This window comes from Rattus rattus, chromosome X (assembly GCF_011064425.1).
Source record: "Rattus rattus isolate New Zealand chromosome X, Rrattus_CSIRO_v1, whole genome shotgun sequence".
Classification (NCBI taxonomy): Eukaryota; Metazoa; Chordata; class Mammalia; order Rodentia; family Muridae; genus Rattus; species Rattus rattus.
Window position 1 is genome coordinate 58,430,371 of NC_046172.1, and position 72,089 is coordinate 58,502,459.

At 44.9% G+C, this 72,089-nt stretch overlaps 1 protein-coding gene and 1 pseudogene across 1 annotated transcript; both read left to right on the top strand.

Moving 5' to 3' along the window:
• Positions 1-293, top strand: part of LOC116889299 — a 1,168-nt pseudogene extending 875 nt beyond the window's left edge.
• Positions 294-20,468: 20,175 nt separating this feature from the next.
• Fam155b (family with sequence similarity 155 member B) lies at positions 20,469-44,177 on the top strand. The gene is given in 5 exon segments (XM_032890388.1): positions 20,469-20,869; positions 20,871-21,461; positions 42,434-42,520; positions 42,523-42,598; positions 42,984-44,177. Coding segments are annotated over 5 exon segments (1,419 nt in total). The 5' UTR covers positions 20,469-20,593; the 3' UTR covers positions 43,373-44,177.
• Positions 44,178-72,089: the final 27,912 nt, after the last annotated feature.

The following is a 72,089-nucleotide window of genomic DNA, read 5'->3' on the forward strand; positions in this document are numbered from 1 at the left end:
CAGGAGTCCTCAAACAGTTGCAGGGGCTTATGGTGCCTCACTCTATCCCCTTCCTCCTCCATCAGGATTAGCCCACAACCCCCACAAGTAATGTTGATAAAAGAGGAATCTGTAACCATAGATATGAATGAGCCAGTTCAGCTAACTTTTTGCACTAAGATACCTGAAGTTGTTCACAAAAGCCCCTCTATTGTAGTATATCTGCAGGCATACCCCTCTTGTAGATTAGAAAACTGCTGATATGGGACACAAAGTATTATTTGGCTCCCAAGATTCAAGATGAAGGCTCTTAGGCATTGCTAGAATCTGAGAAAACTGAGTCTTTGAGAACTGTTTCTGAGATGTCAGCATGTTCTGAAGCCTTTCTGTCAACAAGTTTGTACCTGAGTACATATGTAGACATCATTTGTAAATGACCTCTTTTTTCTCACCACTCTCCACAATTTTTTTAAAGAATAAACTCCAAAGTAAAAACTGGTTTTGTTAACATAAATATTTCTGTCTTAAAAATACTGGTAGTTTTATGACAAAAGGATCTTGATATTGAATGCAATTTTAAGAATTGTTTTCCCCTCAATTTAGATAAAGTTAACTGAATTTCAAAGATAAAATGCCAAGTTATCTTTAAAAACACAGTATCTCTCTAAATGTCCAAAGTCTTTCCACTGTGGACTCTTACAAAATAAAATAAAAAGTAAGTTATATGCTTTTTTACTTCAAAAGTAAAGAACCAAGAAATATTATAATTATATCAAAGCAAAAATGTAGACTAAATCCTGTAGTTCAATATTCAGCATCTGGGATTCATTCATGGTCTTCTGGGTGCCTACGTTTTGGGAAGATCCACCTCTCCTGGTTTGCCATTCATAGCACATAGAACTTGTCTCTGAGACCCAGGCTACCTCCACTCCATAGCTGCTGCTCTCCTTGGCAGTCATCCCATAGTCCTGGCACTTCCAACATGCTGGAGTCTCTACTGCAACTGAGACTGCACCTTCACCAATAGCCCCTCCTAGATTTTCTTCGGGCATTAGGCCCTGCCTCAGTGCAAAGTCTCAGCTTCTCTTCATGATTGCTTCAATCCTGAGGTTTTCACTGCAACAGAGGCTGCACCTTCACCAATGACCTCTCTTTACCTCCCATGATGTCAAGCCTCATTACCCCTTTATGCCTTCAAAACCCATACCACCTAGGAGATTCTTAAACATTATCAATTTCAGTTGACAGCATACAATGCAGCTTTTGCCCTACTCCACCCAGACGTCTGAACTACAACTTCTGTGTGCTGGCCCAGAGGAGATACTCGAGTAGAGGTTCCCTTAATTATGCTGGTCTCTTAATCATTGCTGATTTCTCAGCCTCAGCTAGCCAGTGTTCTCATAATACAGAAGTTTCACTTTAGTGATTCTGGTCTCTTGTTAGTCACTGCTGATTCTCTATCTGAAGCTGATCAAAAATCACGTATTCATGATACCACATAAATGGCCTCTCCTTTCCGAAACTTCATAAGCCAGGTCTCTAGCATCTATATCTCAGAATTCCTATCTTCCAAGCTCCCACAATGGCCTACTAAATTCTATGTGCACAATGGCTTTTCTTTCAGCCAAAAGATCCAGTCTTCTTCCATAATCCTCCCCAAAATAAGATGGTTATGTCAGTCACAGAAATAGCCCAAATCCTGGTGCCAATTTCTATGTTAGTTTGTTTTCTAACCCTGTGATAAACACCATTACTAAAATCGATTTGGGGAGGAAAGAGTTAATTTCCTCTTACAGCTTTACAGTTCATCATGAAGGGAAGCTAGGACATGAACTCAAGGCAGGAACTCAAGGCAAGAACTTGAGGCAGGAAGTGAAGCAGAGACCATGGAAGAGTGCTGCTCATTGACTTGCTCCTCATGATTGTTCACCCTACTTTTTATACTACCTAGCAATATATGCCACTGGGTGGTACCACTTTCATTGGTCTGGGCTCTCCCACATATATCATTAATCAAGATAATATCCTTCATGGGCTGGAGAGTTGACTCAGCTGTTTCAAGCACTTGCTCTTACAGAAGACTTGGGTTTGGTTTCCAGCACTCACTGGTGACTCACCCTTTAAACATACTAAAACCATTCAATTGTACTTTTATATGGCTAAAACATACAATATATGAATTATATATCAATGCAACTACTACAAAAGGGGGAATGAAGCATATGACACACAAATATGTCGAATATTTTTTCTCTCATCTCTTTCGTGTGGCTGTGAGAAAACATTCTGACCAAAGCAACATACAGGAGGTAAGTGCTTATTTTTCTTAAACTTGTAGGTCACAGTGAATCAATGGAGGAAGTCAGGGCCTGTGAAATCAAGGCCAGAACCTGAAGGCAGAAACCATAGAAGAAGGCTGCTTGCTGGTTGCTCAGGTTCAGTCAGATATTTTCCTCACACTCTCCAAGATCACCTGTCTGGGGAATTATATTGTCCACATTGGACTGGGCCCTCCCATATCAATTAACGATCAAGATAATCTCCCACAGACATAGCCACAGGCAATTTATAGAACTCTGACTCCAGCCTTGCCCTTTGCTTCTTGGCTTGCCATGATATGAACAGCTTCTACCATCCACTCCTGTCACTGTGAACTGTTCTACCATACATCATGTCCATGATGGACACAAATGCCTTTGAAGTCATGGCTTACTTTTATATGCCATGACCAAGGGCACATATAGAAGAAAGAGACTGTTGTGGTATTACAGTTTCACAAAGTAACTCCATGACCATCATTGAGGGGATCATGGTAGAAGGCGAGCAGACATGGTGTTGGAACAGTAGCTGAGAGCTTACATCCTACCCACAAAAGGGAAGCAAAACAAGCTAACTGGAAATGATATGGACTTTTGAAAGCTCAAAGTCCACCTCCAGTGGCACACCTCCACTAACAAGGCCACACATTCTAATCTTTACCAAATGTTTCACCAATTGGGGACCAAATGTTCAAATATATAAGCATATAGTGTGTGTGTGGGGGGGGGTCATTCTCATTCAAACCATCCTAGCGCCCAAAGATATACTAGGAGAAGAGAGTGGAATGTGAGCTAACTTGAGCTCTGGTATACCTCCGACCTGTTGGAGCTATAAGGCAAAGAGTAGATTCTTTTCTCTTTTTTTCTTTTAAAATTTTATTTACTCACTTTATTTGCTGCTTACTGCTCCTCCTCCCTTTCACCTCACCCACAAATCTTCCCCTAAACCCCCTCCAATTCTCCTCTGAAAGGGTGGAGGCCCCCTCTGGGTATCCCCTCACCCTGGCATATCAAGTCTCTGTGGGGCTCTGTGCTTCCTCTCCCACTGAGGCCACACTTCTTCCGATCTGTGGGGTATAGCATGGGTATGCTGTATTTTATGGCTAATGTCCACTTATAAATGAGTACATACCATGCATGCTCTTTTGGGACTGGGTCACGTCACTCAGGATGATAATTTCAAGGTCTATTCATTTGCCTGCAAAATTCATGATGTCATGATTCATATTTGTTTTTAATAGCTAAACAGTATTCCATGTTGTAGATTGTACCACATTTTCTTTATCCATCCTTCAGTTGAGGGACATCTAGGTTGTTTCCAGTTTCTGACTATAAGGAATAAAGCTGCTATGAACATAGTGGAGCATGTGTCTTTGTGGAATGGTGGAGCATCTTTTGGGTATATGTTCAGGAGTGGTATATCTGGGTCTTGAGGTAGAACTATACCAAATTTAAACAATATCTATCCATAGATCCAGCCCTAAAGAAAATACTAGAAGGAAAACTTCAACCTGAGGAAGACAACTACCTCCAGGAACACACAAGTAATAAGTAACTCCCATATCCCAAAAACAGGGAAGCATGTCCACACACACACACACACACACACACACACACACACACACACACACACACACACACACACACACACACACACACACACACACACACACACACTATTACAACCAACATCAAAATAACAGAAATTAACAATTACTGATGATTAATATTGCTCAACATCAATGGACTCAATACCCCCAATAAAAACTCCCAGGCTCACCATAGTCCCATTTGTAGCATTTCAAAATTTCCTCCATTCTCTGCACATTTCCCATACCCCCAGAACAATGCAGAGATGGGAGTCTAGGTGCAAACCAGCAGGGACAGCAGTACCTCTGCTACAGCCAAAATCTCACCAGTCGCAGCGCTTACTAGTTTTGTTCTGCCCTTGTCCCAGGAAAGAGTCATGTTCCTAAATGTATTGTGTGGAATAAGGAGTTAAAGACCTGGGAAAAGTGAATAGAAATGTGGGAACCTGGCTCTCTTTCTTCAAAAGTCACCCCAGGTGTGGAAAAGTAATTTCAGTTACCATGGGGGGGCAGCAGAGGCCAATTTACAGAACCTTAAACCTAGACTAAGAACTGGCTGATGCTGTTTGGGTGCTCTAATTCATGTCTAAATTAGTCTCATCCCACACTGGCATCACCTTCCTGCAGGCTAGCACAGACCTTGCTCAATGGGCCAGGGAGTAGTTCAAAGATTAGTCAGAGAAGTCCAAGAAAATGAAGGTTCCAAGACAGTAGGACATGCTTGGGGATCAAAAATGTTACAATAGGAAAATGCCTGGAAAGAAAGGAAACCATTATTTGCATACAATTCAGTTCCATCCTCACTGTATCTGTGCACAGGAATTCTTCCTTCCCAACAGACTAATTTGTGCACGTTATTTCCTCCTTTTGCTATTCTAAGCTAAACTCCACTAGCTCCAGACCACATCAGCAACATTTTTTCATGTCCACCATGCTGACCTATTCTGCCATGGAAGTACTCCCTTCTTAATTGTATGGCTCTCGAATTAAGGTATTCATGTATTATAAGGATGCAATTGGCTACTATTGGGAAGAATTCCATCCTCCTCTGATACTCCTGAAGGGTGAGTAATTTCTTGGGGAAGAAGATGAGGGCAATTGCCTGTGCTAACATGTTTAGCTATAAAACATGGCTGTTTAAACTCTACAAATGAGCTAAAATTCAAAAGCACTTTTGAACCGACAAAGTTCAAAGGAGAGCTAAGACTTCAGAACAGGAAGAAAAGGGCTGCTAACTGAGATACCTGAACCCCAAACATCATCTCCAGAGGCCACATAGCCAAGGCAATAAACTCGTCCACATAGGAGTTTAGATCAACAAAGGAGGGTTTCAAGTCTCAGAGACATGGTCTATGGAAGCCTCACATGTGTTTCCTTCTTAACTTTCCTGACCATGTGCCAGGTCCAAACCAGTTCCAAGAGACCTCCTGGTTTCCATACAGCAGGCCAGGTATTAAGTCCTTTCCTTTTCTCCTTAAAGCTGTGGTAACAACCCATGCCTTTGGGTGAAATCCAACCCTTTTGTGATTTAGAGTGAGATAAAGTCAGCCTAACATACTCCCCCACTGATAAATCTAAAGACAGTCTTCAGATAAAGGAATCTACTGACCACCTGGAAAGCAAACAAGAACAGAAGTCACAAAATAAAATATTGCATTTACTGCAAATCAAAACAACCTGAGATTCCACCTCACACCAGTCACAATGTCTAAGATCAAAAACTCCAGCGACAGCAGATGCTGGCAAGGATGTGGAGAAAGAGGAACACTCCTCCATTGTTGGTGGGATTGCAAACTGGTACAACCATTCTGGAAATCAGTCTAGAGGTTCCTCAGAAAATTGGACATTGCACTACCTGAGGACCAAGCAATACCTCTCTTGGGCATATACCCAAAAGATGCTCCAACATATAACAAAGATACATGCTGCACTATGTCCATAGAAGCCTTATTTATAATAGCCAGAAGCTGGAAAGAACCCAGATGCCCTTCGACAGAGGAATGGATACAGAAAATGTGGTACATCTACACAATGGAGTACTACTCAGCTATCAAAAACAATGACTTTATGAAATTCATAGGCAAATGGATGGAACTGGAAAATATCCTGAGTGAGATAACCCAATCACAGAAAGACATACATGGTATGCACTCATTGATAAGTGGCTATTAGCCCAAATGCTTGAATTACCCTAGATGTACAGAACACATGAAACTCAAGAAGGATGACCAAAATATGGAGGCGTCACTCCTTCTTTCAAAGGGGAACAGCAATACCCTTGGGAGGGAATAGGGAAGCAAAGTTTAGAACAGAGACTGAAGGAACGCCCATTCAGAGCCTGCCCCCCATGTGGCCCATACATATATGGTCACCAAAACTAGATAAGATGGATGAAGCAAAAAAGTGCAGGCTGACAGGAACCAGATGTAGATCTCTCCTGAGAGACACAGCCAGAATATGGCAAATACATAGGCGAATGCCAGAAGCAAACCACTGAACTGAGAACAGGACCCCCGTTGAAGGAATCAGAGAAAGAACTGGAAGAGCTTGAAGGGGCTCGAGACCCCATATGAACAACAATGCCAAGTAACCAGAGCTTCCAGGGACTAAGCCACTACCCAAAGACTACACATGGACTGACCCTGGGCTCCAACTGCACAGGTAGCAATGAATAGCCTAGTAAGAACACCAGTGGAAGGGGAAGCCCTTGGTCCTGCCAAGGCTGGACCCCCAGTGAATGGGATTCTTGGGGGAGGGTGGTAATGGGGGGAGGATGGGGAGGGGAACACCCATAGAGAAGGGGAGGGGGATAGGCTAGGGGGATGTTGACATGGAAACTGGGAAAGGGAATAACATTTGAAATGTAAATAAGAAATACCCAATTAAATAAAGATGGGGAAAAAAGCCAAAATTCAGATGGAAATTCAAAAAAATGCATTTACTAGGTTTCATTGATTGTTAGACTGGAATGAATATAAAATGGCAAAGGCCCATCTTCCACAGTCTTCAAAGAGACCCTGTCTCCTAGATGGCCACTGGAAGCTCATTTAGACTTTTTTTCCCCTCCACCATCCTTATCCAAAAGATGAAGGTTATTTTTTGCTAATATACAATGTACTCCTCTCACCCCAATATACATATATAATCCTCCCAAACCAGACCTAAAGCAAAGGTGTGCTGGCCTCCATTCTTAGCATAGGAAATCTAGATCTCTGAGGATGTTTGCACTGGGTGCCGAAAAGAAGCACTCAACCCACAAGCTCCAGCTATACATAGAAATTGTCCCCTCTAGGGAGTTTCCTCCCAGCAGAGAATCAGACTTAATAACCTGCCTGTGAATGTGTCTCAAGCAACAGAACAGCACGGAAAGACAGCAGGAGAGAGGAAAAGTGGAGTGTTTATCCTGTTCTAAAAAGACTAGTTTAAGGTGGACTAATATGGACCAAGGGTATAATGCACTACAGAGCCATCAGGATGTTTAAGATGTACACCAAACTTACAAAGCAGATACTCCCTTATTTTACTAAAGAGGAAATGGGTTGTGATCATTGATACATACATGGAAGTACTGGGCTGGAGTGTTAAAGCAGGTCTGCCTGACTTCAAAATGAATACTGTTTCCACGACCCATAATGGGTGGCTTTCTAAAGATGGTGGGATGTCTGAAACTCCAAGAACCATGAACTAAGGTCCATAAAGCTAGATCAAAAAGGCAAGCTCAAGACAATAGAATTCCTGACTTAAACAACTATGTATAGTTAATTCTTGGTGTTTATACCTCTTGTCTCAAACCCCAGGGAGCATGCATAGGTTTAACTGTGGAATTTCCTCCACAGCCACTATTATAAAACCAGAATTTCAGACTCATAGTCTCCCCCTTGCCCCATCCAAGCCTGGATTCCCTCAGTAAGTACTACATATCTTCTGAAAAACATCCTCAGAACTCAGTTATTTACCCACATTCAGGTGAGAACCATCCCCCACATTGTGCTGACAATACCATTAAAATCCAAACACCAAGAATTACCTTTACATAGTTGTTTTAGTCAGGGTTTCTATTGCTGTGAAGAGACACCATGACCACTGAACCTCTCATAAAGGAAAACATTTCATTGGAGCTGGTTTACTGTTTCAGAGGTTCAGTCCAGATTATCATGGTGGGAAGCTTGGCAGTGTGCAGGCAGACATGGTGATAAAGAGGTAGCTGAGAGTTCTACATCTGGACCTGCAGGTATCAGGAAGAGAGAGTGAGAGAATGGACCTGACTTGGGCTCTTGAAACCTCAAAGCCCACCTCCAATGACATACTACCTACAACAAAGCCATACCCTCTCCAAGAAGGCCATACCTTCTAATAGTGCCACTCTCTGGCAACCAAACATTCAAATCTTTGAGTCTATGGGGACCTTATTCAAACCACCACAACAGTAAGGAACTGATTCTGCCATAGAAAGCACCTCATTTTTTTCTGCTGTGAAATGTGGGAACTTACACTCAGCCTTAACTGCAGGTTAGTTTAGAGGTAAACCTCTGTCTAGTTATATTCAAGGGTATCTCAATCCTCTTTACACAAGCTGCTGTCTCCAACCCTAGGCTACGGTTATATTTCTACAAATTGTGGCTCATGTTTACTATTAAAACAGTCGTGTTAGCAGGTGCATTAGAGTAAACCCTACTACATGATGGAGTGTGGGTAGTTTAACTTGACTCATCTACTCACTAACTCATTTATTCTTTCAATTAACTGGAACAATATATGCCAGAAAATGTTCTTTGCAATAAGAAAACAAGGAAGAACAAAATAAGACATGATTCCAACTCTTACTGAGTTTGGAATATAGTGAGAGAGATAGTACTTATCCAAGGAATTATACAAATAAAGATGAAAATATGAATAAATTCAATGAAGAAACATTTGATAAGAGAGAAAATGTGGTATGTGGGCAAGTGTTTGATCAAGATCTTACATGGCCTTGTAGGGCATATTAACAATCCATCCTTTTGAGAGTAATTAGATATTATTGGGGTTTTGGTCTGATATGATAATATTATCAGCTTTCACTTTTAAAAAGCATTATTCTGGTAGTTATGTTTTTTAAAAGGTGTTGAAGGCAATTGGACAATATGCAGAGAGTGAAAGACATCCTTCATCAAGTTCCTCCCCTCAGAGATAAGAGATTTATGTGGAAGAGGTGGCTAAAGATTATACGAAGCAGAGGTGGTAGATGATTCCAAGGAAAGAGCATCTTGCAGATAGAGCAGGACCAATATTCATATGAACTCAGAGAAACTTCGATAACACATATACACAGTAACTGCACAGGGTTAAGGTCGACTGGATCCCAGCACTGAGAGGAGAACGTGGACACAAGGTCCCACACTACTCAAGAAGCTAGCTGCAAATGACAGCTGCTGGGAAAGGGGAAATTAGTTTTCTCTTTAGTATCATTGAATATATCAACCACACTGAAGGGCAGGTGCCGTGCCTAAGAGTAGTTGGCCAACATAAAACAAACTTTGTAGGTTTTGTGCCTATTTTTTTGTTTGGCTATATTATATCTTATTGACTTCCACCTCCTCCTCCTTTTTTATTGCCTGTTGTTTTTTATTGTTCTGTTGTTTTTCTTATTTTGGGGAGAGAGAAACATAAGGGAGAGAGAACAAAGAGAAAAACTTGAGAGCGAAAGAGAGAACATGTAATTGGGTGGGTAGCGAGTGCTGAAGATGTAAGAGGAGTTGTGGGAGGGGAAGAATTTATTCAAAATACATTGTATTTTAAAACTTTCAATAAATTTTAAGTGGTTCAGGGGCACAGTGTGGATGTGTAGATAGCAGTCTATGGCAATAAATAAAATGCAATATGACAAACATAGTGGTGAGCAGTGCAACTATATATGGATGGCTGGACTAAAGGACTTCCAAATACAGAAAACTTACTGACAGACTGGATATGAAAAATAAGGAACTAAGACAACCCTTTGTCTTCTGAATGGCTGACTGGATATTTGAGAGTGCCATTAGCTAAAAGAAAAGTAAATGATAGAGAAGCCAGCTCTACGGGAGAAGATTATGGCCTTGAACTGATTGTTATTTGAGCCATACTTGAAACATTTCAGTAAAGATGTGGAGTGCAAAGCATCAGCATGTGTCTTGAGTTAGGGTTTTACTGCTGTGAAGAGACACCTCTTATAAGGCAACTCTTCTAAGGAGAACATTTAATTGGAGCTGGCTTACAGGTTCCAAGGTTCAGTCCAGTACCATCAAAGTGGGAGCATGGTAGCATTCAGGCAGACTTGGGGCTAGAGGAGCTGAGAGTTCTACATCTTCATCCAAAGGTAAACAGGAGAACACTAGCTTCCAGACAGCTAGGAGGAAGGTTTCTCAAAGCCCATGTCCACAATGACACACTTCAACAAGGCCATACCTCCAAATAGTGCCATTCACTTGGCCCAACATAATTCAAACTACCACAGCATGGATGTGTGATAGTTCCCAAGGAAATAGTAGAGAATAAGAACGACTCTAGGAACTCTAAGATTTGGTCCCAGTGACTCTGGAGGCAGAAAAACTGAAATTCAAGGTCAGCCTGGGTTACCAGCTAAGTTCAAGGTCAACTTTTGCAACTTAGTGAGACCTCTGTTTCACAATAAACGTAGAAAAGAGGCTGTGGAGATAGATCAGTGGTAGAGAGAAATAGGTCCCAAAGGACACATAAGACCTTAATAAGAGGTAGGGGAAAAAAGAGTAAAAGAAGTTAATAGCAGAAAATCTCACCAAAGAAGTGGTCAATCATGTCAAAGACCACCGAAGATTCAGGAAAAATAGAAATTGAAAACATCCTTCGGGCTTACTAACATACAGGTCCTGGGTGACTTTGGAGAATGAAGATTCAGGCTGTTTACAGGAGGTTGGAGTGGGCTGAGACAACTTCTGGGAAATGTCTTTAGAAACAGAGAGTGATAACTAGAGGAGGGCAGACTGGGTATTACTTTAAGGTAGGAGGGACTATTTTACCTACTACTGAGAAGCACCCACTTGAAGGAAAGAGCCTTACCATATTGGTGAGAAAGAGGGTAGTTGACAGTGGAGAAGGCAGAAAGCGATGTACTGTGGCAGCCATGGAAAGCATAGTCCCCCAAAAGAAAGGATGCCTCTTCCACCATTTCAGACAAGAGGATCTGCAGAGGAGAGAGATGAGCCCATGTGTAGATATGGTGGCAGGAAATAGAGGCCACGAATGATACTTGCATTTTCTTGGTGAAATAGATGACAAAGTTATCTGCTATGAGGTAGGAAGGTGGCCATGGGGGCTGAAGGTTGGGGAAAAGATTGAAGATGGTTTTAAATCATCATCCTGGAGAATGAGAGGTACTTAAGACATTTAGTACAGAGAAGAACTGCAAAGCAGTGACGAGGGCTTTATTGAGGTACAGTTGGTGACGGTGAGTGGAAATAACTGAGCTCTAGAGAATAGATGATGAAAATCTAGAACCCCCAAGACTCCGGGTGAAGGCTGGATAATGAACTTATACATTGATATCTGTTGTAGAAATTATTTAATCCCAACTCAGGATTTCTACTCCACCTTGATCATTCATTTCCCAGATAAAAGACACACACACACACCCTCTATATTTACAATAAGCCTTAATCAGCACTAGAGCTGGGCAGACATCCACCTCTAAGTTATTAGAATCTACTTTCATGTAGATAATCCCCCGTTATTACTCTGTTTCATCTGGGCTGCTCTTAACTCTAATTGGCCAGCCCCGATTTCATGACTCTCCCAACCCATGATGGCTTCTCCCTCCTCCTTTGCCTTCTTCTCCCGTCATGGTTCTCCTCAAACCCCCATGTCCGGGAATCCTAAAAGCCAGCCTATGTCCCTTCTGCCCGGCTACTGGCTGTCGGCATCTTCATTTGCCAATCAAGAGAGAAATAACTTGGGGGCAAAGGTCACAGTGCCATGGGTCTACATGCAGATTCTCTCACCTCTGGGACAACCAGTTCTTGAGGACTCAATATTAGCGTTAGAATACAAGCAACATCAGGCCAATCCACCACAGATAACACTTCAAATGCTGGCAGTCCTTGTGATGGTAGGTGAGGAAGCCAGGGAAATCAAAACCAGAGTCTTCACTGAGAAAGTATGTGTATTGTTTTCTAGGGCTAACCTAACAGATTGCTATAAGCTGTGTGGCTTGAAACAACAGTTTGTTCCTTTATCATTAGAAAGGCCAGAAGTTCAAAGTCTGAGCAGCAAATGCTTGGTTGTTTCTAGAGAACTCCAAAGGAAAAAACCCTTTCCATGACTTTCTTCTGGCTTCTAATGTCCACTGGCAATCCTCTGTGTGTAGCTACATCACTCCGCTGTCTGCCTCTCTTATCACATGTCTGCAGGTTATCGCTGTGTGCAATTGTGATCAAATGTCTCTATTCCTTAAGAACATTAGTGCATCTCTTTAGAAGGTACATTTCAACTCGATATAGAAGATATGATCAGGAGACTCGTGCATGACAGCAATGGGGAGTGTCTAACACACTAAAAGTGATGTAAGACTGAAAAACTGGTGGCTTATACAAGCGAGAGCAAATGCTCTGAAAGTGGCAGTCAGAAGCAAGACTCTTTTTATATTATTATTATTAACTTGAGTATTTTTTATTTACATTTCGAGTGTTATTCCCTTTCCCGGTTTCCGGGCCAACATCCCCCTAACCCCTCCCTCTCCCTTTTTTATGGGTGTTCCCCTCCCCACCTTCCCCCCATTGCCGCCCTCCCCCCAACCATCACGTTCACTGGGGGTTCAGTCTTAGCAGGACCCAGGGCTTCCCCTTACACTGGTGCTCTTACTAGGCTATTCATTGCTACCTATGAGGTCAGAGTCCAGGGTCAGTTCATGTATAGTCTTTGGGTAGTGGCTTAGTCCCTGGAAGCTCTGGTTGCTTGGCATTGTTGTTCATATGGGGTCTCGAGCCCCTTCAAGCTCTTCCAGTTCTTTCTCTGATTCCAGAAGCAAGACTCTTAACCAAACTCCTGAGCACACAGTACTGCAAAAGGCTCTCACAGAGTACTGGAAAGTAGCTCTCACAGAGGAAAGCAGCAGGGGAAGCAGAGTCTTCCATCTAGAGTTAGGTTTTAGTCAGGTCAAAGGGCTTGAGAACACCAATTGAGAAGAGCTGGAGAGCTGACAGAGTGGTAGCTTTGGAAGGCAGAGGGAAAAAATGAGCCCAGATTGACTGAGGATAAAAGCAGAGTAGCCTGCGAGTCGGGGTGAGGGTGGACATAGGGCTTACATGTTGGGAGCTGACTGAAGTGTTTAGGACATGTAGAACAGAATAAAGTTATTCACAAGAGTGTTGAGGAGATGGGCTCTTGACCTGAGCCTAGTGGTTAAGAAATGTATTGCCCTCTGTCAGAGCTGATGTCAACTGTAGTACCTCAGACTGTACACTTTTTAGGTTCCAGAGTACTAGTGATCCTTGGGGCAAGCATCTTTGCTTCTAAAGTGGGTATTAATTAGGGTGACGCCATTCCATCACTTACCTAGGGATGCTGCTACCTTCCTTATATTAAAAATGGGAAACGAGGCCAGGAGGAAGCGAGGCACAGTACTCAGGAGGCAGACACAGGCAGATATTGTGAATTTGAGGCCAGCCTGATCTACAGAGTGAGTTCCAGGACAGCCAGTGCTATACAGAGATACTCTGACTTGAAAGAGTAAAAAAGAGGGGGCGGGAGGGCAAACACACTGAGAACTAAAGTATAGAGATTTACTGCTCTGGCTTTTGACTATGAGGACATCAAAATATGTATATGGACTCTAAGTTGTAGAACTTAAAATGGCACCCTCCACTCCTATACGCTGCATGCACCAGGATACTCATAACTACTAAATAATCCAGAAGTAAAAATGTTAGTTCACATTTTCAGTCAGTCTAGAAAATACCTCTGTCACTATCCACTTCTAAAATGAGGTAAGGCAAGCATGAACTTTGGAGTGGAGCTACATGTGTTCAAATTCTACCTCAGGCAATTGTTTGTTGTATGACCTTTGAGAAATAACCTATCTGTGCTTCAATTTCTTCCTCTGGAAAATGGAGAGAATAATTATTCCTACTTCACAGAATCATTGCCATAGAAAACAAAGTGGTGTCACCCATACTTGGCACTATTCACAACTATTCATAACAAGTTATGGAATGTGCTTAGGTACCCTTTGAAGACTGACTACCAAAAAAGAGAATACAACACACACACAGACACACCACTGGACTTTCAGTTGGTCAGAAAGAATGAAATTGTCATTTTCAGGAAGGTGGATTGAGCTGAAGATAATCACGTTAAACAAAATAAGCCAGATTCATAAAGAAACTACATATCATATTATATACAAAAATCTACATTTTAGCAAGATGTGAAAGAAGTTAAATTATTTGCAGGAAAGGAAAGGGACCAGAGGGAGAGTAGGGGGTATGTTAAAGGGTAATGCTGGGTGAACATGATCAGAGTATGTTTATTTACATGAAAATATTATAATGAATTCTATTATTTTATATAATCATTATACACTAATGAAATGTTTCTATTTGGAAAGGAAAGCTAAGTGACAATATACACAAGTACATAAACCAGCATCAGGTGCATGCTATGTTCCCAATAATAAGTGTTTATTTTGATTGTTGTTTATTCTCTCTCCTGCCTTACAATTTAATCACTCGATACCATTCTGCTTGCTATCATCTCCGTGGTTTTGCACCCTAGCCTAAATGAGCCCTTCTCAACCTTCTGTTCTCTGTGCTCTTCTCTGAGTCTATTTACCTCTAGACTGAAGAAGCCCAGAGCTTTCAACTGTTTTCCATATGGTGTTGCTGCTGTTACTCCAGCCTGGTAACTGACTTTTAGACATCCTGCACTTTGTCATTGTATCGCAGTTTAAATATGCTGTCTAGAATGGATCCCAGTGCTCCAGGTAGGATGTGACAAGTGTAGGAAAGGGCAGAACCATAGCGCCTTTGTTATGGTTCTATACTTTATTAATAGCCTAAAATCTAATTAGCTTTTTTGGCAGCATCATCACTCTGTTGGCTCACATTGACTTTACAATCAAATCAAGGTCCTTTTCACATATGCTATTGTTAAACCAGGCAGGTGTCTTCTATCCTGTGCTAGAGGAACAAACCAGCTATAATCATCAGGAGAAAGTCCCAAGCAGCAATCAAAGCTAAGTAATGGAAGAATTTACTTATAAGGAAAAAAACTGTCCCGGCAAGCTATGGATACTTGGGGGTCATAGACGATGCTACTGGTTTTCAGCCCAATAATGATTTTCTAGTTACTTAGAGAATCCCACCATTGTTCAGAGCAGCAATGTGCTAAGCAAAAGAATACTAGAATTCCCAGCTTCCTTTGCAGCTCAGATTGTCCATGGAACATAGAGAGGAGTAGGTAGGTGGCTATTACTGGATACAGAATATCATTGTGAATAAAAAAGCAAAGCCTCTGTAAACTGACCTTTGCCTTTCGTCTTCTTCCCATTCGGTGTGCTCTTTTCCTCCTGTCGAGAATACAGACAAGAAGCCCAGAGCTGACGTGGCTATCTCATGATCCTAAAGCACAATGCAAATGAATGAAAGCCCACAAGAAGAATAGTAGAGATAAACAGCCAGGATCTTTCTGTTGGTGCGGATGTTTATAAGCACATTACATTGTTCAGGCTAGCTTCAACTGCATTATCCTCTGGGCTTATCCACTCAACTTACTGGAACTGTAAGAATGCACCGTAACACCTGGCAAAAGCCAGGGTACTAAAGATGCCATTGAACTGCCATCAGGACCCTAGATCAAGAAAATTTTGTTAAATGAAGCAAACAAATCTTTATCTGCTTAAGCTCCAACTGTAGATTTGTTTATTATTTGTGGTCAAAGAAATCTCTAACTAGAACCAAGTAATAACAGAAAAGCTAAAGATCCAAATGAAGGACAAACATGACTCTAAAAATCAAAAGAAGGGACTACTTAGAAATACACATTGGCAATTGGACCTGCTGTTAACCTTGTGCAATGGGGCTAAGATTCAGGGTCAATACCTTCTGTAGATGGCAGGCTATAAGAGCATTACCTTACCAGGCTTGGATCTTGCTAGGGTATGGTATGAAGTTGGACTTGGGGTATAGGGATGAAATGAAAGCTAGGGGTGGAAGTGGAGAATGAGGCAGCGGGTCAGGAACCTTTGAGACCAAACTTAGAGCAGCAGCAAAGGCTGATGCTGTATTCCAAGTAGGGAGTTGGAAAAGGCTGGGTTTACTTTAAGCCTTCTCATCTTACTGTAGGTCTGGGCTATAAACAGAAGAAAAATTCCCCAGACCATGGAATAGACTATGCCCCCAGTGGGATACAGGCAGAGTCTGACAGTCTTTAACTGGAATTATGTTTATGCCATCCTGACACTCTTCTTAGATTTACCCTTCCTTGCATGCTCTTTCTTCCTGCTTCTGCCTGCCACTTTAAAAACACCTGGCTTCAGCAGAAGGTCTCCTGTGTATCCACACTGGTCTCTGTACACGGTCCCCACATTGTCTTCTTCTATAGTCAGTATTTTACCATAAAAACCTTTCTTTCCCTCCTCCCTCTACCCCAAGTTGTCTCCTCCCTCATCCAGTTTGAGGGTGTGCTTCCTGGGTAATGTGTGCCCCCTCAGACATGACCAGTCTTTAGCCTCTGACCTCTGCTTGGGGTTCAGATGGAAAGCAAGAGCTAGGAAGAAGCCTGACTGGAGCTCACCAGTGGCAAGGAGCAGTGCGCCACTCCAGTCCCCCTTTGCACCTTGGCTTCTTTGTTCTAGCAGAGGCCAATGCCTTCCCCACCCCCATTTCACTTTCCAGTGTCATCTAGAGTGAGAATGAGATCCTCCTCTGGCTGCCAGTGTGCTACCACTTCTCCTTTGTGTGCGTGCCAGGTGCTGTGTGGGTAAATCATTGTAATACTGTACTCCTGTGATAAATGGACCTGTGTGAGACACATTTTGCCTTGTGTGTACAGGGAGAAAGGGAGTCTTGGCTGAATGACTTCTCACAGAATGCTCCAGAGGTACTCAGAGATGATAGCCTAGACCAGGCAGGCTGCTCTTTGCAATGGTGAGAAGGGGTATCAATCACCGTGGGCCAGCCAATCAGCTTTAAACTAGGCATACTAGCCTTCTTTGTTAAACACAACACTGAAATCTTCCAAAGACTAAACAAAGAATGGCTCTCCAAAGACTCCCTAGGTGGCCAGGAGGAGGCCTGCTAGTGTCACTAATGGAGCCCTCTAGTTTCACTCTCCTTCCTCACAAAATTGTCTCCATTCCTCACACCTACGCCAGTCCTAGATCCTTTCAATCCTACCTCTTTCATTTCCCTCCCATATGCATTTCTTCTCCCACATCAGCTGATGCTGCCTTTGTTCAGTCCTCAATGCATCTCGCTTGGACTCCTTAACAGTCTCCCAACCCATCTCCCTGCCTCCAGTCTTGCCCTCTCCGATGCAGTCTTCATGCCTTCCCCAAATCAATCCTTTGAAAATACAAACCTGGTCATGGTATCTCTTCTTAAGAGTCGTCCAATCTCTTCTATGGATTCAGGGACCCATTGTTGGGATAAAGTCCAGGGCCCTCATGATTAGGTTCCTGCCAAATGCTCAGCTTCCGTTTTGGCACTGTTCCCACTTTACACCTAGCCACAGCAAACTACTTTGTAGGTTTCTAAATATTCTTTTCCTGTTTTTTGCTTCTACCCCTTACACATGACTTCGCTTCCCCTGAGATACCCTTCATACATCACTTCCTCTACTTTCTGTTTAGCCAAGACCCAGTTATCCCATACCACATCAACTAACCTCTTTCCGTCCCAAGACACATACTTGTGTCTCTATCACTGGTACCCAGTATAGCACATGGAATTTGGTGCATTTTCAAGTAAATATTTGCCAAGTGATCTGGCTATGGGCAAAATTGTCTCTGAGGAAAGTTTCAGAGTCAACCAGTCTATCTATCTCTCTCCATTGTTTTGTATTGGGCTACAATCCCTTCCTTTGATATGTCAGCTTCCCAAATTCAACTGTAAGCACTTCCATAGCAAGGCTATGTCTGGACAATTGCAGCACCCTCTGCAGGTCCAGGGAGTGCTTAAATATAATGAATGAATAGGCCTCCTGAATGTCTGACAGTCTTTTTCCTTTTGCCATTGCTTTACTTTGCTGTTAAAGTTTCAACTATTATACTCACAAACATATATGTCTGTTTTCTACCCCCTGAAATTTTTTCTCTCCTGTTTCTTTTATCTGTAAGGTCCTCACTCGCCCACCCAATTCTGCTACTTTTTTAGTAGCCAGCTACAACCCACCACCACCACTTAGATTTCCAAGCATCCTTTGCAATTTAGTTCTGAGTAGTCTAACAGTTACCACCCATCTTATTTAGCCCTTGATATTCCCTCCTGTTGTCAAGATGAAAAAATGGAACAGATTCTTTCAGAGCACAAAGCATGGTCAGTTTCAGCAGTGTTACTTGGACCCACCTCTGTCCATGAATTCTACTAGCCAATATATAATTCTCATTTCCTTATTCGGAGGACTGATGTTTCCCTTAAGACAGGTCTGTGTCTTCTACTCCTTCATCTTTCTAAGGCTTTCCTGTTGCTGTAGAGAGATCTAGGGTCAGTCTCCCTGGATTTCTGTCAGGATGCACTGGTTATCTGAGGCAGTTTAAGGACACTAAATTTCAGCTTCGTCACATACAAATGAAGACAACACTAACATCTATCTCATAAGGTTGTTGAGATCAGAAGACTAGAGCAAATTAAAGTGCCAAGTGCAGTATCTAGCAAGTTCTATGTGTGCTCAATAAAAGTCTTTTTCCATTGTTATTGGTAAATCCTTGGGGCAGCAGTCCGTTCAAAACTACAGAAGAGTTGCAGAGGAAAGAGAGAAAGCAAAAAGAAAGTATACCACAGAAGCAATCTGAAATGTTTGTGGAGTCCAAACAAGGTTAGTAGCGCGGCAGGACATTTGTGCGTCTGAGTTCCTAGAGCCATGTGACTCTAAAAGCCCCGAGCGCATGGTTCCACCCGGCACAGCTTCCCTAACTCTGGCGCTCAGCTATTCTCATCAGCCTGTAGGGGGAGCCAGGAAGCTAGGACGGATTTTGGGGGGAGGCTGCTGGAAATCTTCCTAAGGGCAAAAACGACACCCCACCACTACTACCGGTCTTAGTGCACTGTCTTGCCTCCTTCAGGACGCACTCCTAGCTCAGTCCTCTTCTGCAGCTAAACTGGGAGCTGTCCTTCAGCACCAGGGGCAGTCTTGGCCTCAGGCAGGACAGTGAGAGCGTTAACAGAGTTAGGGACTCTGGACCCGTCCTATCCGCGACCGGCTTTAGTGTCCCCTGGTCCTGAGGACGAGGGCACGGCTACCCAGAGAGGTAGCAAGAACCTAAGGAGATGCCCCCTGCTTCTTAGAACCACCCTCAGAAGTCCCTTAGCCCTAGGGGGAAGCGAGGGGCGGTCCTGGGGAGGGAGGCGGGCAGCGGCTTGGTGGGGGGAGGGGGAGAGCCAGGCCTGGGACTCTGCGTGTGGCGTGTGCACACGGGGAGCGGTCGGATGAACGGAGGCGCCGAAGTGAATGGAGTTGGGGGTGGACTGGAAACATCCCCAAACAGCACAGGCTGCGGCCGGCGGGGGCTGGGGTTGGGGAGGGGGGAGTCCTGAGGCGCAGGCGCAGTCGGGGCCCCAGTCCCGCTCCCTCCTCCTCCCGGTGCCTCTTTCTCCGCCCTGCTCCCCCCCAAACACACTCGCACACGGGCTCTCAAGGTGTTCTCCGCACAGCGGAAGATGGCGACAGACTGAGGGGGCATGGCCAGCGGGAGCCACGGGGCCATGCCTTTGGGCGGCTGCCACAGCGGTGCGAAGCAGAGGCGGAAGCGAGAGGCGCACTAAGTAAAGCCGGGCGTCCGCGTCCGGCGTCTGTGGCGCTGCGGGGAGCCAGGTGGCCCGCCCGAGCCGGAACTCCGGGAGCCGCGGGTGCGGAGCCAGAGCGGAGCCGGCCCGGGACCAGCCCCGGCGGACTGCCAGAGCGCGAGGGAAGCCCGAAGGGCCGGCGGCGGACCGGCCGGCCGGCCTAGGAGGGCACGAGCAAGGCGGGGAGCTGCCCGGAGCGGGCAGCGGGCAGCGGGCAGACGGGCGGGAGAGGAGCGGCGGGGCGAGGGGAGCAGAGCGGAGCGCGGCGGGCCTGCACGGTGGCGCTGAGGGGCGCAGAGCCGCGCCGAGCTGAGACGGACGGACGGAGCAGAGGCGAGCCTGGGGGCCGGGGGCGCGGAGGAAGTGGCGGAGCCCAGGGCAGCTGAGGGGCCCGACACTATGAGGAGGCGGCCGCCGCCGCAGCCGCCACCGCCCCAGTGCCCCGCACCGCCCCCGGGACGCCGGGCTGCGCCGGCGGGCTGGCGGCGGCGCCCCTGGCTGCCAGCAGGGGAGCGGGGAGGGGCGGGGACGGCCGGAGAGCGCCCCGCCACTCTGGCCTGAGCGGGGCCCCGGGCCGGCCGGCCTGTCTAGCCATGCAGCCCCCGAGGTAGAGCCTGGACGGCGCTGAGGAGCGCGGTGCGGTGCGCAGCCCGCCCTCCCGAGACGGCCGTCCGGCCTCGCGCCTGACTACTCCCTCCAGCCCGGACCCCCCTGAAATATGTTCAGGGGCGCTTGGATGTGGCCCGGGAAAGACGCCGCCGCGCTGACTATCTGCTGCTGCTGCTGCTGCTGGGCTCCCAGGCAGAGCGACAAACCTTGCGCCGATTCGGAGCGGGCGCAGCGATGGCGACTGTCCCTGGCGTCCCTGCTCTTCTTCACCGTGCTGCTCACTGACCATCTGTGGCTGTGCGCGGGGGCCCGGCCCCGGGCCAGGGAGCTGAGCAGCGCCATGCGGCCACCCTGGGGGGCCGGCCGCGAGCGGCAGCCGGTGCCCCTCGTCGCGCGGTGCGTTGCTGCCACCGCCACTGCTGTCGCCCGGGGCGAGCCCAGCGCGTCCGGGCACCTGCGGCCCGCGATACAGCAACCTGACCAAAGCCGCCCCCTGCAGCCGGCTCCGGGTCGAGTTCCGCGACGGCGTCCCAGAGCCCACCGGGCTGGACGCAGCTTGCACCAAATTGGAATCTTTGCAGAGACTTTTTGAACCGACCACCCCGGCTCCTCCTCTGCGGCCCCCTGACTCCCCTTCCCGTGCCCCGGAGTTCCCATCCGCCAAAAAAAACTTGCTCAAAGGCCACTTTCGGAACTTCACTCTCTCCTTTTGTGACACCTACACACTCTGGGACTTGCTGCTTGGCATGGACCGCCCCGACAGCCTGGACTGCAGTCTGGACACCCTGCTGGGGGATCTACTGGCTGTAGTGGCCAGCCCGGGTTCCGGGACCTGGGAGGCATGTAGCAACTGCATAGAGGCATACCAGCGACTGGACCGACATGCTCAGGAAAAATATGACGAGTTCGACCTCGTGCTGCATAAATACTTACAGGCAGAAGAGTACTCTATCCGGTCCTGCACGAAAGGCTGCAAGGTAGGGATTGGTGACCCAAGCCACAATAGCTGCCTCGCCAGAGGTAGTTTCTGTGTCAGTGGGGCCAGGAAAAAATAAAGGTCTTCCTCTCCATCTGCCCTACGGCTCCTACCATTCCCAGTCTAGTACTGTGTCACCCTGAACCCGTCCCTAGAGAGAGAGCTAAAGAGATTCAGGTCAACTTCTATGAGTTTAAGGTCTGAACATTTTAGGGCTAGAGCCTCTGGTGCACTGCTTCCTGCATGAGGGGAAGGGGGCCCTGGGCTGGCAAAGTGGTAGCAGGAGAGTCTGTGTTCTCCAGCCTTCTGGTTGGCTCTGAACCCCACTCCTGGACTAGAATCAGTCCTGGGACTGGCTGTGGAAGGATTGGGGGGGAGGAATGTTCAAAAGGCAGGAGGAAGAATATTTGACTACCCAATTTCATCCTTTTGTTACTGCTAATTGGATGAAAGGCCCACGCCTGGTGACAGGGCACACCACACTGTTGGACCTTTTATATGACCTGAGATAGTTGGCCAGATCCCAGGCAGGAGCCCAGGGGAGGCTCGGCCCTCTTAAGGAGGAACCTGTAGGCTTCTGCCTTCGAGGGAAGAAGGCTGGGGAAACAGGGCTTATCAGCTCTTGGAAGGGCCATGGAAGGTTGGTGCATTACAAAACTCACAGTGCTCCAGGGTGGGAAACCCACATTCTGGCTGCTAGGGGGTATCGAGAGGAAATCAGAGTAGGTAAAAAGGGACCTGCCTAGGAATGGGATTGAGTTAAGAAATGTCTTGACCCTCAGTAGGCTGCTCTGTATAATAAGCAGGTGGGGCTGGGCACACATTTGGGGGGCCTGAATCCACTTTCATGTCTTTCCTGCCTGGCCAGGTGGCCTGCTTTGGGGAAAGAAAGAACAGCAAGGTCAAAAGGTCAAGTGAGGATGAGCCCACGGAGGTCTCACACATTCTGGAGCTGGGGGCCAGCAGCTGGAGAGTGAGGCAGTTGCCTCCTAGTGTGGAACAGCTCCCTTCAAGGCTTTGAGAAAGGGCAGCAAGTGCCTCTTTGCAGCAAGCATTGCTCCTGTGGACTTCTGCAAGGTTCTGCTGCTCTCCGTGGGCCCCTCGGGGATTTGGGCTGGAGGACTGGGGAGGCAAGGAGTAGCTCCTCCATCCTGACTTCACTTTCTCCTTCTCCCTTTTCCTATTCTCGTAACCTAGCCGTCTCCTCCCGCCTCACTCAGCCTCAGCTGACTCACCGCCTCACTCACACTACCAAATGAGATATTCCACTTCTTAAAGGTGTACAGACAGAGAGACAAACATATACAGCCATGCACGGCTAGCGATACCCTGGACAAAGTCATACTGAGGAACCGAGGCGTTGCCACTTTCATAAACAGTGCTGTGGAAGCAGGCGCCATGTCACATGCGTCTCCCTGTGGTGTCAGAGACATGCAATGACATGAAGAAAGACACATTTTGTCATACTGAGGTAGAGATACACACTCTAATTGCCTGCCACGGATGCATGTCCTCAGTGAAAGCAGAGGTCCCCTAGCACACAGAATAAAGGATATCTATATTTCATGGTCCCCTCTCCAAGCCCATGGCCACAACTGTTCTTTCGTCGATCTCCAGAATGAATGAAAGCCATGGCACAACTTTTCTGTGGGGGTTTTCTCCATGTTATAGTTGGATCAAAGCTCCTTCTGACCCACACTAAATCCCTTACATTGATTGCTGATACAAAGCGGTTTGATGTCAGGAAAGGCAGAGGTTCTCTCTGATTCTGGAGGTCTTATCTCATCTGTTGAGGGCTTGTTAGCAGTTTGCTCTCAGGCATGTTTCTTTGCCTCCTCTAAGCTTTCGTTTCCTCGTTTGTAAAACAGGAAAAATATCCTTGCCCTGCCACAGTGAGATTGAAGTGGGAATGCATGACTAGTAGCATTTTGTAGTAAGACTTTACCACCTGGTATAAATGAATATTTAGGGGTTTCAGTTGTCTGTGTATGTTGTGAGAGCACAATTGTCTAGATTACCTCCATCTTATGGATAAGGGAACTGAGGTACAGATGGGTAATAAAATTTACCCTCAGCAATGAGCAGGAATTCCAGCTCAGTGTCCTCATGTTAAACCCTTGCTTTTTGCCGTGGCCTTCTCTCAAGTACCCCAGGCCCTTTCTCCTGTCTCCTTGTCTCTCTCCAGCAGCAAGAGAGCTCTCCTGTTCTTACCATCTTATGCCTGCAGAAGGGGGGGGGGGCCAGCTCCTCAGTTCTCCTCTTGTGTTTTCTATCTCTTCCAAAGCTTTCTCCTTCAACTGAGGCCCAAATCTCAGTTTGGCCTTTAATCCAGTTTTCTGATGCCATGAAAGAAAAAGGTAGTCCTGAGCCCCTTCTCCTTGACACCCTGCCTCCTCAATCACCCACCCAACCTTGTCACAGACCTTCTTTACCTATATTAAGCCTCCTCCCTGTGAGCTCAGGGTTCCCCTGCCTGGCCCCTACCCCAAGTAGGATCCTGTTGCAGATAATATCCCATACCCAGAATCCTCTTAAGTGAGACCCTGAGGTCCTATGCTAAGATGAGTTTTTTTCCTTTGTCTGAATACCAACTCTGGGGCCGGGTTCTAGAGCCAGGTGACCCCCTATCCCCAGGGTCCTTGTGCTAAGTGCCTAAATCAGATTCTTCTGGTATGGCCCTAGAAACCCTGTTCTCTGCCTCTGAGATGTCTGCCCCTGTTTTGGGCCACACAGGGCCCCAGGAATCATACCTGTCCTCACTGCTGCCTGTGACACCTCCCAATTTAGTACCAGCTGCAACATTTTCTTAATGTGCGACTGACTTCCTCTCGCATAGCAGAGAGATGTAGCTAACTCTGGCCAGTGCCCATCCCCATACTGGCCTCTTCTAGGTCCGAGGACCACACCCCATCCTTCCCTTAGTTCCATGTGATCATCCCCCCAACACTCACTCTCTCCCTATCCCTCTCCCTCTCCCTTCCCCTCCCTTCCTCTCTCCCTCCCCCACCCTTAGCCATGCCCAGGGTTACCAGACAAATAAATCCCCTCCCTAATCTTGCCATGCCCTGGTCTGCTGCTGACTGCCTTTCCCACCTCTGCCTCTTTCTTCCTCTCAATTCAGAACACTCAGGGTGAGGAGAATGAGGGCATAGAGAGCAAACTCTGACTTCTTTCCTCACAGCTATTCCTCTATGGCCAAGAGGCCCAAGAGGAGGGCCATTGTCAGCTCTTGCAGTAGCCATTAGCTGCACTGATTGAGCTAGTTCCCAGAAGGATGGGATAGCGCTGCTCCGCTGCAGACTGTCTGGCACCCACCTGGCAGCCTGCAGGTTTGATGCTGGGACCAATCAACTGATGAGGTGGAGAAGGAGGCTGGAACCTAAATTCCCTGGAGAGAGTTAAAGGAGTTTGACTTGGAGAAGAGGAGACTCAGGAAAATCTGGCCTCAGATTTCACACTTCAAAAAGGGTTGTTCTTGTATAAAACATGTGTGTTTTGATTGGCTTCAAGGGACTTTACAGAAAGTCCTGCATTCTAAATTTTTAACTTCATAGCAGTGTGACCTCGAACCTACGAACTCCACGTCTCTGAGGCTCACTTTTTTACTCTGTCAAATGGGGCTCATTCATCAGAAAAAGCCCTATGAATTCGGTAGTAATGAGAAGTCGGCTACAGCATCAAGGCTTAGCACATCAGAGGTTCTCCCTCCAGCTTTTCTTTGCAAAGAAGGAACAGACTGCTTCAGAGCTCCTGTCCCCAGGAAGTGTTTGGCCTAAGACAAGTGGACTGCTGGGTGAAAATGGCATGGAAATGACTCTAGGACTGTATTTGCATGGAGGAAGGAATTGAAGCAAGTGACCTCCAGGTTCTGCTTCAATCCTTCAGCAGCAGCATTGGAGGGGAGAGGCTAGGGAAGGAAGTTTGGCCTCAATATCCTCACACAGGGAGAGGATGAGGGCTGCTAGAAACAGTACCTTGCCTTCTGCTCATACCTACTGGAGCCCTGCTCTTCCTCCACTCTGGCTGGCAGCTGTTTCTGCCTCACTGCCTTCTCTCCTCCCACCTGCCACAGCTTTCCTGCCGAACAGGACTCTCGGGCTAACACTGGAGATGACGGCTACCAAGAGCCAGAGGCGTCAAGAGTCCCAAGTTGAATAGTAGTTCTTGTTGTCACTCAGATGTGCTCTCTGGCCCCAAACCCATAAAAGCTAGAAAGGGGGTCCTGGTCCCTGTTTGGAGGCAGAGGAAGGGGCAAGCTGTCAATAAGCAGCCTCCTGGGAATCAGAGCAAAGCTGACCCTGGGGGAGGGACCTCCGGATCCATAGCAGTTCATCTCATCACTAAGGACTGTGTAAGTATTGTTCTAGGAAAGATCAGTGCCCTGGAATCCAAGAGTTGGCACAAAGGAGAGGCAATGCTTACAGCTAGGACAAGGATATATGAAGTAAAGCTTAGAGTGGCAAAGCAGTCACTTGCTGAAATATACCTCTCTAGATCCTTACCCATTCCCGCTCCTCCAACTCCCATGTTCTCTCTCCATTGTAGTCCGTGAGCAACATCCCCATCCATCTTTCAAGGAGCACCAACTAGACAGTGTTTTATCACCATAGACCCTTCCCAAAGTACATCCTGTACCTTACTCTCTAACCTTCATTTATGTATTTACACACCTCTGCTCCTCCCCAAACTTCTAATCTTCCTGGCCTGATTACTTCCTGTGCCACTTTGTTCCTCTTCAATGGTTGAATGTTCCCATGCCACTCTCCCATCTGCCTCCAGCTTACCAACCCTCCCCAGCTTTACTGCAGATGTCACACCTTCTCTGCCTTTCCTGCCTCACCTCCTTGGTACTATACTCCTTGCTTTTGACACCTCTATGCCCCCTCACAGGATACTCACACTTTGCCTCCCTCATCCCTATCTCTCTTCATGCCTTGATTTTCTTTCATCTTTTGATCTTCTCTTCTTTTACCCCTTCCCCCAGTCTTCGGGGCTACTTCCGATCCTTACCACAAGCCGGTGGCCTGACTACCATAGTCACCATAGCAACAGGAACCTCTAGAAAGGATGTATTGGTATCTCCTGAAGATGGGGTTGGGAGAGTTAAGAGGGAGGAAAGGAGCCCAGAAACCTTCCACCCAATATTGCTCTGGCTGAAAGTGTCTACTGAGCATGGTAGAGGTGAGGGTGAGGAAAGAGAAGTGGGTACCTTCTGCAGACATTAGTACCTCAGGGAGAGAGTACACACACTCACTCTTTTGTGTGTGGTTGGGGATGTAGGCCAATACTTAAGACTCAGGGTCAGGGGTTGTCTTTGAAAAACTTCTCTCAGGGCAGTTCTTCTGTGATCCCTGTGTTCCAAGACTGTTTACCTGTGGTGTGTGTCTGCAGATTGGAACTACCATGACCTTCACTCCTCTCAGGCATGTGACATTCCAGCTGCAGGTATGTGTTGAATGCTAGGAGCTACCTTTTCTTCTGGTGACTGTACAATCTGCAAGCCCACAAACACAGTTCTCCAACAATGGTCAAGTAGGACTCTGGAAAAAGGCTCTGTCTGAATTCCTGTGGTTACGGGTGTACAGGTCAGAATCTATGTGAGGAATAATAAACCAGACTTTTGTCAATGGGCATAAGAGGATGGTAGGATTTTAGAGGGAAGAGCAAGGGCACCAAGTGGGTTAGGCTTGGGGGGGTGACTGAGAATGAGTTACTACAGAAGGAGAAGAGTTGACATAGCCAAAGCTCTTGCTCAAATGGATTCTGGAAATGGGACCTGGAATCTGAGCCACGAGTTTCTGGGCCAAAAGAGAGTCCAGCTGGCTCGAAAGAAGAAAGGGATAAGAAAAGGAAGTCAAAAAATAAAATAAAATACAAGCTTTTGAGTATCTAGGAGGTATATGTGTGTTGGGGGGGATATATACATCCATGAACTCAATCTTGTCTATGATCCTAGCAGGAAAGCACCATTATTATCCCCACTTTACAAATGTAACAGTTGAGGTTCAGCAAGAGGAAATGACTTCCCTAAGTTGCATAGGGCAGGGAGCTTGGGGTGCAAACCTGCCTTTGTTCTTTCCCAATGCACAGATGTATAGAAGATGTTAATATTCTCTGCCAGATGTTGGAGGCAATAACCTCCCTGGTGGCTATGGATAGACTGGTGAAAAGTTAGGCTGGCTAGGAGGAAGGCTCTACTGTGTCTATTGGAAACTTAGAGAAACCTCTGGAGTGGCTAAGATTCAAAGGGAGGACTCACCAGCATCCTCTTTGTTCAAGATACATGTTTATTGCCTTTGAGATCTAGTGATAGATTCTCCCTCCCTTGGCAGCCACTAACATCTTATAGTTCTTCATGGTAGGTTATCCAATCCCAAGTGCTCAGCCTTAAACACTTAAACCTAACAACATTAAATGAACTTAGATTTCTTTGTGTGAATATATGTATGTGACAATAATAATTAAAGAAGTCATGAATTTGAGCAGGAGGTGACATAGGGAGGAGTTATAGGGGGAAAGAAGGAGAAAATGAGGTAAATATAGAATATATGTAGCAAATTCTCAAAAATATTAAATTAAATTTTGATTTAAAGAAAGATGCAGTGACAATCACTGAGGTATCCTCTTGGGACAGAGACAGGAAGATGGAAAGAAGAGGGTTGCTCTTTCCTTTTCTTCAGGCTTAGAAAAGAAGAGTTGAGTTCCAGTTGTCTTGAGAAAGGGTATTTCTGTTATCTTCTCAACTCCAATATACTGAAAGTATCAGCCAGGGCAGAAAAGAGAAAGGTGCCCTAGACAGGCCTAATGTCTGCCTGAGCCCCAACCCGCCTGCAGCACACACTGGTAGCTGACAGAACCAAAAGGAAAAACAAATGCACTGCGATCTTGTCGTATGAAAGTCAGATAAGGCCTGGATGTCCAGTTTCCATGCCAGGATTTTGTTGAGTCCCCAGTCTTAGATGTCTGGTCTTCTCCTTAGAAACAGAAAGGAAGAGGTAGCCCATAACATTCTGTCTGAGAGAAGGGCATGTTGGAGGTGTGAAATGCTACAGTTGTTTTCCAATCTTCCTTGGTTTGAAGCAGATAGCATGTCTACCCAGCTTATTTGTGAATGGTGAAGTATGGCTGTTCGGTCAGTGCGCAAGTTAATTCTTGAAAATTACTATAGGCTCAAAATCTTTTTAAAAATATTTTCCTTGATTATTAAAGAATATGGCCTTTGAGAACTTTTAGAAACTAGAAATATGATAGGTAAAAGGGAACTAGAGACATTTGGTTTTTTTTTTTTCATTGTCATGAAGTATACAGAACTTGCATTTTAAGTGTATAATTCAGAGGCATTGGGTACATTTCTATTTCATTACTATTTTTAAAACATTTTCATCCTCCCAAACAGAAATTTTCTACCTGTTAAACAATAATTCCCCATTTCCCCTTCACTCTTTCCCCTGGCAACCAGCACTCTACTTTCTATCTCTTTTAACTTAATTGTTCTAGATAACACAAGGAAGCGGAGTCAGACATTATTTGTCACTTTGTGTGGCTTATTATATTTTATATTATATATGTTATATATATGACATATAATATGATGCTCTTAAGGTTCATCAAAGTTTTAACACACTTCAGTATTTCATTTATGGAATGTTATGGCTGAATAGCATTCCATTGTGTGCAAATGCCACATTTTGTTTACCCATTATTTTCTTAGTAGATGTTTGAACTATTCTACATTTGGCTATTGTGAACAATGTTGCTCTGAACCCTGTTCTACCAATATTTGTTTGAGTACTTGTTTTTACTTCTTTGTATATTTAGGAAAGGAATCACTCGGTCATACGAGAATTCCCTGCTGAAACGTTATTAGCTTGTTTGTTGTAGAGAGGGTTTTGCTATGTAGCCTAGACTATCACTGAACTCAGGCTCCACCTACCTCAGCCTCAAGTGCTGATATTACAGGCGTGCACCTCTGTGTCCAGCTTACATTTAACCTTTTGAGTAATTGCCTCTCAGTTCTCTATAGCAGCTGTGGCACGTTACAGCCCATTCTTACATTTTGCATTCTAGACCATTTTACGTACCAGCAATGAACTGAGCAAGGCTCCAAATCTCTACATCTTTGGTAACACTTGTTATTTTCTGGGTTCTTTTGATGACAATACCGGTGCTGATGCAAATACATGGTTTCCTAGTGATTTATTATAGGTCTTTTTAACTTGCTTGTACTCTGAGTACCTTTCCATATACTTAAAAATTCATAAGCTCCATCCTTGATGAGTATATGATATTCTGTCACAAGTTACGTAAGTGATTTAACAGGCCATGTCCTGTTAGATATTTAGGTGACTGCCAACTTTTTACTATTATAAATAATCCCATGGTGACTATCTTTGTTCTTAAATTTATATCAGATCTATCATTTTTATTCATAAAGGCTATCTCAGTCATTCTTCCTTATACCTGTACTTTGCTGAGTTTTTTTTGAATCACAAATGATACATGCTTATTTTATCAAATCTAACAATATGAAGATTTATAAAGAGAATGTTAATAATCCTGTTCAGTCTTTTCTAGTTCCACTGCCCCAAGGTTCTGGATGTTAACAATTTTGTGTGTATTCTCTTCTCTGTAAGCTTACATAAACATCTACACAAAATGACTCTTCCTTTGTTTTGCATACAAATGGAAGCATAAACATGCATTCTATAGAATGAAGTTTGGAACTAGACTTACAGAATCACAGTATTAACCTTTTTAATGCTACTGGCATACGTTGCTAAATCTCTTTCAAATTACTAGATTATTATAGTTTATACTCGCAACAAAAATGTGAGGCTAATTTACTTGAAAAATGATCTAGCCTTAGCTTCTCATTGACATTCCTTTGGTCAGACATTTGTTTTTATTGTTTATAAGCCATTTGCGGGGCTTGTTTGTGAATTGTTAGTTCATGCTTTCTGTTTTTACTAATGCTTTGTTTGTTCCCCTTTATATGGATTAATGTTGTTCGCCTTTTCTGATCACATTTCTGGCAGACTTGCAAAGCTTGCTGTTTGGATCTTAGAGCAGAAAGGAGAGAATGAGAAGGAAGGGTGCTATCCTAGTTGTGTCGGAACCTTTACCTGTCTTAATTCTTACACCTGCCCTGTGACGTGTATACATACTTGACCCCATTTTGCAGTGGACATGACAGTCTCTGAGGAGTCAAATGAGTTAGAGCTATCCAGCTCATAGAGTTGAAGCTGGCAATTATGTGTTGGCAGGCAGCACTACTACTCAACCTGTGCTAGTGTTACCATTCAACTACATCTCCAATCTGAACAGAGTGCTTTGATAAGGGAATGGAAATGATCATTCGTAGCGTCTAGAATCCAAATGTTCTTTCCAGCGCACCCACTTGTAAGGCAAACTCTACTTCTGGGTGAAATGACTGATTTTGGAAAAATCATTCTTCTCTATTCAAGCCTAGAACTCTCTCCTCAACTTGGCCTGAAATTACACCAAAAAGAAATTTGTTTGAGTAACCCGGTTTGGTAGTGGTGGTAAACTGAAGGGAGTGTCCCCAGAGAAGTGTGGTTGGTATATAAGAACTTGGGCACTAAAGCTCAATGTCTATATATTATATATTATTCATATTATATATTATATTATATGTTAACACACACACACACACACACACACATATATATATATATATATATATATATATATATATTATACAGGTAATCCTGACTTCAGATTCTACTTTGAAATCTGTCCTCACTGTAGAAGAGTTATTGTGACAGTCATTGCATTACAGTTTTTACATTTTAAGATATGTATTTTTGTCTATGGGGGTTGCACATGCAATAGTACATGGGGGCAACATCTGGGAATCAGTTTTCTTCTTCCATAAAGTGGATGGTGGATGAACTCAGGTCATCAGGCTTGGAGGCAAGCATCCTTACTGTTGAGCCATCTTGCAGCCCTAATATATATCCTTTATCTCACTTGAACCCCCACTTTTTTCACCTTTGAAACTAAGAAAAATGGGGTCATTATGAGGGCTTGATGGACATAAATCATCCTGATTTCTGATAATGTGTTTGTGGTAGAAGGTGCTCAAGAAATGCTAACCACCATTACGATTATTATTGGCTATAAGCCTCGGATTAGTTATTCAAACTCTTTGGTCCTCTCTGTCCTTATCTGTAAAGATTTGTATCTCCCTCAGGGGGTGATTATGGGGGATCAATGAGTTAATAAATGTCAGGATTAAATGCTTAGAATAGAGTCTGGCATATAGTAAGCACTTAATAAATGGTAGCTATTTTCTCATCTTAATTAGATGTGTTTAGTCCAAATGATTGCTTAATACCCAATTGAAATTCTCAACACTGAGGTGGGTTGCTGAGGAGGAGGAAAAGGTAGTGTTTTGAAGAGGGGTTAAAGTGTCTAGGGTGGGGGTGGTTATTGGATGCTAGAAGGCAACTGGAGATATTTTAGTAAGTGCATAAAGACCTTTTTAGGTGGGTGAGGTAGGAGGTAGAAAATGAGAGGACTCCCAAAGCCCTTGATTCACATTATGACCAAAGAAGAGCTGTAGTTACCTTTGATCAGGTCCCTGTTCATCCCAGCCTGTCATCTACTTAGAGGAGGAAGGTGAGGCAGCCAAACAGAGCTCGTTTTGTTTTTCAATGATCTAAGTAATGACTGACGATGGCTTCCTCTAAAAACAACTGTGCCATGTAGAGAGAAGTGTGTGCAACTCAAAAGAAGCTGCAGTTTCCCATGTCACAATAAAGTCTTTCCTGTGGTGACCAGCATAACCACTGTGCAGAAAAGACCTGGAAGATTCTCTCCTCCCATCTTAGCTTCTCTCTTTGTCTATAAGACTGACTCCTTGTTTGCTCTTTTGGTTTGTTAAGTGCACCTGGATGGAGCCTGTAGCCCAGACACTGGTGATGGATTAGCTGATCCAGGGCCTCTGGGGCAAGACCATATGGACTGACTCGGGCAAAGTTGGTCATATCAAGTCTCAGATGTTTTGTTTTGTTGTTTATTATGTTCCTGACTGCAGATGAACTTCTATTTATTTTCCATCTTATCAACGTAATTCATATTCATAATTTACAGTTACGTTCATGTTACACATATGCACATGCTTATGCCTCCACTTGTCCCCAGTTTTAGTCTTCAGAGTTAAACACTTGGAACTTTCCTGGTTGCTTCTGATTTTGCCACCACATTATCAAATGCCAATATTGCTGATACTTGATTTTTCTAGGTGCACGTTCACATATAAAAGGACAAAAGTCCACCATATATATATATATGTATATATATATACATGTATATGTATATATAAATGCTTTTGTTGAAACAGTAGCTCTATTTCTCACCCTTGAGCTCACTCAAGTGTTAAATACATCGGATTCTTCTGACTGTTTTTCATTTTTTGTTTGTTTTGCTAATATTTACCTTCACATGTCTAAATGGCACATCAATATGCTATTGCTTTTTTTCAGTTTCAAATATTTATTGACTTTTTAAAAAGTCTGGTTAGAGGAAGATTTACCTTTCTTACTATGGGTAGCACCATAAGTGCACACACCTCCCCTCCCTTCATACATCCAACATTGGCATATCCAAATTTCTGGTTCTAACAGTTTAACTTATTTACATTGTTAATTTTATAACTATTGTTTACATCTAGCAATGTAAGACTGTATGATTAACATTTTATTCCTTGGTCAACTTGCTTTCTGGGAGTTAACAATGGCCTCTCATTTCCCCTTTACTGGGTTTTCTTTGAAATTTTGCTAACATCTCACCAATTTCTTCATTCACTGTAAAAGTCCATGAGAATATATTTATAAGCCATTGTTTTCATTTTTTTCTTCTCTTTGGGAAGTGCTTCATATTGTTCAATCTGGGTTAGCTGCTGAGAACCTGGTTCTCAAGTGCTTGGCAAACACCTTCTTGTGCATACATCTTCCAGTCTGTATCAAGAGACCCTGTGAACGCTGAAAAGAATGCACATCTAAGTAAGATACAATGATCTCTGTCCTCAAAGAGCCTAGAGTCACAGCCATAGTCAATTTGTGCAAAGGTGTTTGGAAAGCTTGAACTCCATCCTGGGACTTTGAATCAAGCCACCTCTTTGGTCCTACACTTGAGGCAAACTTCCCCCTCTCCATTTGCAATGGGTTAGCTGAAGAATAAAATATAGTCCCCTAGAGAGCAAATGGTATCTCAGGCTACATTAACAGAAACAGTTTCTAGGACAGGAGAGATGAAGGTTCTTCTTCACTTTGTGACAATAAACCTGTATTTGGGGACTGTGCTCAGTTGCATAAAACAAAACAAAACAAAACAAAAGGCAGGCTTTTGTGACTGGGAACAACAGGGAACTAAAAACTACATCCATTGAAGTAGGTGGAAAACCTTGGGGTGTTTGACTTCTTGGAAGCTTTGTGTACACATACTTACTTCTACTCTTTGCTTGCATTCCCTTTTCAAATTACTACAGTCTCGTTTCTTTCCCTGCTGTTCCACTGAAACTGTTCTCACTGTGGGGAGACTGTGTCTTAATTACCCAAGCCCATGTGTTCTTAACTACCTAAATCCTTCTCTGCTGACCGTCCCCTCCCCCTGATCTTTGATATTCTCTCCTCTCTTAATTTTCAGACTGCCATTTTCCTCCTTTTTATCCTCTAATTGCTCTAGAGGTTTGCCACAGGGCCTGGTGCATGCTAGGCAAATGTTCTACCTCTGAGTTACAGCCCTAGCTCTTCTCCCATTTCTTAGACCACTCATTTCATTCATCTTCATCTATCTCATTTCTTTCCTCCACCTGCACTTCAATTCAGTTAGTGTTTTCTTAGGAATCTACTGTTGAGCCCTTTGTCTCCTCCCTTGGCTTCTGTATTGCTTTATTGCCTAGAGTGAGCCAGGTTACACTGTTATAACAAGTAACCACAAAATATCAGAGGCTTAACACAACAGAGGATTATTTCTTGCCATGATTCATATCAAAGACAGGTCCACAGGGATAAGACACCTCTTCATAACGATCACTATATAGGGAAGAGGGATTATCTATCTTAAATTTGTTTCCATAGTTAGAAGCAGAAGAAAGAATATGACAAAACATATTCCAGCTCTTAAAGGGTCTCCTCAGAAGTAAACCGTATCACTTCAAGTCATGTCAATGACCATGCCTAACTTTGAAGAGGAAAAGATAGTCCTACTATGTTCCTAATGACTAAGCCACTTAACTCCCCATGACTTGAAGACCTTTATGTTTTTATTATGCTTTTAGTTGATTTTTTGAGACAGAGTCTATCATAGCTCAGATCTTCCTGAAATTCATCATGCAGACAAGGCTAGCTTGAACTTGTAGCAATTCCCCCTTGTTCCGTCTCCTAAGGGCTAGGATTATTGGCATGCACTACTCTATTAGGTTCAGATCCTTCTTTAGAGCTGAGGCCATTAGTCCAACTGCATCCTTAACATTTCCATCTAGCAGATCCACATATACCTTAAAGTCAACATGACCCCAGTTGAATTTGTCTTCATCCTCAGACACACCCTTCCCCATATTTCTTTCCTTAATAAATGACACTAGCTAGGAGTGGTGGCATACGCCTTGGATCCTAGAAGTTAGGAAGTAGAGGGAAGAAGATCAGAAGACTTCGAGGCCAACCTTGGCTACATAGTGAGTTTGAGCACAGCATGGTCTACATGAGACCCTGTCTCAAAAAAACAACAATAACAAATTAAAAAATAATATGGAATTGGTATTCATCTTAACACCCAAGCTGGAAGTCTAGTAGTGATCCTATACCCCTCTGTTTTGACTCTTTTCCACCTCTATACATAATCCTGTTGGCTTCACCTCATTAACATCTTTTCTCACATCCACTCCTTCCTCTCATTTTGCCCCACTCAGGCAAGAAAATTTTAAATTTTATTGGATCTTCTGCATAATCATTGTGAACCAAAAGTCACACACACACACACACACACACACACACACACACACACACACACACATGAATGCACACCTATGCCCCTTACTATTATATCTCAACATTCATTCATTTGGTGTGTATTAGTCAAGTGGGGTACTATTGCTACCCTTAGTGTTGGGAGAGGTTCCTACTCTCCATTAATATATTTATCCATTATTACCTTCAAATTATTTCAATACTCATATTATTTTTCTACTCTCAAATTTAAAAAACTATAGCCTTAGTTGAGGCCTTCATACCATCTCGTTCAAATTGTTTCAACAATCTAGCTCATCTCCCAGTCTTAGTACTAACACTCTATCCTCCACACTTGCAGACAGAACCCTGAAAAATTAGTCACAAAAGTGATAAGCCATCTCCCCCCATACCCAAGACAGAGTCACACTAAATTGCCCAGACTGGCTCAAATTTGTAATGCTCTTGCCTCAACCTACCACACAGCAGGTATTACAGACCTGCACCACTCATCTCTAAATAAGCAGTTATGAAAAGCTCTCCTTTGCAGTGGAGATGATACTCCTAGCCGTGAAGAGACTTGAAGTACCAGGGTGGGTGGGGAAGGTGGGTGGGGATACCCAGGGGGCCCCACCCTCTCAGAGGAAAAGGGGAGGGGGATGGAGGAAGGATTGTGGGAGGGGGTGACCATGAGGGAACAGTGAGTGGGATGTAAAGTGAATAAATAAACATGATAATAAACACATTTAAAAACAGCTCCCCATTGCTTCTAAGAAGAACCCTAGTTCCTTCCCATATCTAAAGCATGATGATATGGTCATATACTTCCTGCACAGCACATGCTCCTTCAAAACCTCCTGCTCACACCCTCTAATTACACTGAACTACCCACATTGTCTGAGTCCATCATTAGTTCCTACTTCCAGGTTATTATGCCTGCTGATTCCTTTGCTTGAAGAGTACTTTATTCTCTCTCTATTTCACCTACTGAGCTTCTATCAACCCCCCTTTTTTGCAAGCCCTAACTTAAATTTTTCCCACATGGAAAATGTTTTCTGTCCTTCAGCCTTGAAAACAGTCAATCTTTCTTACCTTCATTCTACCAAGGTGCCAAGTACATGTGACTTCACACTGAAGTTCATACTCATTGATTCACATGGTCGTTTTCCTTGCTCAAGACATGAGTCTTGTCTTTTTCATCCCCTTTATCTGTAGTTCCTAACACAGAGCCAGGCACTCAGGTATTTAGTGTGTTTGTTGCACTAAAAAAGAATGAGGAAACTAGATTCAGAGAGGTCTACAAATTCCTAACAACAGTTGGCCTGAGGGCAGGATTGTGAATGATATATGGCCCAAGAAAGAGCTAAAAGATACGAGTAAAAGTCAGAGAATGGCATTGATTTCAGCTCCAAAGAGGACAGAACTTCATTAATCACTAGAGTTGTCTGAAGCTATAGCTGGGCTACCCTATGAGAGGATGAGTTTTCTATGACAGTGGTTACAATTAGAAACTGGATGGTGCTTTCCTGTGCTGTTGGGGGCGGATACTGTGGTGGAGTGATGACTCTCACAGTCCTTTCCATTCTGGAAGAGTTACGAATTTACCTCCTCTGCTCATCTCATTTGGCATCTATCATTTAGGCTCCTTCAGAACTGTCCCCGGATTGTGGATACTACTTCTCCATTAGTCTACCCTTGGCCAGATTGAGCGTATCTAGCCTTTGAGCAGATGGTCTAGGAGGCTTGGACATAGGAGGACCCTCTGGACTAGACTATCTTTAGGTTTGCACCCATGTCTCCAGCCATCTTCTGCCTCTTTCTATTAGGCCAGACCAGGCCACTTTGACCCATCACTGCTCATACTAAGAAGTAAGATAGCTATTGCTCATAGACCCTTACATAGAGCCCTGTCACTTGCCCTGTAATGCCTCTAATCTGACTTTACCAATGCCAGCAGACTATTGCTATCTGCAGAATTACAGTCATGTCCTGATGTGACCTTACTCTGTTTGAAGTCCAACTGTTGGGGAGCCCAAGTGAAAAACACTTTCTCCTGCCCAGGAGATTACCTCCCATCATTTAAGGATTGCAATAGATGCTGGGAAAAGAAAGGCATCATGTTAGTTGCCAAGATGCCTCTTACATCTCCAACTCAGTCAAAATATTCCCTTCCTATGAACCTAAGTTTCCCTATGGGTAAAAACTAGGGCTAGGTTGGTAAGTTGTATATAGACCCCTTTGCTTCCACAAGCACTGCAGCTGGGGCTCCTGGCCAGGGGTCCTATGGGTACATTAAGAAGATAAGCAGCCATGAAGAAAGGGTCTATAGGGACGATTTGGATGGGGAAACAAACCCTAGGGAGAGAAGTGAGTTAAAAATCAGGAAGGAAACTGCTTGCTTCCCTGGTTGGAAAAATAACTAAAGCTTTTCCTCTTGTGGGGTTTTTCCAGCCCCAAACCTAGGAGGCTGCCAATGGCTCTCTCTCTCTGAACCTTCAGGCTCCCAAGTCCTGACTTTGAGGGTGTGACTGTGCATTTGCAGCCCTCAGTAAACCACAATTTCTTTCTATAGAATGTGGGACTAAAATGCCTGGCCAGGGCTATAAGCCAATAAGCTGAGGATGAGGAAGGTTGGGTCATTCCCAGTCCTCCCTAAATTAACAATTGCAGAGCCCAGGAGGGGAGGGGATCCCTTTTGTCTCACCCCTCCTGTTTGAGGGGTGTTTCTGTTGCTCAGCTGGGAGGAGGGGTGAGACAGCCTCCCTAGCTTCCTTTTTGGGTTAATTGGTGTTCCCTCTAGTTATTCCCTGTTTCCTTCCCCTCCCAGTTCCCATAGCAACTGGGCTATAGCAGCCAGAACTTGATTGAGACCTGTGGTGGCCCTACTGAGGTGGGGAAAGGAGGACACTGGTAGTTCAAGGTTTCCCTGCCACCGCCTATTCGCCATTCCTGCTCCCTCAGCGATCTAGGATGGTTCCACTCAGAGGCCAGGGAATAATGGAAAGAGCTTTTCTGACAGGGCTTGAGTTCAAAGATTCTGGAACTGTCGAATAGGCTGTGTTCTTCTCAGCACTCCTCTTATCCAGGCCCCTGGTATCTGGCCCCTAGCTTTAGGATTTCTTTTCTCACAGGGTTTTCAATAAGAAGAAACTTGGAGCTGGAATTATGAAACCAGGTTTCCAGTTCTTTTCTCTGCCAATATTTTACAAGGTTATACTCAAATTCTTCTCCCCCTTTTAGGCCTCAGTTTCCCCATCTATATAATGGTAAAATTGATATTCTCAACCCTGGTTGCATGCTGAACGTTGCCTGAGGACATTTTCCAACTGCAGATGTGTGGAATTCTGCCTGCAGAGATTCTGACTTTTTGGTCTGAGTGTCATGTGAACCAGACAGGTTCGGTTTTTTTTAAAAACTCCCTAGTGGGTCCTGGAATGTAGCCAGAGCTAAAAATCTGAGAGCAAAGGATCTCCACAGGTCTCTAAACCTCCTTTTCCTGGTTCTAAGACACTTCCCCCTTCTTCTAATGTTCACTTCCAGCAAGCCCTCCTAGCCCCTTCTCTGTCTCCAGAAGAGTGCCTAGGCCTCCTGCCACAGTTACCACACTGATGAGAGAGGACAAGCTAAACAGAGCTTCAGAGCCGAAGGTGGGCTTATTGCCAGGTGGTAACACTATGATCCATACTATCACTTGAAACAGGCCCCAGGCCACCTTAAAGCATGTGGGCCAGCAGTGGCTCAGCTGGCCAGCTGTGGGGCTTAGGAATTAGATTACCTCTGAGCTCACTGTGGCTCTTCTGCTTCTATTCCCCTCATTAGCTTCTTGCCTGTTCCTGCCTCACCACCCACAGGCCTGGTGTCCTCCCCAGGCAATCTGCTCACCCACTTGTTGCCATGGTGACTCCAACTGGGGGTGTGGGGACTGAAGGGGGGTCGGCTAATTAAGGAGAAAGGCCATACTCCTACTGTCAGGCCACCCCTTCTCCCTCCCCCACCTCTCAGATGAAGGGAGTGCCCAGACTCTATACTTTGTTACTGGGCTAATTGCAAATGCCTGTGAAGAGAGCAGGAATGTCACTGGGGACTCCTCCTCTAGAAGCAGGAACACGAACTGAAAGAGCTAAGGAGACTCTCTCAGGGCCCGGTGAGCCCCAGTTCTACTGATGACCACAGAGTAGGGGGCTGATTACACAGTTTGGGGACAGAGTGGCATGGGTTCTTGGTCCATGCTGTAGAAATGGCATTTGTAGCTATGGACAGAGACAGATCTTGGCACTTAAAGGCCCAGAGTATGGAGGGGGCTCTTAGGTGCGAAGGCCCTTGGCTCTTGAGATTTTACTCTCTTTTCTGCCTCACTCCTGCATCTCCTCCCCTCTGTCTAATCTTTGATCCTCCTTTCAGTGTGCATCTTTCTCATTTACTCCTGTCCATGTTTATCCATGCTCATGTTCTCTTGTTCTTATCTCTTCTTATTCTTTCTTCATCACCCTATATACTCTGCATTTGATTTCCTTACACAATTTCTCTTTTACTACCTATACACTGCAGCTTCCTCTTACCCCCTTCTGCACCTCTCTTACCACCCTCTTTTACCTCTCCAGCTTACTTTCCCCGCCTCCTCCCTTAGCCTGTTCTTTCCCACGCACCCTTCTTTGACCCCATTATCCTTCCTTTATTTATACATTTCATCTTAGCTGTCTCACCCTTGGGAATTGTTACAAATACAACTGAAGATGGGTGTTTTACCATGTATGCAAAGATGTTCAGTGGGGCACTGTCATCATGGTCACAACATAGAAGGCACTCAAATGTCATGAACAAGAGTTTAGTCCCCTTTCCTTGCCATCCGCACGAAGCCCCTCTTTTCTCTTAGTCTATGCGTACTCGTTTATCTCTACATTTTTGCTTAAACTGTTGCCTCATTGATGTATCTTATCTATAAAAATCCTTGCTTAAGCCCAATGTTGCTGGGGTTTTTTGTTTGTTTGTTTGTTTGTTTGTTTGTTTGAGACAGGAGTTCATGTATCTTTGGCTGGCCGTAAATTCACTATGTAGACAAAGATAACTTTGAACTCTTGATCCTTTGGTCTCCAGCTCCCAAATGCAGGGATTACAAGCATACCACTATACCCAGTTTTACAGTGCTAGGGATTGAATAGAGGATAGAATTTAAAGTGTGAACCACCACACCTAGCTCATGGCGTGCTAGGGATTAAACCTAGACTTCATAAATGCAATAATACAAGGGCTGTACTAATTGAATCACATCCATAGCACCCAAATTCAACTGCTATCTCATCATTGAAAGTTTTCTCAGTCTACTATTAACCCTAATGAACCATAATTCTGTCCTTCCTATGGAATAAATGTCATAAATTCAAGTTAAGTCTACTCGCGAAACTGAAATTTTCATGAGAGAAGGGATCTATCTCCATATACATTCAATCATAAGATTTTTAAGATGTATATTGTATTGAAAGAACAGTGGTTAATAGAGAAGCCCATGAGCTTATATGCAGTTCACAGCTTAGTGGAGCTGACAGAAATGAAAACAAGGATGCAGACAAAGTAGCATCTGTAGTGAAGAAACAAGTTAAGAATAAGTGGGGGATGTGTCCCCCTAATGAGAATAGTGAAAGACACTCTCGCGAAGGACAACATAACAAAGGTGGGGTGAAGAAACATTCCAGGCCAGGTGGTCGCATGTGCCAAGGCCGGGTAGAAAGAAGTAAAGACACATTGAAGAAAAAGAAAGAAAACCTCTGTTTCATGCAGCATGATGAGCTTGAAGAGAGATGGGAAATGAGGTTGGAAAAAGATGGGCAGAGTTGTGCAGGGCTTTGAAGTCTGTGCTTAAACATTAGGCTTTTGGTCAAAATGCATCTAAGAGTTTGAAACAAGGGAGTAATGTAATTTGATAACAGCTTGAGACCATTCTTATTCTCATGCAAAAGTCGAGGTGGGAAGCATCTGCCATCCAGGTGAGGGATTCTGGTGGAGTGCACAAAGGTGTGACTTTGGCTTCTCCCAGGGGGCATTGGACTGGAGACATTCTTTTCATATCATAATGTGGGAGAGAAGACATTGCTATTGGCATCTAATGCATGGAGGCCACGGATGCTACTCAGTATCCAACAATGCACAGCACAACCCCTACAACAAAGACTTATCTGTCCCTAAGTGACTCAGTTTTTCTGAGAAACTGTAGATTCAAGGAGAGATAAGGTATGGAGCAAGGGAGCTTTCTCACTAGAACCACTGCTGGGGTGGCGGTGGGCTAAATGAAGGAAAGAAAGGATACTGATGAAGTGAAGACACAAAGAAAGATTCCAAAAGGCCGTACAGCAGCACTGGCCGAGATGTCTGTTCCATACCAGGGCTGAAGCCAACAAGATAGAGCCTGGATTAAGAAGAGCTCAAAGACACATGTGGTGCCTGGTAAGGCAGATTCCAGTTTTTATTAAAGATAAGCCCTCATATTTGTATTGCCCTTTAGAGTTCACAAAACATTTTCATATGTGCCATGCTATTTAATCCACAACAGTCCAATAAGCTAGAGCATGAATTATTCTCATCTCCTTCTTGAGGTAGCACATGAATTATTCTCCTCTTCTTGAACTTAGAAGCTCAGCGCCATCAACAAAGGAAACGTTTATCAAGTTGAATGGAACTGAGATTTGCCTCATTACATATCAGTAACCTCTGAGGAGTCAAAACACCTCTTTGAACCATGTGTAAAATGATAGAGTTGGATGAAATGATTGGTAAAGTTCCTTCCATTCTGACATAGGATTAATTTTGTGGTTTTTGACCAACAATTCTAGATCTTGGATGATGGTAGGTTAGAGAACTCAAAAGCCCTAGCTTTGAGATGGGAGATGTAGATACGTCTGACAAGGCCTCCTCCAAATGCTGGGGTTAAGTTGGCTTGGCTCCATAGAGAGACACAGGAAATCCTGTCACACATGGCACACCGGCTGACACTGTTTCCTTGCCTCCACAGGCTGTCTACAAGGCCTGGCTGTGCTCAGAATACTTCAGTGTGACCCAGCAGGATTGCGAGCACTGGGTGCCCTGCAAGCAATACTACCCCCGGAGGTGCAGACCAGTGCCCTTCTCCTCTGCAATGAAAATGAATTGTGGGAGGCCCTCCCCTGGTTTATCTGCAGGTAAATGTCAGGGCACTGGGGAAGAAGGCGGAGATGAAAGAAGGTTAGGGGTATGGGACAGGAAAGCATCTGGAAGACAGGCTAAATCAGGAGGTCAGTGGCAAAGGAGCTGGCAATCAGGTCCCCTGTTTGGGTGGGATAGGGCCAAATGGAAGAGAACAAAAAGACCAGTGTGTGCATATCTACTCAGAATATGCCGAGCCACAAGTTACCCTGGAGAAAGTGATGTTGTCTTTGGAAGAAAGGAACTAGAGCAGAGGATGTGAGAGCGGGTGGGGAGAGTCTCCTGAGTAGGGTTACCTAATGCATCCCCTTTCCAGGTAAGGTAGAGCCATCAGCCCCCTAAAGCACTGACCCCCCATACACACCTTCCTTATCCGTTGGCAGGGTTGATTGATACTTCACCAAAGCGGCCGGAAACCAAGTGCTGTGACGTGCAGTGGGTCTCCTGTGAGTCGGAGAAGAAGAAGTTCAAGGACTCTGAGCCCCCTAAAACCCACCACCAGCAATTCCACCACTCCTATTTCCACCACTACCACCAACAGTACCACCACTACCATCCCCGCCATGAACCCCCAAGCCGTGTCAGCAACAAGCCCTCCCTGCTGCCGGTCTCTGGGGGCTCCCGCCTCAGCCCCAGCAGGATCCGGCTCTGTGTCCTTGTTCTTATGCTCCTCCATACCGTAGTGTCCTTCTCCAGCGGCCAGGGTGATGGGGGACTGGGGCTGGAGACACTGCCTGCCCTAGAGGAGGGGCTGACACAGGAAGAGTGACGACAGGGAGGGAGGACAAACCTCCACCACGTACTGACATCAGCCCCAGCCCTGTTCTAGGCTGGGGGAAGGAAGCACCCCCCACAGGAGGTGTAGTATCAGGTGGGGGTGGGGGGAGAAATGGGGGACCAGATATTGTCCCCAATCCACCCCTGCCCTAAAAACAGCTCCAACAAAATGGCCAGAGGGCCCCCAAGGAGCTGTAAAGCTCACCCAGGAGAAAAAGGTAGGAGCAGTAGGTGTCCCCTCACAAGCCCCACCTATGGGGCTTAGTTATAAAAAGGGGGGAGGGGCTGGAGTTGCCCACTCCTGCCAAGAGCCCTGACCCCAGGGAAGGAGGCTGCTTACCCAGCCTCAACCCTGCAGGGAATGTTGGGGGGCACAGAGGGGAGTAGTTCTCCCCCCTCCACATTCCTTCCGTTGCCAAGATCCTTAATTCCCTCCTGCCCATATCCCTACAGGTGACGGCAGACAGTGTGGTTGCCCTCCTGCCACTTCAGCGCACCCTGAGTGTGGAGCTGTCACAGGATGAGGCACACAGTGTGACAGCTAGGAAGGTGCCCCAGTTAGGCTGCCCCACCACCACCCTAGGCAATGAGGGATTGCAACTGGATATGGAATGAGTGGTAAAAGAGAAGAAAGATAAGGAAGGGAAGAAGAAAGGGGAGAGGTGGACAGAAAGCCCCAAGAGATGGCTAGACTGATGATACCTGGCCTTTGGGAGGTGGGTGATTAGTATTGAGGCAGGTTCAAGAGCGGCCTCCAAAATCAGAAGGAGGTGCATAAAGAGATCCCTGGGGAAAGAGTCCAGGAGACAAAACCCAGAAGGTTGAGGGCACATGGTTGGACTGCCGCTGTCTGGAGGGCCATATCTTACAGAAGGTGCACACACTCCCTAGGGCTGCTGTTGCCCTCAAATCTTGGCCTTGTGGCCACAGACCTTTCATTACCAATCTCCACAGGGAGGAGGGACTTGAGCCCAAGTGTGTCAGGCCTGGCCTGGGTCCCTACACTCCCTCATCTTGTCCTAGCTCAGGCCTCCATGAAGGAGAACTGGTGGTGTTGCCCCAGAGCTCTCCAGAGATGAGCCTCCCCTACCCTGTCCTGTGTCCATCCCCAGCCTACCAAAGAGTATTCATCCCTTCCCATCCCTGACCTTGTGGCCTATTGTCCCACTGAGGGACAGCTAGACTTCTCCTCACCCTTTAGCAGGCCCCTTTCTCTTTTACCCCTTGCTTGCTGGACAAAGTTCAGGGCCTGGCAGCAGAGGACTCTGACTGGAGATGAAGGCTGCTGCTAGCCTTGCCTGAGGAACTCCATTGTGGATTAAGCTAGAGGGGATAGTGAGAGATGAGGCTTGGGAGCCTTTGGCCTTGCTTGCACGGACCTGCTGAAAGAAAAGGAAGGCCACATTGCCGTGGCATCTAAAAGCCAATGAAAGCTGACAAGAACAGAAACCAGATTCTTTGTGGGACAGGCCAAGGGCTTTCAGAGACCAAAAGGATGCATATGGGAGGACAGTCCTGAGCAGTTTACAGAGGAACAGGAGGGAGGGAGGGAGGGCTGCACCTTGCCCAGCTTTTGTGATGGATAGGCCCTCCCCTAGCAAGACAGGTTCCTTCATCAAGGGGCCACTGTTGGATCCCAAATCAGCTTCTTTAGCCTATGGAGCCCTTTTCTCTGCCAGTTTACTCATATCTCACAGCCTGTCCTCTGCCTGGACCCTGTGTCCTCCATCTTTTGGCCCTCAGCACTTCGGGCCTGGCCACATACCCCATCCCTAGAGTGCTCTTTTTCAGCTGGGGAGGGTAAGAGGTGCTGGATCCTTCCCAGATGTGCTTATGTATAAGTGAAAGGCAGGGGCTTGGGCTCCAGAGAGATCCCAGTACTGCCTTCTAACTCCCTTCATTCTCAGGAGGGGGATAAAGGACTGGGAAGCAAGGGGCAATATGGTCCCCAGGGAATGGACCCATGGGGACTCCCATCCTCTTCCCCTCACCAAAGTGCCCAGGAGACCCCTGGCTCAGACCAGCCCAAGGCCTTGCCCAGTGGCAGGGGAAAGGGGCACCACACTCCACCTCACAGTCATTTGACTGTCCCCATTGACCCAACCCCCGATCTTCCTCCACCTCCCCAGCTGCCCCTGCCCTCTGTCACAGGCAGCAGAGGTGGGCAGCTTTCTTATGCCATTTTCTACACTGTGCTTCATGAGTAGGACTTTCTTGCACTCGTTCCTATGACTGAGTCTCCAAGCTGGTCCCCTAGTAGTCTCCCATCCCTTCCTCCTTTCCCCAGCTACGGTTGAGTTGTCTCTGCCTTCTCCTTTACCTGCCTCCGTGTTTCAGTGAGAGTGTTCGTATGTGTACTGCTTTCTGTTTTGTTGCATTGTGGAGCAGAGGCCTCTCTGCTCTTGTTTAACCCCTTAAAGAAATAAATGGTAAGACTTGACAACCGTCTCTTCGTGGATTTACTCTATAAAATCCAGCATGCTGCTCTAGGAAAACCTCTAGGGTCTGAGGAGGAACATGGGCCAGAGGACGCCAACTAACTCAGTTTAAATCTCAGGGGGAGACCATAAACTTTGTAGTACGCCATTCTAGATGAGGAAATCACAAAGCCATCCACTGGCGGTGCTCAAGATGGTAACTAACATAAAGGGCAAAGCTGAGGGAAAGTGCAGACTCCACCTGGAGTGGTAAGAACTCTGGGACGTATGGAAAGGCCAAAGCTCAAGTCCAAGGTTTTACTATGGGAGTGTGAGGCATGTGGCCAGTCCTCATTTGGAATGCAAGAGAGGACAGGACTCAAGATTTTGACACGATGCCTCATAATTCCTAAAAGCTAATCAACCACCCTAATTCATTCCATATGGGCCACTGTACCAGACTCGTCTTGCCACTGCAGGAGCAAGGAATACATGGTAGCTGCTGCTGAAGGAACAGCAAAAGAGCCTGGGCCACGGAGCCTCCTTCCTAAGGATGGGAAAGGAGAGCGTGATCAGCCTGAGCTTCCCACTCCCACAAGCCCTACTCCCACTTTCCTCCAAAGCAGTGGAACACGGCACTTAGCACGTGGCCTTCGAGACCACATTGGATCTAAAAAGTCAAGTCACCACCTTAGTGTGAGAATAAGGGATGCATATAATCACCTGGCACAATAGCTGGCAATCATTGATCAGTTCATTTTCTTTTACTCCCATCTCAAGTTTTATCATTCTCTGTATTGTGTACCAAGCACTTCTTTCTACCCTGCATCTTACTAAGCCACTCCAGGACCTCAGGACCTCAAGTCCTCTGCTTAGACTATGATAATAACCTAACTATTGTCCAGTTAATCTCTTTTCCAATTGCTCAGGCCCCAGTCAATCTTCCACCTAACACAGCCCCAGGTACTATGGAGGAACCCAATACAATGGCCATGTTTTGTGGCTAGAGAGACGCATCAGTGGTTCAGAGCACTGGCCACGAGAGGACCCTGGTTCAGTTCCCAACCTTTACATGGTGACTTACAACCATCTATAGCTCTGGTTCCAGGACATCTGGCATCCTTTTCTAGCCTCTGTTGGCAACAGGCACACGCATGTGTGCATAAATATACATGCAAGCAACCATCATACAGGCTGCTCCACAAATGAACCTCTTCTGTTATTTGCTCTCATTAGATTCTTTTTCCTGGAATGTCTTCTCCCCATCTCTGCACATCACTATCTTCCCTAGAGTTCAAAATTCCGCCTAAATATCCTCTCTACTATTGAAGGCTTTCACATCTTCTCCCAGCAGGAAATAATCTTTCCATGTACTTTAGTAATGCTTTGACATTCTGTCTGGATTCAACTTATTCATTCATTCATTCAAAATATACCTACGGAGCCATTACAACAGGTCACACACTGTGTTGGATGCTGGCAGTACAGCAGGATGGATACGTTCTAGACATACAACATGACTTTCTAAACTTTACTATAACATTAACAGTTAGCATTTTGGCCCCCACATGTCCAGGCAGAGCAAGGCAGGCTTTCTTGGCCTTGGGTATATGACGGAGAGATAGAGTCTCTATATACTACTACACAGGAAAAGTGCAGGAGTTGGGACTATGCATCTAAGGCGTACAGGGCATAATGATATTGCCAAGCAAGTAGCTCTACAAGCTTTATGCCACCCCTTGACTCGTGAGGTAGGCTAGCATCACCCTGCAAATACCACTCTGAGTGTACCTGTCTGTCTAGACCCAGACTCTGACACTCTCCCTCCGGTCAGAGAACTACAGCCAGCCTCCATCTCAGCACAGCATGAAGAGGGGAGGACATTAGTGGCTTGAAGCCCTGGCCTTGCGTTACAATCACCTGGAGAGTATTAGAACAGGCCCCTGCCAGCAAAAAGTCTAATTTAATTAGTGTGGAGTGAGGAGGGTCCTAGTTTCGGCTTTGTTAACAAACTCCACAAGTGGTTCTAATGTGCAGCCAGGCCTGGCAATCACCAGTGAAGAGAAGACTGCAGCTACATGAAGTCCTTGTTATTCCAGGATAAGTGGTGCTAGAAAAAGGCTTCATTGTAAATGGGAACCAACATTGTGTAATAGAGTTAGAGAAAAGGAAAAGTCTTGATTTGGGACTTTAACCTGGGAAATGAAGTTGAATATGTTGGAAATATCTTGATTTCTATTTAAAATGTGTAAATAATTGGACAAGTGCACTAATTCTTAGAATGAAAAACAACAACAAAGAAAATGACTCAAACATTGCAGGATAATGTAATTTTCCAGACCAAAGTGCATGGGAACACAACGTTGGCTTTTGCAGCACAGTCATAGACAAGGTTCTGTGTGTAAAATTCAAGAGCTTCCTCAATTATCCCAAGGACCTCTTCTAATTCTCTGAGAGTTGAGTTGTCCCTTTGAAACCTTGATACTGTCATTACCCAGGTCAATTTGTCAGTTGTAAGTGGCCTGCCTATCTCTGCCAGGTCCCCATTTAGCAAGGGTTCTGTGTGATACTAGAGATGGTCTCCAATATCATTTCCATTGACTTGGTGAAATCTTGAATCTTTTTTAAGACTTGCAATTTCACCCCGAGATTCACTTGCATTGTGCTGTAATACTATAACAATTAATGAGAGGCTCAAAAGGATCTTAGCATAATGGATGTGGATAAACAATTGGGGCAAGTGGAAAGAAGAGATTATTTGAGATTCAAAATAGTGAACATTCTATGCTATGATGACTTTGACTGTCTATCCAACATTCATGAATCCTTTTTTCTCCTTTTAGGTTGATCTCCCAAGCAAAAGGGAGGGAGTTAGATGTTTAAATAGTTAAAGAACGTGCAAAGCCAAACCTAAAGTGAAGACCTTGGGTCCAGTTGCTAGCACAGAAGACACGGGGATAAGTAAAGAGAATGGCAGTAGTCCATTACAGCAACAGGTTCTGTCACATGTACTGTGGTGGCCACACAGACGTCTATTCACTTACTACTGAATGTTCATGAAGGTAATTGCCTTGGAGTGTAGGATGAGTGTCAATAGGTTACTCAAACATGGCATCTGCTCTCAAGAGTTCCTGCCTTGGATAGAGGGGAACACCTTAAACAGAGATCTCTTAAAATGCACGTAGATTTTGACAATGTCTTCCATGTCCATTGGTGTCATCTAGTTCAGGCCACTAGTGACTCTTAGACCATAGGCAAAGATGTCTCACAGATGACCCACTCAAAAAGTGAACCTGGTATCTGAACAGAGAACTCTCAACACACACACACACACACACACACACACACACACACACACACACACACTAAGAAATATCTCCAAAATGTTCATCCTCCCTAGCTCGTAGGAAAATGCAAATCAAAAGCAACTTTGAAGTTGTCTTACCACCACCACCTCCCCATCCCACCCCCATCCAAATAAAAGCCCAACAAGATAACTGACAGCAAAATGCTGGCATGCTCAAAAGAGGGAGTGGAGAAATAGTCTTTGGGTCTCTAACATTGTATTCTTTCTGTGGAACATTTCTAAAGATGAAAACCATCCCATATTCTCTTGCTAACAACTTCCCATAGTTTCACATCACACATAGAATACAGTGGAACTCTCCACGGCTCACCAAGCTCTCTACAACCAGAAGCAACTTGCCTTCCCCTCCCTCCTCATAACCTCTCTCCCTTCCGGCCCCACCTATGTTGAGTTTAGGTTTGTAGTTCCTCAACCTCAAATGTCCTTCCTCAGATTTTTGCTTGACTGACTCTTCATTATGAGGTTCCAGCTCACAAGTCAATTTCTCAGAGGGCATCTCTTGACTACTCATTGTATAATAGTCCCCCTCTTGCCCCAATATTTTAACATGTCTCCCTGCCTTTTATACCATCTAGACAGCACAGAACTATTTTAAATGATAAGTGGACACAGGACAATGGTTTTCACATCTGCTTTCTTGTTTGTTGTCTCTGCATTTGAATGGAAGGTTTAAGGAAGAAAAGAGCCTTTTTTGTCATGTTTTCTTTCCTTTGTCATTTCTCTAGTGCTTTAGTCAACATCCACTGAGTGAATGATTGTGGAGGTGGTAAGTAGTTCATTTGGGTAAGAAAGTGGTTTAGAATGTACAGAGTGGGTGGCAAGGGATGAGCTTGAAAGATTGCCTAAGGTAAAAACATGAAAGGCCTTGAAGGTCGTCAGAACAGGAAATCTAGGTTGGCTTCACATCGCGGTCCATTGGGAGACATGAAGATTGTTGAATTCAGAAGCCTATATTATCAGCTGACCTGAGGTAAGGTTCAAGTAAAACCACGTTCTGCATGGATCTGTAGATGAAGTGAACGGAAGGTCTGGTTTTGAAAGCTAATCCACCACAAATTGCCCCCTACCTTTGCACTTGCTATCTATCTTCCAGGCGCTTCCCTCAGGCTCTACACCACTCTGCTTCCAGCTCTTCTGGGGCAATGGAAAAGCCCTAACTGCCTTTCCCCGACACCGGCCGCTGGGTGGCGCTGTGGCTCCTCCTACCCGGGCGGGAGGCGCCAGGGAGGCGGAGGCTCAGCCATGAACAAGGCCCAGGCGTGGGGGTCCGCTGCAGTCCGCCCCGGCCCTCCTCCTTGGCCTCTTTCTACTGCTTTCGTGCTTTCCTCGCGTCTGGGCTGTTTCCCCGCCTTCATCCGCACCCAGGCCCCAGTTGCCTGCTCCCCTCCGCCTCTGGCGGCCTTGGCTTTCCCACTACCCTGTCAAGCCAAAGCAGGCTGAGGCTGGGGCATGGGCGGGGCGCAGGAGGCTGGGCGGGAGCGCCGGCCTCCAGGCCCCTGAAGGCCGGGGCCTCCCGGAACCATGCCATGAAATGCAGCTCAGCGCTCCAGAGCCTCAGCCACAGCTTGGGAGCTGGCCGCCCCGTCTAGCCAGTCTGGAATGAAAAGATGTACAGGGTTGCATAGGCAGCTTTTTGGTGCAGAAGGAAGAAAGCCACTAAGGGGTCAATTCACTGTTTGTACTAATGGCCTGCCTTTCCCCCTGGCGATTAGAGCAAGAAGTCAATCAGCTATCATCTGGGACTCCTTTGGTGCCTTCCACTCCCCCACCACAAAAGACCTAGATGATGTCTGTCAATTCTCTCTCTCTCTCTCTCTCTCTCTCTCTCTCTCTCTCTCTCTCTCTCTCTCTCTCTCTCTCTCTCTCTCTGTCTTTCCCTCTTTCCCCCTCTCTGTTCCTCCCTCCCCGTTCCTCCTCTTCCTTCCCTCTCTCCATTTTCCCTGACTCCTTCCTATTATCCTCTCTCCTACTGATCCATCATCCTGTCTGCTATTTTGTCCCCAGATCTTCATTCTTTCCACACCTGCCTCCAGCCTCCTGCCGTCGCAAAAGAGATGCCCTGGCACGGGGCCAGGTGCCTTCTAGAGCTTTAGTCTGACTTCCTGCTCAGCAATTGCTCCCACTGGTTGGGAAAGCAAAAGCTGATATTCAAAGCCCTCCACACGGTGACCACCCCATTTTGGCGGGCTGCCCTGACTAGGTCTAGAGCAGTGGGAGACTCAATAGGACTCTGTGAAGGGTTTCCGAGGCATCTGTTTGAGCAGTTTTCACTCACGAGTACATTGTGACAAGACTGGAGACTGGATGCTGCCAAGAACAAGTGCCTGCCTTCCTATTCACCAGGATTTGAAGTTCTCCACTCTGTTACCTTTCCCCTCCAATATCGCCCCCTCCTGACCTTCCTGCTGCTTACTGGAGGTTGATTCTCAGCAAGCATACACAAAGTGGCCGGGGACATGCATGATCAAGTTTTCTCCACAATAATGAACCTCACTTTCAGCAAGTACCTTTTTATTCTTATGGAGCCTGATATTCATGAGGAATATCTCTCTGTGTCTCTCTCTGTCTCTCTGTGTCTCTCCTCTCTCTCTCTCTCTCTCTCTCTCTCTCTCTCTCTCTGTGTGTGTGTGTGTGTGTGTGTGTGTATGTGTTTGCGTGTTTAGTCTTGTTGAACTCACCACATGAACCTGTAAATTTATATGAAAAAAAAATGAAAGTAGAGTCTTTGAGCTAGCTCCGAGGGTAAAGGCACTTGCCACCAATCCTGGAGACCTGAGATTCATCAGGACCCCATAGTGGAGGGTAAAACCTTCCACCCACACCCACTCATTGTAGAATGTTTGTGGTCATACAAGCATACACGCAAGTAAATGAATGTGAGAAAAATTAAAAACTGAAAGTGAACAAACAAATGGCAAAGGGAGATGGTTGTCAAAGGAGGTAGGTCAATGGTAGATGGTAACATGCCCAAGCCCTTACGTCCAAAGCGCGTCATCCCTGGCTCCATTTCTCTGTAACTTTCCCTAGGAGATGACATCTTTTTGTCTCTAAACAAGCCCTACTGCTAAGCATATGCTATTTGTACTGCTTCTGTGCACACAGTGCCCTGCTGCGTCTCACAGAAACCCTGTGCAGGGAGATTACTAGTTGGGGTTTACAGGTGAGAAAACTGAGACTGACAGACACCAAAAGATCCACCCACTCCAAACAAACATGCCAACAAACCAGAGTCAGAACCAGCCAGGCATGGTGGGACATGCCTTAATCCCAGCCCTTGAGAGGCAAGAAGATCCCTGCAAATTCAAGGTCAGCCTGGGTTACCTAGCGAAGCTCATGACTGGACAACCTGGCAAAACCCTCTCCCTAAAACCCAAAAGCTAAAGATGTAATGGCAGTGCAGTTGCCAAGTCCTGGGTTCCATCCCTACTACGATCAAAGAACAGGAGGAAAAGGAAGAGGAGGAGGAGGAAGAGGAGGAGGAGGAAGAGGAGGAGGAGGAAGAGGAGGAGGAGGAGGAGGAGAAGGAAGCCAAGAATTAGAAAGTAATCAAGTGCCAGCATCTTTCTGCCTCTAATATTGAGGCCTCTTGAGATCCCAAAGCTAGGTCAACTGACCCAGCTCTATGCCTTCACCTCGTTCTCAAAAGCAATTGAAACAGAAGGCAGTATGACTAAATGGCAGCTTAAAAAAGGCTTGCTCCTGAGCCAGACCTTGTCTAGGCAGGAATGCTAGCAAAGGAGTTAGCTAGGGTTTAGATCTTTAGAACCGTCTTATGACAATAGTCTCATTCCAGATTAAAGCCAGGACCTCTTCAGGAGGCTTCCAGCAACATTTAATCTGGCTTGGTAGTGATGATTTCTTCAGTATTCACGTGTCGGTTAGCGGATCACAGTAAGTGCTTGTATATTGTAATTGTTAAGAACATAGCCTAGGGTTGTATTCTGAGTCTGCCACTTGATCTGTATGACTCTATGGATGTTGCTTAAATTATCTGAGCCTTCCCTAGCTCATCTGTAATATGGAGATAAACAATAGTACTCTATCTCCCTGGGTTACAATCAATACAATCAATATATATTTTGATCATGTTTTTGCCCATTTCTCCTGATTCTTTCTACCATCCAACTTTATGTTCATTCTCTTTCCCTCCTACCCTCCCTCCCCACAACATTAAAATTAAAATCAAATTAAAAAACAAAACAGAAAGACAAAAAAAGCCAAATGGAAACAAAATGCTCACAAAGAAAAGAATCAACAACAATATGAAGTGTTGACCAATTACTCCTAGGCATGGGGCCTGCCCTGGAGTGTGGTTGAAATACACAGTGAAAACTGATTTTCCCTTTCCCAGAAGGTATCAATTCCAAATAGCTTCTTGGTTAGCGGTGGAGCCCTTGTCCAAGCTCTTAGAACACTGCCTGACACATAGTAAGCACTCAGAGCTTCTGCACTTTCTATTATTTTTCTGTATATGCTGGGAAGAGTTCATTTAAAGCCAAATTCCTGGCTTATCCATTAATAGGTGGCAGTTTTGGCAGCTAGAATTGAGTCAGCTCTAGAAGTCAGTCCCACTGTCACACCTTCCCCTTTGGTCCCTCGCTGAAACTAGGTGTCAGTTGCCATCTGTCATCCTACATGAAGCTGGCTTCCTGGATTTTTATTATCTGCCTGGATTCTAAAAGTAGTCTGCCATCTCTGGCCACTGCTTCAAGTGGTTCAAGGACCAACAGTAACAAAAAAAAAGTGAGTGTCACCAATCGGTAACTGTTAGTTGGTGGGTCTATCTCAAGAGACGCCTGCCAGGCCAGCTGAACTTTTGGCTCCATTTTCCACCATGTTCGAGGAAGTCATTTAGCTTCAACAGACCGAAGATCTGGGAAAGCACCAAAACCGGTAAAGGGTAGCAAAATGAGGTCATAGCATTCCAGAGCACTCTGCCCTGCCACCTCCCAGTTAACGTTAAAAGGTAGCACAAATCCTCTGTAATAAGATGTGCTTATGTGTTTACACCTTGGTTGGATGCTGTGTATGTAATAATAGCTGTTGGAAGATCATGAATCATATATATTACTGGAGCTGAGATTATATCAAAAGAAGATGGGTTCAGTAAAATTTGATGCATATATACAATGACTTATTATACAGCCACTTTAAAGAATATGAATGACAGTATGACAAGACATTTTTGCATTTCTAAAGGAAAAGAATAAAAATATAAGCATACATCATGTATTCTTTTTAAACTATATTCCTTCATATTCCTGTTGGATTTTGCACCATTAACCCAACAAAAATGCTCCTCACTTTTCTAATTCTATTAAGTTCTCTTTAATATCCTCCTAAGAAGATCTGGAATTGTGTTCCATTCAAGGAAGGCCCTGCACAAACCAACCAAGAACCTGTACTATCCAGAGCTTTGCTTGGTGGTGCCATTTACACAGTCAGTACCTATGGCTAAGTGTGGTGTTTAAATCAGGCCCACTCTTGAACTTCTTCTCCAGGTAACTTCTTCTTTTACTCAACCTCTAAAACTTTGTGATGTGGGCCACCTCTTTGGAACCAATCATGAAACTTCTAAAGACTGTGTTCAAAATGGAAAGTAGGTATACACAGGTCGTGAGACCTGGCTGCTGTGGAGTCCTCAGCGTGCCCCAAGGCAGACATAAAAAGATTCCAAAGACACTGTGAACACAGGGGAAAAAAGACAATACCTACCCTTTCCAGGACCCGCGGTTTTTCATTTGAAAGCATCAAGGTTGGAAGTGTTCTAGAGAAATAACCTGTACATGGCTTTCCCCAGTTCCTGGTGCCCTCGGAGGTCGGGGTAGATTTTAGTCGTGACACTGGACCTTTGGTTTCAAGCTACTGGAGTTGATCTTAATACCCCGTGGTTCTGTTGGGCATACATTTGAATCAATGGGCTTTTCCCTTCTAGTAATCCCAGTATTGTTTTCTCTCTTTTTACAAATGTAATATTCTATATAATTTCATTTTAAAAAGGTTCAATCTTCAAAAGGTCTCCCTTTTTGACGGAAGAGGAGTCCAACTCACAGGAAAGAACTTTCCCCAAATCACAGCCTGGCACAGGTATATTCAAGACTGAAACAGGTCTCCTCCTCCTCCTCCTCCTCCTCCTCCTCCTCCTCCTCCTCCTCCTCCTCCTCCTCCTCCCTCCTCCTCCTCCTCCTCCTCCTCCCTCCTCCTCCTTTCGTCCCTCCTCCTCCTCCCCTCCTCCCTCCTCCTCATCCTCCTCCTCTTCCTCCTCCTCCTCCTCCTCCTCCTCCTCCTCCTCCTCCTCCCCTCCTCCTCCTCCCTCCTCCTCCTCCTTCTCCTCCTCCTCCTCCCTCGTCCTCCCAATATTACAGAACTCTTTAACCATCATTTTTCTACATCATGTGGCCTTCTTATGGAGCCTGAGCATTTACTAGCCCCCAATCTAGGTTTCTTTCTGTCAAGGCACCATCCTGCTGCCAGCTCCACTCTCCAGGGCTTCCTGGGATTCCCTCAAGCCAGGACTTGGGCCAGGAAAGCCAAAAATTTACTACTTACTCAACATGGCTCCCTAGCACCTGGTCTGCGCTCAGCCTCTTAGCCCACACTTCCTGGGGCTCACATCCCTTGCCTTGTTCCTGCTCGTCCCCCCCCTCACTCCCCAGGTGTTGGCCCCATTAACACTCCCTTGCTGAACATCCTTGCAGGCCCCTCCCCTTCACCCCGCACGCTCTCCTGAAACCACTCAGGCTGCCTGGGGCCTCCTGCCTTTTTATCTTGCCCCCAAAGCCAGAGCCCTCCGGTCCTTAATTGTTCAAGGTTGCTCTTTTCTGAACTCACTCCCATTAGGCTCCATAAATTGTACATAATTGGACTGTCTCACTCAGTTACGAGCCCCTGGGCAATGTCTTTCTTGGTCTGTGCAGCCCTGCCCAAAAAGGGAGGGCGAGGGAGGGACTCAGGAGGAAGGCCATCCCAGCAGACCCCCACCCACCCCGGGGAAGAGGCAGGGGTCCTGGAAGACTGATTTCTCAGCACTAACCTTTGCTGATTGGATCCCTGCTGCTTGCCTTATCCTTATTGGTCAGGAGCTGTGTGAAGGGCCAGCCCTTCTCCACTGACCATGTTGGCAGCACTAGGCTACAACTTAAAGTGGTTTTTCAAACACTGTCAAGGGGTTTGGATGAAAGAACTTCCTTTGGGGACATCAGAATGAGTCACTAGCAAATAGCTTAGGGGGTTGTGGGAGAAAACTCAGAATACTAAGAATCCTGAGACGTTTCCACATATTAACCTTTTATCAAAACAAAAACAAATGACAACAAAAATGGCATTTCCTATCTTGTGCACAGCCAGGAAGGTTGACTTCACTACATCCTAGGCATCCAAGGTGTAAACGGTTGTTACACAGCAAGGAGTAAGGGGATGAAACTAACTTTACAGACTCAGGACACCCCATCTGCCCACCATGTCATGATTTCTCACTGCTTTGGTAGTCTCATGGTCAGAGCACACCTACAGCAACGGTTTGGCCATTCTCCTCCAATAAGGGAGGCATTTCACCCCACTTCTAGCCAGGTTATGCTGATACAGGCTTATATATATACCCTCAAACCCTTACATTTTCCACTGTGTCAAACATTTCTTGACACTGTCCATCCAGTTTCCTAAAGGCAGCGAGTCCACCGTCGAACCTCAAGGTGTAGAACAGATCCTGGAGCTAAGTAATTGAACGAGTTAGAAAAGGCACTCGCCAGTTGTGGTGGCCCACGCCGGTAGGATTTGCTGAAGGAGGCAGAGGCAGGAGGATCACGAGTTCGAGGCCAGCCTGGGCTACACATTTTGGTTGGGGATTTAGCTCAGTGGTAGAGCACTTGCCTAGGAAGCGCAAGGCCCTGGGTTCGGTCTCAGCTCTGAAAAAAAAAAAAAAAAGAAAAAAAAAAAAAAAGAAAGAAAAAGGCACTCAGTCTGAATTCTGCACATTCTCAAGTGACAGAGAGACTTTGGTTCTTTCCTTCCATTAGGTATCTAAGACCGTGGAATTGGCACATGGGAAATGAAGATTAGAGGTCCTGTTGTCTATCTCTCACCCCTAGTTGGTCTGAGATCTTTTCTCCTCTAAGATCCAAATGTCAGGGGTAGGCACCAGAATAGGAGCAGGATTGGAATGCCTTCCAGAGAGAATTTGGTCATCCATTCTTCCATTAGGACTTCACTAAATACCTACTATATTTCAAGTGCCACTCGAGAGGCCTTCGTCACTCTAGCTGCTTGACAGAAATATCATGGTGGAACCAATTGACAGATATAGAGGCAGGCGTGTAGGTGGTGTCACTATCATCACACTCGATGAACACAATGGGGAGAAGTATATACATTAGAGACAACTTAGGAAATGAAAATAATGAAAAACATCTTGATTAATTTCAAGTGGAGACTAAGGATGAGAGAGCTAAAGCTCAGTTTCCTTTTTTTTTTTCACAGCTGAGGACCGAACCCAGGGCCTTGCGCTTGGCTTGCTCTACCACTGAGCTAAATCCCCAACCCCCAGTTTCTGTTGTTAATGATGGTTGTTGGCATTTTGTCTAGGCTCCGCCCCACAGTTATCTGGCAACAGCCAGGTATGCCTGACTCACTATTAAAAGGGGCTCCTCACCCCCTCCTCTTTCTCTTGCTTTCTTGCTCTGTCCTCTTGCCCCTTTCCCTCTCTCTCTCTCCATTTCCCTACCCGTCTCTCCACATGTTTATGGCCAGCCTCTACTCCTCTACTCTCTTTCTCTCTGCCTTTCTCTATCTCTATACCCTCTCAACTCTCCTCCCCGTGCCTTGAATAAACCCGATTCTTTACTATACCTTTGTGTCCCTCAGGGAGAAGGGGCCCGCAGAGGCAGCCCCTTCCCCCACACCTGACTGCACATCCAACAAACATATTCCCTCTGTCTCTCCTTATTTTTACAAAACACAACAATGATGTCATCATCAAAGATAAGGAACATAGGGCTCTGATTCTGTATGGTTTTGTGGTAGAAGATTCTGGAATATAACAAACCTTGGATGGAAGCACATGGAAGTTGAGAAAGTAGAGGAGAAAAGATAGAAGATGCCCAAGCCTAGGGGCCAGCCCAGAGACTTGACCTAAAAGGAAGATGTTGGTAATCCTCACTATGTGGTTGTCTTTGAAAAAATACATGCAAAAAACAAAACAAAACAAAACAAAACAAACAAACAAAAAAAAAAAACCCAAAACACATGACAACTAAGGAGAGAACTCTCAAATTTCCCAACCTTTAAAATGTATAAAGGACTGTTCATGGTGTAGCAATGACGACTCAGAAGAAAGAGGTAAGGAGGTAGGAATGAACCATGGTGTAGGAGAATCATAGATGCTTATGAAGGATGTTAAAAGGCTGAAGTGGTTAACACAGATGGTGCGTGTGAAACACAAAAGGTCTGGAATGTCTGAATGGGTTCTGCCTTAAGCATTCATCGCCTCTGCAGTTCTTGGATTATGGAGAAGCCCAGAGCAGTGGGTTAAAGTAGACCTGAGAAATGAAGACATGAAGACAGTGAGTTAGACTAACTGGGCTCCAAAAATGAAGATGGTAGATGAAGGAAATATAAACTCAAGAGAGGTTTAGGAGATGGGAGGGGTGTGTGTGTGTGTGTGTGTGTGTGTGTGTGTGTGTGTGTGTGTGTGTGTGTGTGTGTTGACGCCTTTTGTGCACCCGTGACCATTCTCAGTTATCAGAAGATGAAACTGACAGAGGTTGAAGATTCAACAAAGGAAAATACACGATGACATATTCCACAACATGGGAAGAATAATTAGCCTTGTGCAGAAAAAGAGTAAAAGGAAAAGGAAAGGACAGTGGGAAGGAAACAAGTTTATAATTCTAGAAAGGCAGTTCTTATACCATGGCTGCTACTTACAAAAAAGTGCAAAGGTTTAAAAATAGTGGCCAAGAAATATGGAGAGGGGGAGAGACAGAGACAGAGAGAGAGAGACAGAGACAGAGACACAGAGAGACACGGAGAGGGGGAGAATAAAACTCACAGGATAAACTGTTTATAAACTAAAATTAAAAAGCCAGTATTTGTAGTCACATTCATACTAATATTACCCAGCTTTCTTCAGACATTCTGGCTGGAGAACAGAAAGGTTGGCTGCCATCTTGATTCAAGGTTAGGAATTTTTAAGGTTAAAAACAACAAACAGATAGGAAGAAGGCTCTGGTGATAAGGTTAGTGATGAGAATAATCAACCCTGGGAGTCAGGATAGGTTGGGGATGGAGCAAGGACAGGGGTACAGTCGAAGGTCTGAAGTTTAACTGAGATAGATGAGAGAAGTAACAAATCCAGAAAATTGGCCTATTTTATTCTTGAGATATCAAAACTTTGAGGCAGTAAAATTCTAGGTGAGTCTGATGTATGATAACAGGCAGTAGATTGTCTTCCTAAAGTGTAGAAGAGATGAGAATCTTTAGATGGGAAGCATTATGGACCAAGCTGAAACCACTAGGGACCAAGGTGGAAGTGACAATACAAAGCTTCAAAACCATCCTTATAATCCTGGCACACTAGATTCCTTCTAGAATTTAGAAAATCATGACCAAATTGTAGCCTGGAAGAAGCAGATTCAACTGGCTGGAGCCAGCACTAAGCAGTCATACTTTCTAAATGTTTTCCAAATAATTTTCAGGTTAGAAATGACTGAGCTAGAAATAGGAGTAGAACGAACCATCTACAGCAAGAGGAATCAGCTATGCTCCAACAAGAATTGTAATAAAGAGGGATATAACCCTGCCCTGACACTTTGTTGATGAGCTGCACTGATCTATGAGTAGAGAGATGAGAGTTTAAAGGATAATTTGATGTTATATGAATGTATCAAACTAATGGCAGTAGATTCACTCTCTGAGGCCCGTGAGCTCCCCAACTACAGGTTGTTGGCCAGATTTACAGTATGATTTACAGCATGTTTCTTCTTGTGGACTGTGCCTCAGACCCAATCAGAAAGGGGTTGGTTATCACCATCACATCTATTGCACCCATGGGGCTCTCGCCAGACTTGCGGTTATTGAATTTCATGGGGTTCACAGCTGCATAAGGCAGTTGAAGACTATACGGCGCCACCCCATATCCCCAGCAACCTACACAGCACCTCCTAGTACTGTGGAAATTAGCTGCAAAGCAGGAAGCTTTCTAGTCAATACCAGCTTGATTTCACCGTGTCCTAGGACTAAGGTGCATGGAATATTTAGGGGCTTTTGAGGTCTCAATTGAAGATTAATAATAACAAGGACACAGAGACATCTGTATAGTTTAAAGCTGTTGACCTGTTTGCTGGGGCAGTCTCTCAGCCAGCCCATCTAACTTCACCTGACTTCTCATTGAGTTTCTCCATGTGGCTCTCTCACGGTCCTATGTCCCTGCTCTGTCCTGTCCTGTCTACTTTTCTCTTCCTCACTTTTGTTTGCCATGTCAGCTGTTCTCCCTCAGCCACATTCCTTATTCATCCAGTCTGAATCAGACAGCAACAGGACAATGCCCATCCCATCTTTGTTGCCTTTTGGTATAGAGGGGTGTGTGTCCTTCATCAGGGCAGCTTCCTTTAGAACATGATAGCCTCAGAGAATCGTCATTTGGGCTGGTAAGGAAGGACAAGCATTTACATAAAGAAAGCAGGTAATGGGCCATAGAAATGACAGTACTAAATATCCTGCCAGCACTTGGCTCTGCCAAGCACAGCAATTAACAACTGAAAATACCTGTGCGCACCAGCATAGTCATTTAATTCTGTGTGCTGGGGGTAAATTATCCCAACAGTGACGTCTTCAACAGGTTCTGGTGGGCAATCAAGAGCAATGGCAAAATCCTATATTGTTTGGAGGGGGGGTTCAGTACACTTTTCACCAACAATGGGAGGGGGGATCCCCCACACCTGGCAGAGGACTTTGTCTTCACCAACCTGAGGTTTCTGAGAGAGACATAATGCCCTATGTAGGATACTTCTAAAGTTACTTTATAGAATCGAGTATGTGTGTAGTTTTGCCTCCTTTTTACTCCTCCTCCTCTGTTTGCATTCCCACCCCCCGCCTCCATTTAAAACCTCATTATTGCCCCCCTTGCCCCGTCCACATCATTTATTTCCTACTATCATCCTGGGTTAATGCAGACACTCACATCTGGTGAAAGCACGGAGAGTGTATTTTGAGTGCTGGGCCATAAATAGGCTATCTGTACCACACTCCCTCCACACAAAACTCAGGCGTCATCTCAGAGGAGGGACCTGAAAGATTTTAAGAACCATGGGTCTGGGAAGATTAGAACAAAACCATTTTTTCAGGATATTATAGGACTGCTGCTCATGAATTCATAGTGGCAATGGTTGTCTGCACATGACCTGCTTACAATCCACACAGTCAACATTTCAACACAGAATAGGAAGGAGCTCATAAGTCCCTACCTTTTGCTAAGGAGCTGTTAGTATTCAGTGGCTGTTGGGTGATGGAAAGTCAGTTTTCTGTAATGATATGGTCCCTGATAGGTCTACCATGCTATAATGGGTGGCCTCACACCCATCAATATATGGGCATAAGAAATTGAACTTGGTAAATTATAACAATTTTAGAAGGAAGGCATGAAGGTTGAAAGGGGTGGGAGTGGGGAGAGGGATATGGAAGGAGTTAAAAGAGGAGTACGAGATGAATGTGAGCGAAATGCATTGTGTAAAGGTATGAAATTCTCAAAAAATTAATAAACATTTGATATTAATTTTTTTCTGACAATGGAGAAAATATAAATGAGAATGTGGGCAGATGGAGAAGTAGGAAGAATGATAGCCTCAGACGAAGTGCGTATGAAAGACAGAAGTGACTACACAGCAGTGCACACCAGTGGCATGGAGGCAGGTGCAGGCACTAGGGTACCTCCCCCCACTCCCAGCCATTCTGAGACCTTGTGCAGCTTGGGTTGGGAGGAGCTCCGTGGTGGTGCAGGAAACAGTGCCAGATGAACCTGATTTCAACAGTTAGCATGGAAGGTAGATCATGAACACTTAAAAAGAGTTTTGGAGTGCAGGGAAGTTTGCTGACCTTTAAATTCCACTTCTACAGCATATACTGGAACCAAGAGTGGCACGCTGCTGTGCCCAGAGGTTTCATTTGCATTGGTAATGACAGAGCTTGAGAGTAGATAACACAGAGAAGGCTGGAGGTGAGAGAATAGACGGATGTTTGTGATGCTACAGACTCCTATGCTTCTCATTCTATTTCCCACATCACAGAGGGATGAGAAACAAATGTGGGGCCCCATTCATTTCAAGTATTTCTTTCTACCCGCTTCCCTCTTACATCCTTACACCTCAAAGTCTTCATTTGGATTTTTCTCGGCTTCCTCAGCCATTTTACTCTGTACAATCTTCCAGTGTCCCCAGCTTGAAAGGACAATATTACAACTTGATGTCACTATGCTACCTTCTACTCAAAAAAGCCAGAAAATTCAGGCTGAGGATGGCACAAAAAAAACTTAGATTCCATTCCTAGTACCACAAATAAAAAATCAGAGAAGTAATTGCTCCAGGGGCTCTGTGGTTGTGGCTGGCCTGCTAGATTTTTGGATACAAAGTTTGGATTGGCATTTGCTTCCACAAATGGTTCTTTCAGCAGAAAAGACATTATAGGAGTCTCAGAGAAGATAGAAAATATCCCATAATTCACACACACACACACACACACACGCAAAGCCATGGCTTTGATCTCCAAACACTCCTTACTAACGTAATGCTAGTATAAGAACACTGACTTGAGTGAAGTTTAAAAGCAAACTGCAAAATAATCACATGTCAGTGGGGCCTATGATGGGCTTCTGCCATGAGTTAGCTAATCTAAGGGTTCTTTTTTCCCTCCCTCCCCCCTCTTCCCCCCTTCCCCCCTCTCTTTATTGAGGAAGAATATGTAACCCAAGCTGGCCTCAAACAAACTGATCCATCCGTCTCAGCCTCCCAAGTGCTAGTATTACAAGTGTTCAACCACACTCAACTCCCTACTCTATTTTCAAAGAAAAGTCTCTTGTAATGGCAGTGGTGTTTCACTCCCACCCATCCCACACTTGCTTCTCCTCCCCTCCTCATCAGACTTGCCTGGTACAAATGGTGTCCCACCCTAACTTTGCTAGAAGCAGCCAATTATTTTCTGAGAAGTAGAAAAAGTATCAGAAGAAGGTTCCCAGCCTAGGACATGCAGAGTCTCAGGATGGTTTTCACCCTTAACATTATGATTTGTATCATCTCCTCCCCTCAGGCCAAGGTGAGAGCTGTAAATATAATGGACAGTAATTCATATTATTACATTGTTATATGGGAAAAGAGGTGTTTCATGTGTGATTAAGGTCCATAGTCAGTTGACTTTGAGCTTAAAATAAATGGCGATTATTCAGAGTGGATCTAATTTAATCATGTGAGTCCTTAAAATCAAGAAGCAGTGTTGCGGCATTTAGCTAGCCATAGGCAATGATAAAACTGTTCATGAAGTTAACACCTTATAATAAAAGAATCGAAAGGTGGGGGATATGCTGGGATATAGCTCAGTGTTAAAGTATATTCTGTGTTTTTGTTCAAAGTGTCACGCAGCCGAGAGTGGCCTTGATCTTGTCTTGTAGCCAGAGATAAGCTTGAACTCCCGATCTTTCTGCTTCCACCTCCCAGTTACTGGAATTACAGAGCTGCAACATCACAGCTAGTTTTTAGTAGCAGAATATTGTTAGTATGCAAAAAGCACTGGATTCAATCCCTAACACCAAACCAAACCAAAAAGAAACAAGAACAAAACCTTAATTCAAAAGGGAATATAGATTTAAATATGAAGTATCAAACCATAAAGCACAGGAAACATAGGACGTCTTTAAAATATAAGAACTGATGGAGCATTCTTAGGCTTGATATGAAAACCATAGACTATAAGAGAAATAAGTAATAAAGTCAACTTCATTAAAATCACAAGTTTTGTGGGCAGCAAGGTGGTTCAGCAGGTCAGAGCACCAGTCATCCGGGCCTAACTACCTGGTTTCAATCCCTGGGATCCACAGGGAAAGAGAGAACTGTCTCCCAAAGGTTGTTTTCTGACTTCAATATGTACTACTTACTGCACAGGCGCACCCACAGTCACATGCATAGTACAGACACATGCACATACCAATAATAAATACAAATTTAAAAATTAAAATACAATTTTTAATTTGGTGCCCACTTCTTCTAAGAGGGAGAAAAGAAGCTATCTCGAGAAAAAAAATGTAAAATGTGTATTTGCTAACAGTCATTATCTAGACTACATAAAGTAGTCTCCAAATATAACAGTAAACAGATAAACAACCCAATTAGAAAATAAGGGAAAGGCATGAAGGAACATGTCGGGGAAGAGCGTCTGCAGAGGGGAACTATGTAAGTGCAAAGATGCTCACCACTGCTATCCCTTAGGGAACTGCTAATTAAAGCCACCTATCCAAAAGGCTGGAGGAGATAGTGGCAACATCAAATGCTGGTGAGGATGTGAGAAACAGCATCACACTTTCCTTGCTGGTAAGAATATAAATGTATACTCTGGGAAGGACTGGACCGGTTTCTTTAAAACTATGCATCTACTTACCACATAACCCAAAATTATGCCTGATAGAAAAAATAATAGGCTCAGGAACTCCAAAGCCAAGGTCACAACACAAAGGAGATGTGTTTGCCTCAGCGAGACAGAGGGCAGGGATACGGGACAAAGACAAGAAACAGTGGAAGAAAGAGAAGGGGAAGGGCACAAAGGAGAGGGGAGAAGGGGGGCAAGGGAGAGGGGGCAGGGTATTTGTCCCAGAGTAAGATAAAGAACTGCCTCTGGATAGAGAAGGGACAGATGTGGCACATAGGATAATAACACTTTATAAAGGTGCAAGGGGAAACCCCATGTTAGGATCAGGTGCTTAATTTTAGTTGGGCATATTAATTAGGTGATCCAAAGGGGGCTTTTGATTTCTGGACTTCAGTACTTTGATAACTAGACCTTGGTAGTCAGTCTCAGGAGGGGGAAGTGGCCAAATAAGGAAATAAACATTTGGGGCTAGTTTTAGTAATGTAATCTCATGGATCTTCACAAGGAGGAGCTGCAAATGCTTTAGCTGGCTCAAGTCCTTTCAGTGCTCTTGGACCTTATTACAGACCAACAAATAACTATGTAGACACAAAGATCTTCACACATTTGCTTATAGTGTCTTTGTTTGCAATGGCCAGAATTAAAACCACTAAAATAACCCTTACTAGGTCATTGACTAAAAACATGTACATTCATAATATGGGATACTACCCAACAATAAAAATAAAAGAAATGAACTACTGATACAAGCACACAGATGAGACTGAAAGGCATTATGCTGAGTGGACAAAAGGTTATTCACAAAAAGGCCCCATATTGTATGGTATATAACTTTCTCAAAATAAAGCGATTATAGAGTTTGTGGTAGTGCGAGGTAACCTTTAATGACAGGATCAGTTCTGAATCTTGATTGCATTGGTTGGTGGTTTCAGGAATCATCGTATGATAAAATGGCATGGAATTTAACAGTGCAAGTCTCTAGGCTATGACAGTGTAGTATAATTTTATAAGGTCTGACTATTGTTGGGGCCGTGGACATGGTTCAGGAGGTAAAGGCACTTGGAAGTTTCATTACCTAAGTTGGATTCCTGAGAAGGGTGAAAGGAGACAATCACTCCACGTAATTGCCCTCTAACCTTCACGCGTGTGCTATGGCAGACACGTAATTGCTGGGCTGGCTAGTTGTATGTCAAATTGACCCAAACTAGAGTCATTAGAGATGAGGGAGCCTCAGTTGAGAAGATGTTCCACCAGATCCAGCTGTAGGCAAGCCTGTAGAGCATTTTGTTAATTAGTGACTGATGGAGGGAGGGGCTAAGCCCATTGTGGGTGGTACCATCCGTGGCCTGGTGGTCCTAGGTTCGATAAGAAAGCAGGCTGAGTAAGCCACAGGGAGCAAGCCAACAAGCAGTACTCCTCCAGGGCCTCTGCATCAGCTCCTACCTCCAGGTTTCTGCCTGTTAGAGTTCCTATCCTGACTTCCTTCAATGACAGACTACAATGTAGAAGTGTAAGCCAAATAAACTCTTTCCTCCCCATCTTGATTTTGGTCACAGTGTTTCGTCATAGCAATAGTAACCCTAGGACACCCATACATCACACAGAAGGTGGACTGAAGGGGAAGGAGGAAGAAACCGTTTTCGACACTGGAGAAGCAATCATCTTTAGAATTACTTATGGCAAGATCTTCATGACAATGACCCCAGGTTGACCCCTACTGATGAGAGTAATCCTTGACCAACGGCTGGCAACAAATGGGGGCTTAAGTCCTACAATCACAAGCACCTGAACATTGCCAGCAACCAGATGAATTGCAGCCCTGCAGACACCTTGATTTTAACTTAGGGAGACCTGAGCAGAGAACCAGCTAAGCTGTGCCTAGATTTCTGAGGCATGAAAACCATGAGCCAAGAAGTCCTGCTGTTTTAAGTCATTAGATGTATGGTAATTTGTTACACAATGGTGGATAACTAATGCACAGCCCCAAGGCTGAGATGCCATTAAACAACTGAGAGCTTTGCTCCCAAAGGCCACAGCCTAGACCTACATAGTCTGACAAAAGAGAGCAGCAACATCAGGAGAGAGGAGCCAGTCTCAGAGTTGAAACAGATGCTCATGGTCTTTCCCCAAAAAATGACTTTTCAGTTCAGAGTCTTGAACTGCTTCCAAACCACCCCAGCTCTGCTGGCTGCTTGACCCTGCACTCTGCTGTCACATCCCAAATATGCTGTTCACAATCACAAATGAATTGCACATTGATGGCACTATGCACTTGCCCTTCTTGCTGCAGATGTTCAGCTGTAGCTAATTCCCTTTGCAACTTTCTTGGCCTCACTTCGGGTGGTGGCCTTGCACCCAGAGTGCCAGCTGCTCTCACAACTCTGCCCTGTCCACAGACAGCTGCACCAAGCCAGCCAGAGTCTCAAACACTAGCCCCATTCCCCCGTTCCTTCCAGACCTTAGAATCCAACCGTGCAGGACACCCAGGCTGGCCCTCAGTGAATGCTAGAAAGGTCAAATACACTGTGCAAAGATTGCTGCACAGTGAGCTGGGAACTTCTTCCTGTCTTGTTTTTTGCTGCTGTGTATCATGATCACCGAAGTAGTTCACTTGGGTTGCCATAACAAAAATACTCAAACTACATAGCTGAAGCAACAGATTAGTAAGTTTCTTATTCTTCTGGGGACTGTAAGGCCACACTCAAGGTACTAGGCAGTCGGGTTCTTCTTGGAAGAACTTTTCAAGCTTCTCATCAAGTGTTAGAAAGGCTAGTCTGGTGTACCTTCCTCTTCTACAAGGGCACTAGCCATACCAGATCATGGTCTAGTCCTTATAACCTCATTTAACCTTCACACTGGAGGTTAGGGCACCAACATATGAGTTTAGATGGGACATAGCTTTCAGTCCATAGCAGTCACCATCTACTGTGCTAGTAGATTTACAAATCCCAGTGGCAGGGTTTGATGAGAAATAAGTACAAGACCCACCTGGTCCTAGCCTCACAGATTAGACATTGTCTTATTTCCAGACTTAGGAGGCAGTTGCAGCCTGCAGTCAAATGCGTGTTTCTTCATAGAGGTTGTAATGCCTTGGATAAGTTTCTAAGCCTGTTTGCCTCTGTCAAATGGACAGAATAATACATTTATCTCTGTAAACTCAGCATCAGCACCTTGTCCAATGTAGGCTTGTGGGACAGATGAGTGGCTTAGGCCACTGCACTGCCCAGACCACTATCCATTCCAGCCACTACATGCTTTCACTTCTCTCTCAGACAGTCTTCCCCTTTACTCGGGGGTTATTCCACATCCTTGGAGCAGAGACTGAAATAGACGGAATTTCTAAGAAAATCCCCAAGATTCCAAGTACTAATTCCTGGAATCTATACATGTGGTGAGCTGTGTCTCTCACAGTCATTCTATTTCATGGCCCATTTGTTTTATAAAAGGGAGCCCCTGATAATGCAAAACCTGTAAAACATTATGCCACGTAAAAAGTTTGACACACACACACACACACACACACACACACACACACACATATGTATATGCCAGGTGGTGTTGGTACACACCTTTAATCATAGGACTCAGGAAGCAGAGTCAGGAACATCTCTATGAGTTTGAGGCCAGCCTCGTCTACAGAGTAAGTTCCAGGACAACCAGGGTTACAGAGAAACCCTGTCTCAAACACACACACACACACACACACACACACACACACAGAGCACACACACACACACAGAGCACACACACACACACACACACACACACACACACACACACACATATATATATATATATATATATATATATATATAACCCAAGGGCCACCTCTTGTAGCCAGCAGGACTTCCAGTAGAGGGATAAGGACACCAACCCACCCACAAAACTTTTGGCACAAAATTTGTCCTGTCTACCAGAAGTGTAGGGACAAAGATGGAGCAAAGACTGAAGGAACGGCCAACCAATAACTGACCCAACTTTAGACCATCCCACGGGCAGGCACCAATCCCACCAAACCCCGACACTATTAATGTACTCTGTTGTGCTTACAGACAGGAACCTAGCATGACTGTCCTCTGAGAGACTCCACTTAGCAGCTGACTAAAACGGATGCAGAGACCCACAGCTAACCATTGGACTGAGCTCAGGGAGTCTTATGGACGAGTTGGGGGAATGATTGGAAAACCCAGATGGAATAGGAACTCCACAGGAAAACCAACACTCAACTATCCTGGACCCTTGGGGGCTCTCAGAGTCTGAACCACCAACTAAAGAGCAAGCATTGGCTGGACATTAGCCCCCCTCCACCTGCACATATGTAACAAATGTGCAGCTTGGTCTTCATGTGGGTTCCCCAGCAACTGGAGCAGGAGCTGTCCCTAAAGCTGTTGTCTGAATGTGAAATACATTCCCCTAACTGGCCTGCCTTGTCTGGCCTCAGTGGGAGAGGATACGACCAGTCCTGCAGTGACTTGATGTACCAGGGTAGGAGGATACCCAGGGTTTCCTCCACCTTCTCAGAGAAGAAGGGGAGGGGGGAGGGGGGACGGTGTGAGGAAAAATCAGGAGGAGGGAGGAGAGAGGTAGCAATGGGGATGTAAAGTGAATAAATAAGTAAGTTAATGGAAAAAAAGATGAAATAAACCTTTTCTTCCCCAAGTCGTTTTTGATAGTGGTCTTCATCATAGAAACAGAAAGCAAAGTAATACAGGAGGTTTTATTTGTACCCCTCTTTTTAAAATGGGTTCATTGTTTCACTTTGGGAGAATAAAAATGTTCTAAAGCAGACTTTGGCAATAGTTACATAACAGCATAATTTATGTAACATGTAAATGAAGTAAGTGGCATATTTTGTGTACATTACAACCATAAAAAGAGATCTGATCAGCTGATATATGGATAATGAAACTGTGGTACATTTACACAGTGGAATATTATTCAGCTGCAAAATAACCATGAAATTATGGAATCTTAAGGTAAGTTGACAAAGCTAAAAAATATCATCCAGAATGAGGTAACCTAGACCCAGAAAGACAAATGTTACATATTTTATTTTGCTTTTGAATGTTAGATTTGAATCTTCAGATATGTGTGTTTCATTTGGAATACCCATAGAAGTCAGAAAGAAAGGGCTTAGAGGGGATTGGGGCTTTTAGAGAGAGGAAAAAGGGAAATAATGGAACAGAAAAAGTTAAATCTTGCTGGGGGATGGGGGGGGCAGAAGATAAGAGGAAATAAGCCAAGTAATCACTAGCACTAAAGATCTTTTCAAATGTCATGTAGAAACTTACTGCTGTAGAATCTTCCTGAAATAATACACATATATTAAATGAATCTAAATAGACTTACCCTATAGTAGGATGACAATGCTCTACTAGACATCGCAAGCTAACAAATAAAAGCCCTGGTGCCAGGAATGGGTTACCCCTTTTAGCGTTGTTGGTCCATGAGGTCCTATTGACTCTTCAAACGTTGCCAATTTTCTTAGTTATCATCCATACTTGTTAGTAATAACTTATTCTTGAAGACACTATACGACCTGAGTTATAGAACATTGAGAAATGAAGTTAATACTCATCTGAAAGCAAGGTTCATACTGGCTAGCTGTCATAGTCTAGAAGGTGCTATACACACTTGAGGAGAAAAGTAATAAGAAAATTCTTACCCAGCTGCCAATCTCCAATCTCTAACAGCTACAATAATGACTGGCCTGGAAAGACATAGCCATTGGTACAATAGTGACAAGAATGTCATAGGAGTAACCAACCACTTTCTGATTGGATTTAAGGCTTGCTCCCCCAAGATAAGACCCATACCTGACCCTGTCACCGAAACCCAGAACCTGAAGCTAGAAAGCCTAGGGAGAACCTCAAACTAACTCCTAATGACTTGTTCTTTATAACATTAGGTTATTACAACTGTCAACCATCATCAGAGAAGCTTCTTTTTGTGGTAGATACTGATTAACACAGAGTCCAAAACAAGATGAGGTTAAAATAACAAGAGATTATGGGGTGTTCATCCCTACATCTATATCACGCTCCTCCTCCCAAAGCTCAGGAATCATTAAGAACCAGAGGCAATAGAAGACTACGAGAAAACAGTATATTCTGGACACAGCAGAGAAGTTGTACATAAAAATTCACAGTGATTATAACAGCATGCACCAAACCTGTGCAAGTTCAAGCCAGACCAAATCTCAACATGGAAAGGGGAAGTGGACATGAAATTTCACTACTAGCTGGGGAGTTATTGACAATGGATAGTGGCTGGAAAGGAAGAGTTACTTTTCTGTAGGGATATGGCCCTGGTAGGTCAATCACAGTCCAGTAAAAGGCCACACATTCAAGGACATGCCAGCCACCCAAATTAGACTTGATGGGTGTTTTTTAGAAACAAGAGGACACAAAATGGGATGGGGGGACAATCTGGGAGGAATTGGGGGAAGGGAAGTAAATGTGATCAAAATACATTCTAGAAAATTCTCAAAGAACTAATAAAAAGGGCGAAAGGAAAAGGAGGACATCTGGATGGATCTAATCTAATTATGTGAGTCCTTAAAAGCACTGAACTTTCTCCATCTGTTGGCAGAAGGGAACGACAAGGAGATGAGAAAGACTTGAGGCACTGTTGCCAGTTTGAAGAGGGCGCATGAGAAGAAATGCAAGCAAGCTCTCCAAGCAGTGAGTGACCTCCAATGACAGCCAACACGGAAATGTGGTCTGAGACTAACAGCCACAAGGAAGTGGAGTCTGCCAATAACCTAAATAAACTTGGAATTCGATACTTACTTGGCTTTAAACTTGCAAGCCAGCTCAAACCTTGATCTTAGGCTTATGGGACCTGTAGAGAATTCAGCTGAGCCCACTCAGTTTTCTGATCTACAGAGCTGTGAGCTTGTCCACGGGTGCTTGTTATAAGCTGTTGTTTTGTGCTAACATGTTATAGCATTTCCAGAAAACTAACTCATGAGCCTACGGATCTTACGGAGAGATCACAGTAGGCCCTGAAATGTATTGCTGTCAGCTTTACTCATTTAGATATCTCTCCCTAAACATTTCAGCACTTTGAGTGACTGCTATGTGACAGATACTGTGTTAAGGCTTAAGAGTGTGATAGCAGGCATGACTTTATCTGTGAAACTTGAAGCCTGGTCCTGGGACTGGACAATGACAGTCCATTCCCCTGGCCAAAGCTGAAAGCTGTGACATACAGGAAGCCTCACCCAATACCAATCCCTCTAAAATATTTAAATGTTTGGTACCAGCCCCTAATGCTTCCTCTGGGAATGGCAGAAAGGGACA